The 70,373-nt window shown below is 47.7% G+C and overlaps 2 protein-coding genes across 2 annotated transcripts; one reads left to right on the top strand and one right to left on the bottom strand.

The window, feature by feature from the left end:
• Window positions 1-13,333: 13,333 nt before the first annotated feature.
• TIMM21 (translocase of inner mitochondrial membrane 21) lies at window positions 13,334-19,386 on the bottom strand. Its single transcript, XM_004020397.6, has 6 exons — window positions 18,786-19,386; window positions 16,899-16,961; window positions 16,703-16,800; window positions 14,105-14,178; window positions 13,912-14,017; window positions 13,334-13,809 (listed from the first exon to the last, which is right to left on the bottom strand). Exons 1-6 carry the CDS (start codon window positions 19,084-19,086, stop codon window positions 13,717-13,719), a joined length of 735 nt encoding a protein of 244 aa, XP_004020446.1. The 5' UTR covers window positions 19,087-19,386; the 3' UTR covers window positions 13,334-13,716.
• A 174-nt stretch (window positions 19,387-19,560) lies between these two features.
• Window positions 19,561-54,928, top strand: FBXO15 (F-box protein 15). The gene is made up of 10 exons (XM_027960800.2): window positions 19,561-20,194; window positions 24,702-24,812; window positions 26,632-26,736; window positions 30,564-30,806; window positions 31,270-31,479; window positions 35,041-35,167; window positions 36,216-36,298; window positions 37,226-37,368; window positions 53,271-53,395; window positions 54,550-54,928. The coding sequence occupies exons 1-10, from the start codon at window positions 20,067-20,069 to the stop codon at window positions 54,817-54,819; spliced, it is 1,545 nt and encodes a 514-aa protein (XP_027816601.2). The 5' UTR covers window positions 19,561-20,066; the 3' UTR covers window positions 54,820-54,928.
• The last annotated feature ends 15,445 nt before the right edge of the window (window positions 54,929-70,373 follow it).

Genomic DNA, 70,373 nt, shown 5'->3' on the forward strand with positions numbered 1-70,373 from the left:
GAGTTCAGCTCAGTTCAGTTGCTCAGTCGTGTCCGACTCTTTGCCACCCCATGAATCGCAGCACGTCAGGCCTCCCTGTCCATCACCAACTCCCGGAGTTCACTCAGACTCACGTCCATCGAGTCCGTGATGCCATCCAGCCATCTCATCCTCTGTCGTCCCCTTCTCCTCCTGCCCCCAATCCCTCCCAGCATCAACGTTTTTTCCAATGAGTCAACTCTTCTCATGAGGTGGCCAGAGTACTGGAGTTTCAGCTTCAGCATCATTCCTTCCAAAGAAATCCCAGGGTTGATCTCCTTCAGAATGGACTGGTTGGATCTCCTTGCAGTCCAAGGGACTCTCAAGAGTCTTCTCCAACACCACAGTTCAAAAGCATCAATTCTTCGGTGCTCAGCCTTCTTCACAGTCCAACTCTCACATCCATACATGACCACAGGAAAAACCATAGCCTTGACTAGATGGACCTTAGTCGGCAAAGTAATGTCTCTGCTTTTCAATATGCTATCTAGGTTGGTCATCACTTTTCTTCCAAGGAGTAAGCGTCTTTTAATTTCATGGCTGCAGTCACCATCTGCAGTGATTCTGGAGCCCCAAAAATAAAGTCTGACACTGTTTCCACTGTTTCCCCATCTATTTCCCATGAATTTAGGGAACCCAGCCCTAAATGTTTGACTTGCTAGAAGCTGAGTTGTTATGAATCAGGATTGCAACCCGTTAAGTTTTACTAAGTAAACACCTATTAGGGACTCCCTAGGAGAAGGCAATGGCACCCCACTCCAGTACTCTTGCCTGGAAAATCCCATGGACGGAGAAGCCTGGTGGGCTACAATCCATGGGGTTGCTAAGAATCGGAGACGACTGAGCGACTTCACTTTGATTTTCGCTTTCATGCATTGGAGAAGGAAATGGCCACCCACTCCAATGTTCTTGCCTGGAAAATCCCAGGGACGGTGGAGCCTGGTGGGCTGCCGTCTATGGGGCTGCACAGAGTCGGACACGACTGAAGCGACTTAGTAGTAGTAGTAGTAGACAATAAGGAGAGTGACTTCACTTTCACTCTTCACTTTCATGCACTGGAGAAGGACATGGCAACCCACTCCAGTGTTCTTGCCTGGAGAATCCCAGGGATGGAGGAGCCTGGTGGGCTGCCATCTATGGGGCTGCACATAGTCGGACACGACTAAAGCGACTTAGCAGCAACAGCAGACGATAAGGAGGCAAACCGTAAACGTGCAAGGAGGCTGTTGAACAAGTGGTTCGGCAGATAGGACGCTTGGGCTGTTACCTGGAGTTATTACCCAGGGGTTCTGTCCAAGGATTTAAAAATTTCATTTAAAGATGTTTCCCTTTATTAAAACACAGGAGCGGTGAAACTTTCTACTGGCTTTCTGGAAACCAAAGGAAAGACTCTGCTGGATTTCTCTAAGGCAGAAAATATGTTGTGCATTGTCCTGAGTCAAGATGGCCCAAGAGGTTCTCAGCATGGCAACTTTAGACAAACAACCCTGGAGCTCTGTTCTGTGGTGGTGGCCACGGTGACTAGACCCCTGGTGGAGGGACTGAGGGAAGTTAGGAAGGTCAGCTCTCCTGAACACCGCCCACCTCCACTGGCCTGCGACTTGTGCCCTATGGCCTATGCTCCTGTGCCTGGGTTTCGGGTCCCAGTTTCACAAACACAAGTATGATGGGCTTTTGAATGGAAGAGTCAATGAACTGACTACAGAATGGGGATTAGTGAGATGCAAGCAGCTTATTAGGAAGAAGGAGGCATGATTATAGTTTTGGAGAGAGGTTTAAAAATTAAAAGAGGTAGGTTTTCAAAGAAATAAACTAGAAACAATTAAAATATTTAATTGACTGTTCAGCACAATTCAATGGTAAGTGATAAAGTTAAATTAATTTAAAAGTATGACCTTGAAAAGAAATATTTTCTCCAGTTTCATCATTAAATGTGGCCTAGGGAGGGGAGCAGGAACATCTTTTCTGCACATCCCCCCACCCACCGCAAACTCCCATGCGTACACTCGGTATCCATATGGTAGGCTCTGATACCATAGCTGTTGAACTGTAAGGAGATCCAACCAGTCCATTCTGAAGGAGATCAGCCCTGGCATTTCTTTGGAAGGAATGATGCTGAAGCTGAAGCTCCAGTACTTTGGCCACCTCATGTGAAGAGTTGACTCATTGGAAAAGACTGTGATGCTGGGAGGGATTGGGGGCAGGAGGAGAAGGGGACGACCGAGGATGAGATGGCTGGATGGCATCACGGACTCGATGGACGTGAGTCTGAGTGAACTCCGGGAGTTGGTGATGGACAGGGAGGCCTGGTGTGCTGCGATTCCTGGGGTGGCAAAGAGTCGGACACGACTGAGCAACTGAACTGAACTGAACTGAATATCATAGCCACTCCGCCACCACTCCTGGCAAGGTAATCCTCAAACACGGGATCTCAATAACATCAGGACAAAGCAGCTAGCACAAAAGGCTTTCTGCTCATCTCCCTGCAACAATTTGAGCATCACAAAGAAAACGGCACCCTCAATTCCAGTAAGATACAGTTTTGAAGGTCTGCGAATTGGTAATGACACGCAGGAAAGAAAGGTTAACATCAAATGCACCAAACAGCACGGTGAACGCAACAGCGCATGTTTGATTTTCGGGGGTCTTTAAAAGTAGGGGACTTGGTGCAGGAGTGCACACGTGGCTATCCTTTTGGGTCCACGTGTGTTTACAAAATATAGGTGTGTCCTTGTTTGGTAGCAATTCCTAGGTGAACGAGGCTAAACAAAGCTGGTTATGTGATGGTGGACTCCCTTGAGAGCCTATTTCAGTGATGATACAATATCGTGATTAGGTCAGACAGACCTAAAGTCAGTAAGAGGGAGTGGGCACTCATGTAGGGGCTGCTGGCAATTCCCGGGAAAGCAGAGGGGAGTGAAGAAAGGGGGTGTGTCAGAGGGTCCACTCCTGAGGGGGAAATAACGTGTAGTCTCTTTATCAAGGTCACCTGCCCTGCAGAGGGGAGGGAATTAATGATGCCTTGCTGTGACATCCTGTGCAGTGGCCTGAGGGCATGCTAGTGTGCTGGACAGCACGATCCTAGCGGACAGAGGGAGACGTATTCAAAACTGAGAGGCGAAAGGGGCAGGATCTGATGGAGGAATTCTGCAATGCGCATTCAAGTTCTTTGTCTCAAGAACATCCAGATATTTGTTCCCCACGGGGCTCAGCTTCCCCGGCTGGGTACCGAGCTCTGCTCCTGCTTCTAATTTTTCAGACTTCTTATTACTCTCCGCCATCTGTTCCCCAAAACTGAAGAACATTTGTGTACAGATGAGAATTCTCCTCAAGTGAGGCAGAGCAGACAGCAGGCTGTAAATATTTTATACTTTCCAGGATCGTTTTCTTGCAGGGTATTAAGAATTCACTCCAACAGTTGGTAATGGGTTATCCGAAGACTGCTTTGCTTAGTAAAGCATTCATGTTGGTAAAGAATAGGAGGAAAGGACTTGGATAAATTCAGAGCTGAGGTTTCAAAGAGCTGCAGCATGATTTCATTCGTGGTGGCAGGCTCACCTACTTATTAACAACATTTAAAATTCTCCTCTTGAACTGTTTTTCTTTAACAGCTTTTTGGGAGCCTCCAACTTACAGAAAAGTGGCAAATATGTGCAGTACAAAGAACTCTTCTTTTTTTTTTTTTCTACACCATCTAAGAATAAGCTGCCTACATGTTGTCACATTACTTCCACATCCTTTAGTACCTATTTCCTACAAATAAGGATATTGTCCTACTTTAATGTGCTGAATTATGTCCCCCTCAAATTCATACTGGGGCTTCCCAGATGGCACAGTGGCAAAGAATCTGCCTACCAGTGCAGGAGACGCAAGAGACTCAGGTTCGATCCCTGGGGCAGGAAGATCCCCTGGAGTAGGAAACAGCAACCCACTCCAGTGTTCTTGCCTGGAAAATTTCTTGGACTGAGGAGCCTGGCGGGCTCATCGGGTCGCAAAGAGTTGAACACAACTGAGCAACTGAACACACACATACAAATTCCTATGTTGAATTCCTAGCCCTCAGGACCTCAGAACATGACTGTATTTGAAGACAGGCTCTTGAAAGAGGTTGTTGTTTACTTGCTAAATTGTGTCCAACTCTTTCATGACCCCATGGACTGTAGCCCGCCAGGCTCCTCTGTCCATGGAATTTCCCAGGCAAGAATGCTGGAGTGGGTTGCCATTTCCTTCTCTAGGAGATCATCCCAACCCAGGGATCAAACCCACATCTCCTGGGTTGGCAGGCAGATTAAGGGCCACTAGGGAAAGAGGTAAATTAAAATGAGGTCATAAGGGTGAGCCCTAATCCAACATGGGGTCCTTACATGTAGAGGAGGTCAGGAAACAGACACCCACAGAGGGAAGATCAGGAGAGGGTGGGGGAGGCGACCCTTGCTCTTCGCCCACAGTTCTGCCCTGAGCAATTGATGTTTGCTCCCATCTTGTGGCTCCTTGGACACTTGGAGGATGCATGAGCATGGCATACGTATGGTTCTGGTCTCCAGTCCTGAGCTGTGCAGAAGTCCAGTGGGCTCAGCTGCCTGTCCTGCATCCCAGCACGCCAGACGCTGAAGTCTGGCCCATCTGGTGTGGACTAATTTTCACTACCCCTAGTCCCCCTCCCCGCTCCCCCACTGTGTCTGATACATCTTTATTCTTATGCTAAAAATCTTAGGGTGACCTATGCTGCAACAATTTGAGAATTTATGGCAATGAAAGGGAAGCAACATGCCTGATCACATGCTAATTGGGGAAGGAAATTATAGGATATCTTTTTCTTCTTGAAAAATTTATTTATTTTTAACTGGAGGATAATTGGTTTGGAATATTAGATCCTTTCAAGATATATTCCCTTTGGGTAAATTATGAGGTAGCTTGGAGGTGCTATATAATGTATTACTGTAAGTCATTATATTGCTCACATCTTCGATTAAAATAGTTATAATTTTGCTGCTCTCCAGTATTTAAAAACCAGGACGGGTAGCTATCACTAACTCGAGGGAAGGTCATTTAAGAAAAAAAGATAGATTTTTTTAGTGGCATTTGGTAAAGTAGAAGAGGGATGAAGGGCATATTTTTCTTTAAAAATACACTATTGCAGTAGTTTTGTTTAAAATACTTTTGTTTAAAAATACACCGTGTATTGATTTTTCCCAGTTTCTCATTTCTGTGTTGTTCTTTTGCATTACAAAACAAATTTTAGTTTTATTAACTTGACATTCTTCCCTTTCTAGTTAATTTTTGACCATTAGTTCTTGTTTATAGATTCATTTTCTTTTTGTTTTCTTTTTTGGCCGCATCTCACGGGATCTTAGTCCCTGACCAGGGGCTGACCCGTGACCCCTGCATTGGAAGGGCAACGTCTTAACCATTGGACCACTAGGGAAGTCCCATTCTTTTGCATTTCAACCCTGCATACTTGGGTTACATATGTTAGACTGTTCCTGGAAAATAAAACTGAATTCTTGTGGCCACACATTTCCACTGTATAGAAAAATAGAACTGTATAGAACCTGACAGCTGGATGACTGTGGCTTTAATTTCAGAACTTCTAGTCTCAGCGAGGATCTCTGTTTTTGAACAAAGGCAAGCGGACACAGTGGTGACGGCAGTCCTTGCTTACAGCCTCCTATACTCCAGCCTCACACTCAGCTGGGCGGGCGTGTTCACCTCTGACCCTTGCGCTCCCGGATCTCCACGGAGATGCATCGACACTCAGAGAGGTCAAGTGAAATTGTCGGTGTGACTCAACTGTGTCAGGGGCAGAACAAGGATTCCATTTACGGGTCTCTGTAGCTCAACAGCTGTGCCCCTAGATACTTGACCATAAGACATTTGCAGATTTCCCACTCATAGGTTAACACTCTCTTGATTTTCACAGCACTGTCAAGATTTCCCAGACTCCTCTCCCTAAAGAGTAGAAATGTGGCTTGTCTGATAGTTGATTTCTACGATGTTTTTGCAGCCCAAAGCCGCCTGGAGGAGCATCTTTTCTTCTCCTGCCAGCTGGACACCTCAGCGCTCCTGGGCCAGTGGCTGAGTGGGAGCATGGGATCGGGGACCCATCTCCCCGATTCCTTGAGTGGCTACTGACACCCTCTCAGCTGTGAAGACAATCCCAGGCCAGGACCAAACCGGATTCCTACAAGTAAAATCCTAATAATGAACAAGACCAGTGGGAGGAGATATTTATAATGGTAAAAGAAAATGTTCTGTGCCGAGTGTAGTGGGTGAGGGAAGATTTCACAGCACAAAGAAACCATTTCTCCTTTTCAGGGATAAACCCAGAACCTAAGTTGAAAATGTAGTTGAACTCGATGACAAGGTTTTAAAACAGACCCAACTCAAACACTTCTCCAAATAGTTCTTCTCAATGTAATTTTGAACAAGGTATTTGAACAGCATATTAAAAATGCTTCAGAGCTAAGGGTTTATTTCTTTTTCCCTCTGTAAAGTATTCTGACCAAGATACAGAATCTAATTAACATCAACCCTTTAAGCACATTAGGAAAAGTGAAGTCACTCAGTCGTGTCCGACTCTTTGCGACCCCATGGACTGTAGCCTACCAAGCTCCTCTGTCCACGGGATTTTCCAGCCAATAGTACTGGAGTGGATTGCCATTTCCTTCTCAACAGTCCTATATTCCTTCTCGTTCTGCAAATGTGCTCAGATCTGAAGGCTGTTCCCCTACAAATTGTCACGTATTGTTCATTTCTTTGAATACTGCTACATAATGTCACAATTTCCATAGAGTGCCAAAGGGTATTTCTAAAGTCCCCTGCAGGTAAGTCGAAAAATCACTGCAGGGTGTCCCTCTGGCAATCCTGTCACGAGGACTTCATGGTGACTTCTGTAAAAGGCATTAAGGTGGACAAAGACCTGAACTATCGAACTCAAGCAATTCACTGTTTGAACCTGACAGCTGGGTGACTGTGGCCAATCTGCTGTTAAATCCCTTCACTTATTCCTAAACATGGCTCTCTAACGTCTGGTCAGCTGGGTTATAAGGCACCGAAATCATGGAAGAATATCATCTGTGGTTTTACGGTTTTCAGGGAAACAAAGAGTCAGCTCTACTGAAGTCAGCGTTTGGGGGCCAGCTTGTCAGTTACAGCCTGCTCCCTGGTCCTTGTGGACACTTGGCTCTGAAGGGCTCCTCCAGCGCCTGGAGCACAGGGAAGGGTCGGCTGGAGGCTGGAGGACAAGGCTCTGCTGCTTCTCTCTGGGCATGCAGGGAGCCCGACAGAAGCTGCATGCCAGATGACCTTCTTTGCTCTCACCAGGAACAGTCAGATAATTGACCTCTGCTGCAGGTTAATCGTCCTTCCCAAACTGAGCCTCCATCTGTGAGCCGGTGTCTATTAAATGACCACAGATGTCCTGTTAGCAGGTGGGAGCGGAGCCCTGGGACATGTGGCTGGGGAGGGGCCAGGATGAGACATTTGAGTTCTGGAGAAATAGCTGTGTGAGTGCAACCCGAGGCAGCATCTCTCAAGGCCATCGGCATTCACTGGTGTGTGTGTACTGAGCCCCTGCTAAGGCTCTGTCCTGAGGAAGAAGATGGCCTGGTTAGAGAGACACCAGCACATACAGGAAACTCAGTGACAAGCTCGCTAAGCAGTGAGAATCAACGGTGGGCTTTCCCCTGGCCCATGGTTCCCAGTTTATGCGTGTTACTTGACTATGAGTCCATTAAGAATGAGAGATCCTTGGGCCTGGTGATGGATTAAATGGTGCTCCCTAGTTGGGTACTCAACTGATAAGACTCATCCTCCCATCTTCTGATCCAGAGACCCAGAGAGCCATCTATGTGTGTGTGTTAATTGCTCAGTGGTGTCTGACTCTTTGTGACCCCATAGACTAGAGTCCTCCAGGCTCCTCTGTCCATGGGCTTCTCCAGTCAAGAATACTGGAGTGAGTTGCTGTTTCCTTCTCCAGGGGATTTTCCTGACCCAGGGATCGAACCTGGGTCTCCTGCATTGTAGGCAGATTCTTTACCATCTGAGCCACCAGGGAAGCCCAATATCCACCTGGCCTGATTTAAATCAGGAAGAAGGAGCATAGACATTTGTAAGTCTTCATTACAGTCTGTTAAGGAGCTAATAGGGAGAAGATGAGGAGCTGGAGGAGTGAGGAGGGGACTGGAGAGAGAAGCGGGGTGGGGAATCAGAGAGTGATGGAAAGAAGGGAACACACTGAGAGTAAGAGCATGGGGAAGCTGAGCTATGATGGGTTTAAGTGGGAGAGACCGCATCCCACTGTTCCCCTGGGGACTGAGCTTCTGGGCAAAGGCGCCTGGGTACTGGAGTGTGCCCCCGCCCTGGGATCCCCAGTCTCTACTCCTGTCTTTAGAACTCTGCAGGTGGCCTCTGCAGACAGAGGAGGGGTGCTGGCAGCTCAGGACTGCAGCCACAGTAACCAAATCAAGACCATTTCAAGGACCGGAAGCAGTCAAGCCACAGGCTGCACTCCTCTTCACAGTCAGAGGGTACAGCGAGCCCTGCAAGCAAGGTGGCTGCCAGGTGGCATCACTCATGAGAAGCTTAGCATATGTTCTGGCATGTCCTGGTTGCATAAATTCGAAATAAAATGATACTGTTTGTCATGTCCGACTCTGCGACCCCATGGACTGTAGCCCACCAGGCTCCTCTGTCCCTGGATTCTCCAGACAAGAATACTGGAGTGAGTTGCTATTTCCTTCTCCAGGGGATCTTCCCAACCCAGGGATGGAACCTGGGTCTCCTGTATTGCAGGCAGATTCTTTACCATCTGAGCCAAATAAAATAAATCAGTATTAATAATAATACTAACAATGATGCCATCATGCTTGATAAAAGACAGAAATGAACATTTTTATAACTGACATGAAAAAGAATAAACCTGTTACAATCGTTATTTGAAGCTACTTGAAAAACGAAGTATTTTGATGTATTATGTCCACTTTACATAACTATAGGTTAGATACGAGATATTAATGACCATGACATTTAGCCTAAAAGCTTGATGGTTTTTATCTGGATTGCTCCTAAGCAAAACTGGGAGCTTCCACGGGCAGCCCATCACACACAGCGGCTTCTTGGAAAAAACGAACAGCTGGTCTTCATTGTCTGCGCCTCTTTGGTTCCTTGAGAAATCAAACACAGGCCTTCAGTCTCCTCTGTAAGCAGGAAGCTGCCGGCCCCATAGAGCACATGTTTGTTTTGTAGCGTTTCCTCCTCTCTGAGACAATGCTGACAACTTTGCTTAAGTAGATGAACATCCCCATGTCTATGTTTGCACGTGGCAGGAACAGTCGGTGAATGTGAATAACGAGTTCTCATCACTGAGGCTCCCCTGGACTGGAGTGTCGTTGCTGCCAAGTCACTTGGTTCTTCTCTTCCTCCACTGCTTTTCTGTCTTCTCCCGTGACTTGATACCTGACTTGATCATGGGATTCTCCAGGCAAGAATACTGGAACAGGTTGCTGTTTCCTTCTCCAGGGCATCTTCCCGACCCAGGACTGAAACCAGCTCTACTGCTTTGCAGGCAGATTCTTTACCACTGAGCCACCAGGGAAGCCTGTTATGCTGCCACACGTACCAAATTAATGTGTGAAATACACGCCCCGATGGATAATAGTTGCCAGAAATAAAGCCAGGATCTCTAGCTGATGAATTTGACCATTTCAACTAATTTTTCACTTTGGCATGCTCCCTTTTAGTATTATTTTGAAAATTCCTTAGATCTTCAATCCATGGAATGGATACATGCAAAACATCTAATGAGGTCTTTGTATTGCCGTTAACTGTTTTTAACAAAAGTTCCCCATGAATTCCATGAAAAGGGGAAAGGACAGGAAGACGAGAAGCAGAGGCATTTTACAACTTACCAGAGATCTTAGTTATGATGACTGTAAACAAGCACTGACTAATCCTTTCCTAGGTTGGGTGGGGAATTTGGAAACGGGATTTAGTGGAAGAGGAGCAGATGCCTCAGCAGGTCCTTGGGGTGTCAGGGGAAGTAGGGGGCACCTTTCTTAGAAGCTCTGTACATCACTGACTGCCCCAGCATCAGATGCCTCATAGTGAAAAGACATACCCAGCGTTATCTGGTTAATGTGAATGGTTATTCTGAGTTGTTTATGTTCGGAGTTTTAGAGTAAATGTGTTAAGTCACTCAGTCGTGTCTGACTCTGCCACCCCATGGACTGTAGCCTGCCAGGCTCCTCTGTTCATGGGGATTCTCCAGGCAAGAATACTTGAGTGGATAGCCATGCTCTCCTCCAGGGGATCTTCCCCACCCAGGGATTGAAGCCAGGTCTCATGCACTGCAGGTGGATTCTTTACTGTCTGAGCCATCAAAATAGTCACACCATTTTCACTGCAGTCAAAGAAATATTTTACCATGAAAAAATTTTTTCCAAAAGTGCACAAAACTCTAGGGTCAAATCAACAGACATGTATCAAAGCATTTACTGTGCTTCCACTATCTGTATAATCAAAATTTTTTCTTTGTATTTTGTTACATAGGACTTCCCTGATAACTTGGTAAAGAATCCACCTCAATGCAGGAGATCCCAGTTTGATTCCTGGGTTGGAAAGATCCTCTGGAGAAGGGATAGGCTACCCACTCCAGTATTTTTGGGCTTCCCTTGTGGCTCAGCTGGTAAAGAATCTGCCTGCACTGTGGGAGACCTGGGTTTTTTTGTTACATATGAAGACTTTTTACAAGCTGGTTGTTCTTCTGTTGCAAAACCATCTTTTGCTGATGTATGTGTGTGTGCGTGTGTGTGTGCGTGCTGATATGTGTGTGTGTGTGTGTGCGCACGTATTCTGAAGAGCAGTATTCATGTTTTCCTTTTTCCAAGCCTGCTCCTAGAGAAATTTCAACCCTCCAGAGGCATTAGATGCATACTTTTTGGTTGTGATTTTGTTTTACTGATCCATGAATGCTTTCGACTGTGACAATACTGCGTCCATAATTTTCAGTCTTCTATTTCTTAGAGCCGGCATGCTAAGACTTCAGCAGCTTTTAAAGTCAGCTTCTGAGAACTAAGTTGTCTGTGTTTTAGAAGTATGTCTAGATGCTTCTAAGGCTTGGATTTAATCAGTTCAGTTGCTCAGTCGTGTCCGACTCTTTGTGACCCAATGAATTGCAGCACGCCAGGCTTCCCTGTCCATCACCAACTCCCGGAGTTCACTCAGACTCACGTCCATCGAGTCAGTGATACCATCCAGCCATCTCATCCTCTGTCGTCCCCTTCTCCTCCTGCCCCCAATCCCTCCCAGTATCAGAGTCTTTTCCAATGAGTCAACTCTTTGCATGAGGTGGCCAAAGTACTGGAGTTTCAGCTTCAGCATCATTCCTTCCAAAGAAATCCCAGGGCTGATCTCCTTCAGAATGGATCGGTTGGATCTCCTTGCAGTCCAAGGGACTCTCAAGAGTCTTCTCCAACACCACAGTTCAAAAGCATCAATTCTTCGGTGCTCAGCTTTCTTTACAGTCCAACTCTCACATCCATACATGACCACTGGAAAAACCATAGGAGGGATTGGGGGCAGAAGGGGATGACTGAGGATGAGATGGCTGGATGGCATCACTGACTCGATGGATGCAAGTCTGAGTGAACTCCGGGAGTTGGTGATGGACAGGGAGGCCTGGCATGCTGCGATTCATGGGGTCGCAAAGAGTCGGACACGACTGAGCGACTGAACTGAACTGATTAGACAGACCTTTGTTGGCAAAGTAATGTCTCTGCTTTTTAATATGCTATCTAGGTTGGTCCTAACTTTTCTTCCAAGGAGTAAGCATCTTTTAACTTTTGAAAACCTACTATCTTCCAAGAATGCTAAGAACTGAAGGTACAAAAATGAAAATGATACCTTAAAAGGCATTGTAAGGTTGAATGCATAAATGAGAACATGTTTCTGGTTCCCAGTAATAGTACAGAAGAGAAGAGCCCCACGTCCCCCATCTAGCCGGCTGGCCCCATGTGAATGTGAGGACTTGATGAGACCGCATCTGGCAGGAGGTACTTTTAGCGGTGCAGGTGTGTGGCCGGGGCTGCAGAAGACCGACATCTACCTCTTGGTGTGCTGTAAATGCATGGTCAATGACTTTAGGGCAAAAACGATGCCTTGTGACCCCAATTCTCATAGAAGACTTTTGAAAATGCCACTGAGGGGAGGACCAATCCTACCCAACCAAGTGGTAGCTTCCATGACTGCTTTGCCAGGAAAGGAATATGAGAGGCCTATTTAAGAAAATTCCAAGTACCTGAGAATGTCTGGTAGCAAAACACAGATAAAACATCTTAAAATGGTTAGTTCTCAAATATTTTCAAAAGTTCATCTCGAGTCTGATTCCAAAATAGATGGAAAGAAGCTGCTTTGGGCATCTTTTTATTCAGTCCAGTCACTCAGTCGTGTCTCTTTGCAACCCCATGGATTGTGGCATGCCAGGCTTCCCTGTCTATCAGCAACTCTCAGAGCTTGCTCAAACTCATGTCCATCGAGTCGGTGATGCCATCCAACCATCTCATCCTCTGTCATCCCCTTCTCCTCCCGCCTTCAATCTTTTCCAGCATCAGGTCTTTTCCAATAAGTCAGTTCTTCTCATCAGGTGGCTAAAATGTTGGAGCTTCAGCTTCAGCATCAGTCCTTCCAATGATTATTCGGCACTGATTTCCTTTAGGATGGACTGGTTGGATTTCCTTGCAGTCCAAGGGACTATCAAGAGTCTTCTCCAACACCATAGTTCAAAAGCATCAATTCTTCGGTGCTCACTTTCCTTATGGTCCAACTCTCACATCCATACATGACTACTGGAAAAATCATAGCTTTCACTAGACGGACCTTTGTGGGTAAAGTAATGTCTCTGCCTTTTAATATGCTGTCTAAGTTTGTCATAGCTTCTTTCAAGGAGCAAGCATCTTTTAATTTCATGGTTGCAGCCACCATTTGCAGTGATTTTGGAGCCCATGAAAATAAAGTCTCTCACTGTTTCCATTGTTTCCCCATCTATTTGCCATGAAGTGATGGGATTGGATGCTATGATCTTAATTTTTTGAATGTTGAATTTTAAGCCAGCTTTTTCATTCTCTTTCACTTCCATCAACAGGCTCTTTAGTTTCTCTTTGCTTTCTGCCATAAGGGTGGTGTCATCTGCATATCTGAGGTTACTGATATTTCTCCCAGCAATCTTGATTCCAGGTTGTGCTTCATCCAGTCCAGGACTTCACATGATGTACTCTGCATATAAGTTAAATAAGCAAGGTGATAATATACAGCCTTGATGTACTCCTTTCTCAATTAGTTTCAATTTTATTTCACAGATTTTATACAACATAAAAAAGCATTGAATACTGAACTTTATTTACATGGTGTAAAACTTTTAATAACAAAAAATTTATCATATAAGATGTTCAGTAGAGCAGAAACTCTGCCTGTGACCATTAATGCAAAGATTTAACATAAAGTATGCTCTATTTCATGATTTTTCACTCTACGAGAAAATCTCTAATTCAGTTTGTCTAAATGTAACAACTACCCAGTAGCCTTCACTTTTATGAGCTTCACTCCCTCCGGTTTTATTCAAAACAGAGGCTGGCCAAGGGCTGTGATGATCAGAGCCTGCGACACTCATCAGGAAACACAAGCTTGCTTGTTCTTCTGATTGTCTCAGGATCGATTATCTTCAATGACAATAGTTCTAGAATAAGGTTCAAGTTCTACAAATATATATCGAAATTCATATTCACCACTTTCTGGGTTCTGGAAGAAAACAAAAACATAAACGAAAGAGCATCAAGGCCTTGCTTTCCCCTCGGCACTTCCGTGAGTCTGGGTTTGGGACCCCTGCCCCACGCGGCTCACCTCCTTCACTTCAAGGTGCACGGTTCCCTGCTTCCCAGGCTCCGAGCCCTGGATGTAGAACTTCACTCGCATGTGTTTCAGCCCGTCTTTTGTGTATTCAATAAAGCTGTCAAGAAGGTGAAAGAGCACAGGCCTGACCTCCTCTCACTTAAGCCTCTCCCACCAGCCCCCCGGATCCCGGCTGATCCCATACCTAACGTGCTGCCTTCGGCCTCGCCGTGTTGCCTCCCCATAGCCTTTGACGGGCTCGCCAAAAACACTGATGACCTAGAGGACACAGACCAGGCCTGCTCTGTCAGGGTTATGGTTTTTTAAAACTTCCTGGAAAAATATTTTTTGACAAACCAAGTGACCCCACAAACTGCAACACGCCAGGTTCCCCTGCCCTTCATTATCTCCCAGAGTTCACTCTAATTAATGTCCACTGAACATTTTTAGCAACATTTACCCAATGGTGTCTGATACTAAAACTTATGAGAGCAAAATGATACTTTAGTCACTAAAGGGAAAGGCAAGTCGCTCAGTCGTGTCCGACTCTTTGCGACCCCATGGACTGTAGCCTACCAGGCTCCTCCGCCCGTGGGATTCTCCAGGCAAGAATACTGGAGTGGGTTGCCATTTCCTTCTCCAAAACACACATATAAAAACAAATGACCCTATTTAAAGCACACCAGATCAAGGGGTAGGAAACCATTATTCCTAATGGGAAAACTCACAATGAAGCGGAAATGAAATTTTTACTGAACTGAAAATGCAAATACTTTGGAATATTTTCATAAAATACAAATTTGATATGAAAGTAAAACAAATATTGCTTCAACTCTAGAAATATTTAGTTTGTTTGTTGAGTGTCTTCATATCAAAATTTTCAGACATAAAGAAAAAGAAGTAATAGGTAAGATGAGACATATTAAAGAACTATGTATTTGAAACAAATGGGACAATTCTTCAAATAACTCACTCAAATAGATTAAACATGTCAGTATCAGAACATTAGAGTTTTCTGTTTTTCAATCAGTCACAGTGCCTGGCAAAGAACAGGCCCCTAATAAATGCTGAGAAAATCAAGTTGTTAAAGTTTAATTATTTTTTGTAGAGCTCGTTCAGGCAGCAAGTTAAGTTATGAGCTTGAAAACATCCCACTCCGTGTTTATTCAGGGAAGTTCTGTTTTGTTCCAATGCTGAAAATCACCGAATGGCTAGTTTGTGAACAACGCAGCAACTCTTCATCTCTTCCAACATTTAACTACGCGACTGGTCATATTTATCATCATAGTGTGTAAAGCGTATCTTGTCAGGTAGAATTAGGTTTCCCAGTAACTACAGTGCTGCTGCTGCTAAGTCGCTTCAGTTGTGTCCAACTCTGTGCGACCCCATAGACGGCAGCCCACCAGGCTCTGCTGTCCCTGGGATTCTCCAGGCAAGAACACTGGAGTGGGTTGCCATTTCCTTCTCCAATAACTACAGTGGGAACTTCCTTATTCCCTGCTGAGTTTCACTCAGAGTGGCATCTCCCCTACGGCTCTCAGATCGCCCAAGTTCAGTAAGAAAGAAAGATGTCAGAGACCGTTAGCTCCCGAGGCTTCCGTCCTGCCGAGACTAGACACTGATGGAGCATGTGGAGGCGGTGCCCAGGGAAACCCAGGGCAGGGCATGGATGCTGACAGGACCTAGGCTGACAGCGTCTGCGGGTTCGAAACCTTCCCGCCCTCCCCAGGGACTGTCTCTTTGCTATTACTCCTTGGTCTACATGAGAAACAGCCATGCGATTTATGATGCTATATGCCATATTCTTTCAAAGTACAAGAATTAAGCTTTCAACGAATTAGATTTTTCAATGCTGAAGCTTTGCACTCAGGGAGTAAGAAATCTGGGCCTTCACAGGCTACACTGGCTTTCTCTCTGTGACTGGAAAGCCCTATGGAAAACTTCCTTCTCGATGGGATCCTTCAAAAAAAAAATCAATGTAGCTTTTCTGCGCCTGCCTACTCCTGGTTCAGGCAGGCTGTGCTTAAGACATAAGATCTGGAATCAGACAAACTTGGACTAGGTTCTGGCTCTCCCTCTTACGAGGCTTCCCTCGTGGCTCAGAAGGTAAAGAATCTGCCTACAAATGTGGGAGACCCGGGGCTTGATCCCTGAGTCGGGAAGATCCCCCGGAGGAGGGCATGGCAACCCCCTCTAGGATTCTTGCCTGGAGAATCCCATGGACAGAGGAGCCTGGCAGGGTACAGTCCATGGGGTCACAAGGAGTCAGACATGACTGAGAGACTAACACATTCACTTTCTCCCTCTTACTGGCTTGGTCATCTTAGCTTTGTTAATTTACTCTCTTTAAATGTCAGTGTTCTTCTGCATGCGGGATAGAGACCGCGCCCGGCATGAGTGGTTCTCGTGCGAATGAGCACTCAGACCTTGGGCAGTGTGTGTGGTGCACACTATGCTCTCAGTAAGCTCCAACAATTCCCACTATGATCATGAGGTCATGGATCAGGTTTTTAAAAAGACTGGACACTTAGTGCATGAGTTTAACATGCTGGTATAGTCTAAGCTTTTACAATTAGAATTGAAATGTCCCTGTATGGACCTCTGGGTGCTGCCCATAAATCAAAGCATTTCAAGTAGCGAACAAGGAGCTAATAACATAATCACAACCCAACCATTCCAATTTATTACATAAATTTCACCAGTCTCGGAACCACTATGTGACTTCTGCCCACCACTCCCCCGGTCACCCCAACGTTTTTTCCTCCCTATTATCGGAGTTGGAATAACAGCCTTAAAGACTAACCTCAGGATGCGATCTGCACTTTTCTAGGGCTTTCCCATATATCTTATTCGGACTAGATGAAGAAAAAAGTTCTCTGAAGATCGTGTAAAACAAGCCACCTGAAAATCACAGAAAAAGGAGATCTAGCAAAACAAGAACGAGACAAATGGAGAGAGAAAAAGACATTCAGGAGGTTTATACTTGCTGTGATTTCAACCTGTAATGGTGATTCCAATAAGCACCACTATTAAGTAGGTAAAATCTCTTCCAGCTTCTTTCACTGTAAAGAGAAAACACCCCTGGTTACACGTGTGCCGGACATGAGCTGGATGCTCTTGGCTTCAGGATTTCCAGCAGTTGAGATGTGGGTTTCGGACACGGGAGGGGTCGGCGTGTGTTCTGGAGCAGCTGCTGTCAAATCTGCGCATTGGAATCACTTGAAAAGTTATTTGGAAAGAACCACAGCCAACTCTGGGAGCAGGGCTGAGGAGTTGGTACTTTAGGTACTTGATCTTAATGCCTCCTTACTGTCTAAGATTAGGAAATCCTTTGATCCACTTCCTCTGAACCCTCCCACATGAAGTGGCAGCTCACGCCTCCCAGTTAAAGGCTAGCTGTTTCTCCTGCTCGCAGACCTGGTGGAGACTTCCACCTTGCAAGACACGTGCTCTGGCCAGGGTTCAACGTAACTGGAAGGAAGGAAGAAATGGGCTACCCCAGCCCTGAAGCAGCCGGAGGCCCCACCAGCAGAGCCAGCTATATCCTAAGGGAGACGGGAAGGGGCGCGAAATACAGACTGGGACGAATGGGAGCTGACTGATCAGCACTCTCCGATCAAACACTGAAGTGTGACAAGCAGCCTGAGAGCTGGTGCACAGCTCGGCTCGTGCTGGCAAAGATGGAGCGAGCGTGGTCCACATTAAGTGAAGTAAAAATGACAGCACTGCCACACGAACTGTGGGTGTACTCAAGCGGGTGTCGGACACCAGGGCCGGCTGTCCCGAGAGGGGCCTGGAAAACACTGCCCACAGGTGCTCTGACAGCCCTGGGGATGGCCCAGCACTGAAGCCAGGTGGCAACAGTCGTGACAATGAACAGCTCGGTTTCTGGACCTGAACCGCTCTTCACTCCTGGCATTCATTTACCGAAGGAAGGCCAACTCCATCAGGAGGCACTTGCGCAAGCATAAGATTCCCCTGGTCCTTCACCAGAGCCCCTCAGCCATTAACTTGGTGACCCCATGCTGGAAAAGGGGATACTTCAAGGTACACCGGACAGAGTCTAAGCTGACATCAATAACCTAAGGAGTCTCTATGGTCTCTCTGTTGAGTACCTGTGGTGGCTATGTAATAAAGAGCCTGGCATGTAAGAGGGTCACAGCTGGGTGGACTTACCATACGGTCATTTCCCTGATTTTCAAAGTATAACTGGAACGGCTATACTCAGTCATCAGCAACAATAGTCCCTAAACTAGGTCCTTTGAGGTGCATTGCCCACCATACCATAATCAGAAAAGTCGAATGGAAGCCTCTAAAACTGCCTGCCACTGATCAAAATAATAAATAAAAAACAGCACTGCATCTAAGGGCCAAATGTCAGAGACAGCGCTATTCTTAGAAACTAAAGACAGGTGTGGTTGTCCTAAGAGGTACTGGCATGGCTATTAGGAAACTGAGATTAGAAATACATTCAATTTTTAGTTTTGCAAAACTGGGGAAATTAGCCTTATACATACTACTGAGCCTGTCTGAAAAAGTAAACGGTGAGATTCAAATGAGGTGAAGTAACACCTGGGAAATCTACTTGTCTGTTACAAAACATCAAACAACGGTTTTATAGGCTCTCTCCACACCAAACTAATAAAAGTTGAGAAAAATCTTACAGGCATAATTCAGCAAAGTTGCATCAAAATCAACCGTCAAATGTGAATTCTCAAATCTGGGAAGAAAATTGCAGGCCTATCTTCTCTGCTTTGAACTGCCTTCAACGGTTCTACCTTTTAATTTGCGTGAACCGTTTATTCTCGGTTCTGAACTTATATAAAGGGCGTCGGCAGCTCCCGTCACGTTTGCTGAGACTGATCGCTACACGGAATCCCCTTTACCTTTCTGTGACGTTGAGAGGACAGTTTCCCCGCCCTGACTCCTGTGCACAGACACTTGCTTGCTGCCGTCCTCCTTCGCGCTCTGGGGGCTCCGTCCTTGCGTCCAGATGGATCTCTGGTTGACTCCCCAAATATACCTAGGTCGCGCCGCCGTGTTCTGCTCTTGCAGCCCCCATCTCCACCTGGGCTCAGTCTGCGAGCAAGCTCTGTGAGGCACGGAGTGCGGCAGAAACCATGGCTTCCCGGGGCACCCATGCAGCCTCTCCGTGCACCGCACAGCTCTCAGGAGAGTGCAGATCATGCTCCCGGAAGGTCGCCCCGCTCAGGGAAGACGCCAGCTGTGAAGAGCAGACCTTCGCGACCTGCCACACACCCGGCCGGGCGCGGGCTCGAGCGCTCGCGTCCACACCGGTGACGCTGCACGGGCGTGTTCGGCAAAAACGTTAGCTCCAACTGCGTCAATCAAGACAGAACGTCTCCTGAAAGGAGCTGACGCCCAGTTTCCCTTCCCTTCGGCTCTCCTTTCACTGGACTTAAAGTACTTGGATTCCTTTCTCTGCTGACATTCACCTGATCCCCGGCAGGCCCCTCGCAAAGGGACCTGGAAGACCGCTAGGAGCCCTGGGAGTGGTAGTTCGAGGGCGGCACTCCTCCCGGAACTGCCGCGGCGCGGGACGCTCAAGGACTACATCTCCCACAGTGCAAGGCAGCCGGGGCGCGCGCGGACGCCTCGGGGCCTCCCTCACGCCCCTGCGCGGACGCCGCGCGCCTCGGCGGGACAGGAAGGCGGGGCTTTGTTGGTGGCCGGCGGGATGGGAGCCCCTGGCGCTGCGTACTTCAGGAACTTGCAAAAATGAAGTTCGCGGTTACAAACCGCCTATCCCGGTGTCCCACTAGAAGGGGCCGTGCCAACTGGGGAATTCTCGGTCTGACTGTGGCCCTGCTGTTGCCTCTGGGCAGACAATGTAGCCTTTTCGTTTGGTGTTCTTAAACAAGTCGGGCAGGAAGTAGCGAAGACTACCCCAGAGCCCGCAGGTGGGGAGGGCGAAGCACTCTCAGAGCCTGCGTGGGAGCACAGAATCCCCGTTGCGCTCTCGCCGCCGCCAGGAGTCCTCGGCGTCGGCGTCGGCATCGGCGCCGGCGCCAGGTCCCCTGGAGCCGGCTGACAGGCGGCGTTGCCCTCGGCCCCGCCCCCCCAGCTCCTCTGCGCACGCGCCAGCGAGGGGGCGTGTCCCGGTGCGGTGCGACGGCCAGGAGGAGGAGCGTCGGCGCTGGGTATCCATGGCGATCGGACGCGGCCGGCTCTTGCAGCTGCAATGGCAGTGCCTCTTGGCGCGGCCCCCGCCTCTTGGCTGCTTTGGCTCAGCTTTCGGGAGCCCCGGGGCTGCCGCGGGGCGCGCAGGGTTCAGGTGACTCTCCGGGGGTGGGGTGGCGTTGGGGCGGGCGCCCGGGAGCCCCGACAGGAGTAGCCCCTCACTCCCCCGCCTCCCTTTCTCTTTCTTTTCATTGATTCCGACCTGTTAGCGCGGGAAAGGTCTGGAAGGACGGAGAGAGGAAGTGTCTAAAGCTTGGAAGCGTGGGGTAACCCCAAGTCACGGTACAAGTCGAGGAGCTTCCCTGGAATATTCTGTCTCCTCGGTTCACTCAGTTAGTGGGCCCTGGGGGTACGGGGGCGTGCGAGCCCCTAGACCTGGAGCAGCCCTCGCGGAGAGCCGCCGCGTGGACGCGCCCACCTACGCGGGCAGGTGGGAATCTCCGCGCTCCCGCGCCGCGTAGCCGGCAAGGCTCCCCTCCAAAGCATGTTCCCGAAGTTATTTCCTACCTAATTCTGGGGCCGGGTTTTTGTCTTTTTTATGACTTTAGAAAAGTCGATTCTACTTATCAAAACATAATCAATTTTCTCTCCTGCACCCAGTTCACGAATGGAGGACTCAGCCCCCTAACCAGGTAACGCTTTTAGGCAGGTTGGTCTGGGAGCTGCACCTCCGCCATCACGGCCAGGTTTGCGTTTCTCAGCAGACCCTGGGGGGATGCCTTCTGTTAATAGACAGACACCCCTCGGTGCTCGCTCCCGGATTCTCTTATGTAGTCTTCTTGTCCAAGCGGAGGAGGGTGTGTGTATGTGTGTTGTTCTGGTGACAGGGGTCTCGTCTTCGCTCCAGTTCTCTCGGGGTGCCTGGCGGCTGAAGGGTGGTCCTCTTCTGCAGTCACAGAAGGAGATTGGAGGAGTGAGGTCGGGGAGGGGCAGGGCGCAGGAGGTGGCAACTGCTTTCCAAAAGGAACTTCAGCTTAACTCCAAGGACAGTGGCTCACTTCACAGAGTGAATGTCGGAGGAAGTATCCCTAGTGCTGTCTTCATGTCTTATTACATCCCTTTCTTTCATGCTGAGCTGTTCCTAGCTCTGCACCGGTCTTCCCAGTTAGATTGCAAGGTGGAGGAATAGTGCGAAGGACCGTTTGGATTCTTGAAGACTCTCTTTTTGCTTGTAGATCTCGATTTATAGATATAGAAAGTCTGCCATATTATGCCTTCTAATAAACCAGATGTCTGTGTTTAAGCATAGAAAAGGATTCTGTTACTAAGCAGTGACTAACACTACAGACTACTACTTACCAGCTCAACTACTTAAGGTATATTTTTTCCCCCTGAATCTCCAGGACTGTGTCCCGTGTCCATCCTGCCAGGATCCATTACCCCGTTTACGCTAGTTTCAGAAGCAGGGCCCCCCTCCCTAGGTATTACAGTGATAGTTGGTTCTTGAGAATAGCTGTAAACGCTCCACATATCACAAGCCTCCTGACAAAATGGTGATAATGCCTGTAAAATTTCTATTATGTAGGAGAGAAAGACAGGAATTTAAAGTAGGAAGATTGAACTTTAAATCAATTTGCCACTGTTACTAAAATTAGTCTTTATATATAAGGTTCTGTTAGTGGGAGCAGGATGATTGTTACCTGATGAATCTTCTATTACTTTGTAAGTTGAGTGAACTTCTTGTTGAAATGATGTAATTAGAATGCCTGTAATTATGCCTGGCATGGAAGTGTGCATGGCAGTCTGTGATTTGGTGGTACATAAATTCTTTTTGGTCAAGAAAAGTCAGATCTTAAGAATGGTTATAGTCTAAGTAGGTGGTTATTTTTAATGTCTTGAGGCAGAAAAAATTAGATTTTAACAAAGAATCACACAAAATGCTTAATATGTTTAAATCTTTTTAACACAAAATATGAATTTGTATAAATATCTTAAACTGTAAGAATATCACAGAAAGCTGCAAGTTGGCTTAGTTTCTGCTTGGTCTAATTTCTTTGATTTATCAGATATTAAGAATCAGGCCCAGAAAGTAGGTTTTTAAAACACTGAACTTAATTCAAAGCAATCAGGTAAAGTTTGTCACTTGAAAAAAAAATCAGTTTTAAACTAAATGTCATCTTACTAGTTATAAAGCTTAATACGCACTGCTTAACTTTGTAGCCATACAGAGCTTCATGACATGCATGGGGCTTCTGGTGGTGAACTGTGTAGCTCTGAAGAATGTGCAGTTAGTTTATTTTATGGAGAAATGCAGATATGCTCTCAATGGTGCCAAAGTCCAGAACGATAAGATATATGGTGACACAGGCGTCACTGTTAATTACCTCATTAGAGCCTCAGTCTTCTGCTCTGGCAGTGCAGGGCTAGGGAGATCTAGTTTAATCATGGAAAACAAAATAGGAACAAATAGGCTGTACTTTCAAACAGATATGAGCTAGTGGGCAGGGGATTCCCTCTGGACCTGGAACACTAATGTAACAATTTTGGGGAAAAATGTTAAAGAAGTTTTAAGCTTTCTGCAGGGTGTGCTCAGAGGACCTGGAGCCCAGAATGCTTGGGGGCCTTTGAGAACCAAGGCTCCAGCTGAAAGGATGTTTTTTGCTGTGATAGCTGTGCTCCCAGATCTTCCTGTGTGTGGGGTTCTCAGTTTTGAGATGAGAACAACCCTCCCTTACAACTCATTACATTTTCAGTACACGGGAAATATTGGAGAGTACACTGTGTTCTCCAGTCTTCCAAGTTCTGTTTAAAAACAAGCACCGCCAAAAACTCTATAATCGCCTAATCTTGTGAATCAGATGTACTACCAGTTAATACCTTGTTCTCTTTCCTTGCAGACTGCTTTTCTTTGTGTGTATGTGTTTGGTTTTTTCCTCTGAAGAGAGAAATACAAACATAAGATTTTGTAGTGTATGCTGATAGAGTCTGCATTTTCGATCGATGTGTTATTAATTTAGAAAATATTTATTGAATGCCTTCTTCATGCTGGGGGTGTTGTGGGGGATAGGCAGTGAGTAGATCTCATGAGGAAGCCCTGCCAGCACAGTCCTTCCACCCCAGTGACGGTGGGCGAGGGAAATGTGTGGTGTCTGGTGACGCGTGCTAAGGAAAAAAATGGGGGAGCATCATGTGTGCGTGAAGTGCAGATTGGAGTTTAGAGGGCATGGCTGGAAGATCTCCATGAGATGGTGGCATCTCAACCCAGGAGACGCAGAGTGCAGTCTAGATCCTCCATCCCGGCTTCATGCAGCCGAAGGCACTCGGGTGCTCGTCATCTTCCCTGACTTCCTGGCCAAGTGCAGAGACGCAGAGTGGGAGAGGGCAGGATGAGATGCTAGTGTGGAAAGCTCTGCAATGCCCTGTCCCCCTTTAGTCAGAGAATCCCACCTGGGCACTAATTTTTATACTTCTCTTGACATTTTTGTTTAAGCAAAGATTTCCATAGCCAACAAGCTTCAAGTCCACTGATCTTGTTTGTCTCCACGGCAGGCACCAGGTGATGCCAAGTCTGTGGGCAGCACCGTCCCCAAGCCTCCTGAGAGCAGGCTGTGCTCACGGTTAAGGGCCATCCTTTGATCTGTCCATGTGGACTTCATTCTTGCACTGCCAGAGAGACTATTGCCCTGTCTTCCAAGTTCTTGGGGTCCCTTTCCTTTGCCCCCCAGTCATCGCGCATATCTGGTAGGAAAAATGGGATGGGCTGATTAAACCGGTGGTGAACAGAGTGTATCCTCAGAGCCATAGGGTTGGTGAGCCAAGCACGTGGATGCTGCATGCTCTAGGTTCTGCTTGATTCTGAAATGTGTGCTGGCTGGGAGGGTCAGTGATCGCCGTGTCTGTGTGTGGTGGGGGGTGGGGGTCAGGTGTGCGGAGGCAGGTAAGGAAGCAGGTTCCAGGTCGCCCCAGCAGAAGCAGCGTGTCCACTGGGAGGTGTGCGCTTGCTGACTGGCTGGGCGTCTCAGGTCCCTGGCCAGCTGCTGTTGAGAGCGGCTGGTCTTGAGGGGTGACTGTAGTGAACATTGATTTTAGCAGGTGGGTGTTTGGTGGTCCTGTGGCTGTGACTGCCGGAGCCAGAACTGGGACCGCTCGTTAGCCCTCCAAGATGGGCAAGCCTGAGGACGGTGCCAGATCCAGTTCAGGAATTTAAGTTTTTTTTTTTTTTAAACCCTACTGAGACATGCTGCAATTCATGGGATCGCAAAAAGTCGGACACGACTGAGCGACTGAGCTGAACTGATGTTAACTCTACCGTTTTTCTTTTGTGTTATTTAAACTGGACAGTTGGCACATTTTATCTTCCCTTTCTGCTTCCATTCAGTACTCTTTTTTTTTTTTTTTAATGTATTCAAGGATAATTGCTTCACTGTTTCCACCAAGTTCTTTCTGTAGCACCTTTTGATGTGCTGATGGTTTATAAGAGGCAGCAGAGTCAGCCCAGCCTCCAGGTTTGCTCAGGACACTGAATGTCTGACTGCCACCCCCGCCTTCTGTAGACGAAGTTTCACAGCGAGTCGTCTTTGGAGTGCATGAATCCTTTCTGTTTCGCAGAGGGGAATGGACAGTTCACCTTTGTAATTAGTATTTTCCCCGTGTGCTTTCAGAACGAGGCCAGGCGCCATGTTGCCCTCAGGCCCCGCTGCCCTGAGTCGCCATGCCCGGCAGGACAAGGTCTGCAGAAGGCCCAGCGCAGGCTGCTCTGCGTCCCTGGACAGGTAAGGGACGAGGTGCTCTGCTGCAGCTCAGGGCTGCAGGGGCAGCGTTATTAGAGAAAGTTTAGTGCCGGATACACCAGGTTGCTATTTTGAGCTCTCTAAGAATAGACGTGTGTGGGGAGAATGTACAGCACGGAGAGCTGGCTGTGAGTCATCACAGCCTGTCACTGTGATCATCAGACTAGTTTCATGAAGCCGAACTTGTAAAAGTGACAAGTGCATTTAATTTTCCTTTTTGAAAAATGTTCTTCACAATTATTCACTTTCTACTTGATAAAGACCCTTGGAAAAGGAGAAAGGAGATTAAAGTGTGTCCTTTGGAGAGCTCAGGAGGTCTCGGACTTACTTGGCTTTCAGGATTTGGGGAACCCTTTTCTGTCATGTCAGGTTCCGTTCTGTGACCCTCAACAACAAGATCTGTAGAAACTGATAAAAATACTTGCTATTTGAAATTGATGCTGAAATGCCTGTGGCTTAGTACCGTACTAACGTCTCTGGAGCAGCAGCTGTGCGCTCAATGTTGCGTGTAGTCCTGGAAAGTCGGCACCACCGGGGGCGTCTTGCAGGGCGGGGAGCGGGCTCACCTAGTCCACGTGCTGCAGAACGCGGATTCGCACAGAAAACCTGAGTTCAAGTTTTGGACCTTTAATACCACGTCGTAACTTGCTCAGGTAACAGTGTCCATACTTGCACTACGTTTTTAAAAAGAAGAAAAGCCAAAAAAGAGAGATTTAACTGAGGACATGGATTTAAACTTTAAACCGTACACTCTGGGGATTTTGCTGTTGTTCAGTCACTCAGTCGTGTCTGATTCTTGCGATCCCATGAACTGCAGCTCGCCAGTCTCCATGTCCTTCACTATCTCCTGGAGTTTGCTCAAACTCATGTCCAGTGAGTTGGTGATGCCATCCAACCATCTCATCCTCTGCCATCCCCTTCTCCTCCTGCCTTCAATCTTTCCCAGCATCAGGGTATTTTCCAATGAGTAGGCTCTTTGCATTAGGCAGCCAAAGTATTGGAGCTTCGGCATCAGTCCTTCCAATTCAGGATTGATTTCCTTTAGGATTGACTGGTTTCATCTTGCCATCCAAGGCACTCTCAAGAGTTGTCTTCTCACTCTTCTCTGGGAATAGACTCTGTCATACAATAATCTGGTAGGAGATCTAGAACAAATATCGCTTTAGCTGATCTGTCCATGGATACCAGAGGGCCTTCTCTGAACCAAACACTCTGCTTGGGGAAGGAGGCATTTGGTAAGCCACTCACATGTGTTCTCATGAGGCTTCCAGTCCTGTGGAGGACCCAGATTGAAACAAGGAGTAGATTATAAATTGGGGTACCTGCTGTCCAGAAAGCAAATGGACTCTTTAATCCAGATTAGTAGGGCGGGATGGTCAGGCAAGACTTCTCTTGAGGAGCTGACATTTAAGCTGAGAACTGAACACAGAGACGAAAGGGCCTGGAGAAGAGCCTCCAGAGAGGGGCAGCGCGGTGGGCGGGGGGCCTGCACCTGCTGCCGGAGCAGGGTGCTGGGGGTGGGGGCGAGGGAGGGAGCCCGCAGGCCCAGGGGAGGGGCGGGCCTTGTTCTCCCTGTGGGGCTTTATGCTCGTAGGTGCTCACCGTTTGCTTTCTGACATTGCCTCGTTCACTTCTCTGCCCGTGTCCTTCCTTCCCAAGGAGGGCAGAGGGAGAGACGCCGGCAGAGCTGAGATGGGAGCCCCGGGACTCTTGCACAGAAAGGGCTGCTTGTGTTGGGAGGTGAACGGCCAGGTGTTTTCTGGAAGCTGCTCTGACTCCTCTCCTCCCCCCTGCCCCCCAGTTTGCCCTCAGAGGTCCTGCTGAAGATCCTGTCCTACCTGGATGCGGCGGCCCTGCTGTGCGCCGGGTGCGTGAGCAGGCGCTTCTATCACCTGGCCAACGACAAGTAAGGAGACTGCACGCTGCTGTCGGGTCCAGTGGCGTTCTGATGGAAGTTGTGAAAACTAGAGAGAGCTTCTGAGCCATTTTTGAGAATGTAGAAGAATTTCGAGAGTGGTTTCAGATGTATGTCTCCTGGGTGAAGTTTTCAATGGTTGCCCTTCCGCGTTTTAGGAAAGGGATAGTCTTTACATGAACTGGAAAAGGTCACGCTTGTTCTCGATGAAGCTGTTGGAGAAAGTGGCCTCAGGTCTGTTTTCCGGGAGGACTCGCTGTCCCCCAGGGGTGGGCAGGCTTCCTCCGCAGCCCGCGGCACTGGCGTGGGACCTGCCCTGACCTGCCCCGCTGGGCCTTGTGGAGCAGACCCCGCAGGAAGACAAGGGAGAGGCTCCCCGAAACCCGGCTGCTGTGGGACATGCTTGGTGCAGGGGCGTGAGGGGACGGCGGGGAGGACAGAGCATGCCCAGGGAGCCTCTGCCCCAGAGAGGAGGCCCGCAGAGCCCCTGGGCTGGTGGGGGGTCCGTGGGAAGAGGGGTGAAACCCCTTCTTCTGTGCTGTCGCTATGATCTCTGTCGGCGGCTCAGAACGTTGTCTCGAGGGTGAGACGTGGGCTCCCCCCAGCTTCTGGCGAGCATTGTGGGGTCTTAGCTGTGACACCCCTCTGTTTTCAACATCAGAAGGGTCAGACGGGTGTTGGTCCCACGCAGAAGCCCCTTGTCAGCCAGGGCAGACAGCATGATGGAGGGGAATGCGGATTTCAGGAGTGGTTTACTCGGTGAGGGGTCGGAGAGGGACGGGTCAGGGCTGTGGTATGTAGACACAGCTGCACAGCTCTCCTCAGTGCGGGGTCTGCAACAGCTGCATCAGAGCCAGCAGGGAAGGTGAAAAAAGTATCGGACCCCTGGTATACATTTCTGCAGATTTAAATTCTGTGTTTTAGAATCTGTGTTAAAAATCTCTCCAGCCACGTTCTCATAATAAGAAGGGGACATGTGCCATTCTCTGGTTGGTCAGGGTGGTTTTCTTATCCGTTAACTTTAAAAAGATATTTCCTGTATGAGAAAATACGTGTCTGTGTCAGTATATATGCATAGTGTCAGCTCCTGAGATAGTTCGAGAATGAATGGAAAGCAAGTTTTGTGTGTCTCTCCCTTAGTGACCCTCAGAGATGAAGACATTCACTGAAGCAAAGAGCAGTGAGGCGTTTTTCAAGGAGGGGGTTGACTAAATGACCAGAACTGTAGCTTCTTGGGAGTTCTTACTTAATTCAAAGATAGAACTGGGACTATTCAGATAAACTGCTAAGCCGTAAGTTTCTTAGGCTTTGTCCCCTCAGTCCAAGGCCCACGGGGTGCAGGCCCTGGGCTCTCAGCAGACTGGGAGCCTCAGCTGTAGTTAGATTCTTTGCACTTCTGTTGTCGGTTATCTGTCCATCCCACTTTCTTGGAAGTGGTTGTGCTGTAAAAATCTGAGCTTCTTCTGAAGTTACCCTTGTGTGTGTTCTCTTTTATGGAGGAGAGTCTTAGTGGGATAAGTTGAATTGTATTCTCAAGAGTTACAGTCTTGATTTCACAGCCAGACTTCATAAAACAACTTCGTGTTAACAACTGAACAGGTAAACCATGAATGTTCCTGAGAAGTTGGTACTTTCTGAGCCTTGTTTGAAGAGAGGACAGGAGCCGTCCCGTGGCGAGTTACACTGTTGACTTACGGGGAGATGCGTCACGAGGGTGGGGTTCTCCCCCTCCTGCATGGGGCAGCCCTCGGTGTGAGCCCTTGGCTCTGCGGTGGTGGTGGTGGGTCACAGGGAAGCCTGGATCGGGCTGAACCTGGCTTTCTCCAGTCCTCTGGGAAACACTGTTTATCAGAACATTAAATTGGCCTCATTTTCTGACCAACCTGATGGAATTCTTCCTGTGTATGGCTCATAGTCAGATAGCTCTTGCCCTTCAGTCTGCTCTAGCTTTTTAACCAGGTTGGGCATTTTGTGATCAAGAAATGAGTGTTTTTGGGTTTAGGGACTGTCTAAAAGCCTCTTAAGCTTGACCTTTGTGTTTTATAGATAATGAAGTGGAACAATATAGGTAATATTGAATATTTTAATTGTGTAGGATGTTTTTTATTCTCTTGAGGCTCTACCGATGGTGAATTAAGTGAGATAATGTGTGTGAAAGTGTAGGGTGGTACCTGTGGCCAGCCAAGGGTGTGACATCACTGCCCTGCCCCTCACGCCCCTCTCTGGGCCGTGTTCTGTAGTTTGTGAGCGCTGGAGCTTATGGAAAATAGAGCGAGCCGCAGTTCCTGTGGTGCGGAGGTGGGAAGTTTGGGGTTCAGTGGAGATCTTGCTGAAGTAGAAAAACACTGAAGTGGAATGACTGAGTAAATCAGAAGAAAGCATGGACAGGCATTTATGCAAAGGGAGTTTTCAGAAGCAAGCATCTTCTCAAGGGATTTTGGTGAAAGAGCTCAGATTACCTGAATGTCTCAACTGATTATTATTTTGCATCTGTTAGTCCATGTACAAAAGCCTGTAAAATTTTGAGCTGAAACATGAATAAGCCTTGGAGTGAAATGATTTTGTGAGGGGAGAAATGACTAGAAAAACTCATACTAGAAAGCCATGTTGGTAGTGGGCAGGGGTCTGACTCCTGGCTCGTTTGCTGGGAAGACCTGCACGGAGAGTCTTGGAGGATCCCTCCAACTGTGTTGTCTGAAAAGGCTGACCCCTCCAGACCTTCCCCTCCAGAAGTCTTGCCTCCCAGGCCTCCTGCAGATCATCCTTTTTGCATTCAATAGAAACGCGGAGACAGGAATTAGTCAATAATTAATTATGTAAATTTTGCCCTTCACGCTAGGAAACCCTGTGTTAACTCCTGCCTTAGTTTCCCTCCGGAATGCCTTTCCTAGAGGGGAGCCCCCAGCTCAGCCCCTTTCGCTGCTCCACTCCTGTGACCCCCTGCCCTTTGCCTCCTCTGGGTCAGAGTGGCATTGGAATTCCAGCGCCCCAGCTGGTGGGCGCTCTGGGTGTGGATATGATTGTTGGAGCCCATGTGTCCGTGCTGCTGAGAGTCAGGGACAGGCAGGGGTTGAGGCTGTGAGGATTCAGTGGCGGTTCTGTCAGCAGACCTGGGCCGGGCACCTTGCAGCTGGGCCTCAGTCACGTGGTCCATGCAGGGGGGACAGTCGTAGCTGCCACCTCCTGGGTTTGCTGGAAGGGCGAAGTGAGTGCGTGCCTGTGAAGTGCTGAAGCGTGCTCAGGGCTAGTACTCCGAAATGTTAGCTGTTGTTAGGTGTTACTAACCGTCTTCAGTTTTTCCTTGTTGTGTGAGCAGTCCATGTTCATTGTTAAAAAATTAGAATACATGTCAGTCACCACCAGCATTTCTCTGTGTGTGTGTGTACATGTGTATGTATGCGTAAAACTGCATTCTGGTCTTTTCAAAGACAAGCATGTGTGTAAGCTAGGAGGTCGCATTGTGTACCCTTCTTGCTTTCTCCTGTGTTAGACCTTTTCAATTATTGGCGTGAGAAGGCGGCTCTTACTTGGGATGACACCAGGATAACATGAGATCGCTCATGTCCCTCGGCCCTGGGAAGCGTGCATTTCCCGCTAGTGTGTGTCTCTAGGGCTGGTGAGTCTAAAACACTGACCTTCGTGTTGACACTTGAACAGCTGTGAACCGTTCAGCTTGACTTGGTCATGGAAATAACTGGACAACAGTTACTTGACTAGCTGTTAAATCACGTGACCGTTGCTGCGTGTTCCTCTGACGCTCGTGGCAGGTGCGTGGCAGTGTCTCTTCGTTAACACGTTTGTTTCCTCTCCTCCCCCAGTTTTATTTGGATCAGACTCTACTCAGCTGCCTTTTCACCTAAAAGATCTCATTGGAGAGTTGACCCGGCAGAGAAGATGGACTTGTCCGTCAACTTACTGTCAGCGGGGGATAAAGAAGCTGGATATTGGAAGAAAGAGTATCTTACAAAACAGATAGCGTCTGTAAAGGCGGCTCTAGCGCAGGTTCTCAAACCTCTGCACCCCAACACAGGCCTCCCGGTGAAGACCAAGGAGGCCCTTAGGTAGGCCTCGCGTTAGCAAAGAAGGATGGCCTGAGCCCCGAGTACTGTGTATACAGGTTCTACGTGTGGTTTACATGGGGAGGGACTGTTGGATGTTTTCTGGTTTTGTGTATCTATAAAATATGGTATTTTCCCACCCCATATATATGGTCCAGAGGTTTTATGAGGCCTGGTAGTCGGCTCTAATGAAGTGGGAGATTCAAGGCCCTGCTGAGCGGCAGAGCCTTGGCCGTCTTCATCTGTGTGTTGCTGGTTCCTGGCACAGAGCAGCAGTTCCGCGGGTGTTTGTGAGGCGAGGGGACAGGTCCCAGGAGAGAGCTGCCATGGCCTGGAAACGCGGGTCAGGCGTGTGCTAGGAGCTTGGGCTTTTAGGGTTCCAGGTGCTTTAGAGACGACAGGTGGCAGCCTGCGTTTTTACTTCTTGCCACGAGGCAGACCTTCTTGCTCGCTCTTCCATCTTCAGAGTGTCTGGCCTCGGCTGGGTGATCATCCTGAGAGGAGCCGATGGGCGAGAATACACCATGGAGCACGCCGACCTCTCCGTCAACGACTCCTCAGTCACTGTTGCGTGGTACGGCAAGGACTGGCCGCCTCTGGCCACGCTGTCCACCTTGGACCTGTGTGGGGTGACGCCGGTGTTCATGGGCAAGTCCAGAGCCCCCAGCAGGACCAGGTGCGTGTCGCTGTGTGAGGCTGTGTCATGTGGACAATGACACTTAGCCTGCCTTTCGTCATTCAAAAATATCAGTGGTATATTTTGATTTGATTGCATGTCTAAGCCTTCTCTTTCATTCTGGATTGCTGTCGAATAGGAAAAGAAGGGGCTTATCGCGTCGATAAGCTCGTTGTTGTTTAGTTGCTCAGTCGAGTCCGACTCTGCATCCCATGGACTGTAGGTTCGCCAGGCTCCTCTGTCTGTGGGGTGTTCTGGGCAAGAATCCTGGAGTGGGTTGCCTTTTCTTTCTCCAGGGGATCTTCCCACCCAGGGACTGAACCTGCCTCTTTTACGTTGGCAGGAAGGTTCTTTTCCCCTGAGCCATCAGGGAAGCCCTATCTATGGCTTAGGGAATGGTTTTTTTGTGGCAATTTCCTGGAGGATAGGTGGCTGGCTGAGTTTTTTAGCTTTAAAACCATTTTAACACAGAGACATATAAAGCGATTATATTTTCCTTCTTGAGTAAATGATACAGTGATCACAGTTTACGCGTTAGATCGTACAGTCACTATTTTATGTGCTTTTCTGTTGGACTCGGCTAGTCGTGCCATCTTGTGCAGACGGCTTGCAGACCACGCCTCCACATTCTCATCTGTGAAATGGGGTGAGGATGGTTGTGATGTAGTGTTTAGTGTGCATGGCTGCTGTGAAACCACAGGTTTTCACCGTCCAGTGCGCACATCGGGTCTTGCTGCTGCACATACGTCGGGTCTTATGTGTCTTATTGCTGGTGCTTATTGAGTCCTTATTATTATTCCGTAGTGAGGTGGCTGTGCCCTGGGTTCACACTCTCTTCGGCTTTTGGTTTTCCTAAGAACTCGGTCGTGCTGACTTTTCTAAGCTGGATTTTGTCACGTGTGGCCTCCCGAGCTCCTGGCTGTGCGTGTGTGGAAGTGCAGAGGTGGCGGCTGCCTTGTCTGGCACCGCTTCCTCTCCCGCCCCCAGCCCCTCTGACCTCGCAGTGCACTGTTCTCACCGCCCTTCGAGCTGTAGCCCCACCACGGGCTCTCCCAGCCCCTGCCGAGGAAGGTGTTGAGGTCTTACTGCAGCGTCTGCCTTCTGCTCAGTAGAACTGCCTTCTTTCCCGGTGCCCCTGACTACAGAGACGACTGCAGTCTGCAGCCGAGCCGCTTGTCTGTGCCGGCCTCTGGCGCTGGCTGGCTGAGGGCTCTTCCCATGATCACTGGTCCGGCTGTCATGCTGTGAATGGGGGTGTCGTATTCCTAGTGCTAGCGGGTCCAGGCTTTATTGTATTCCGAAAATATGCTTACCACTGTGAAGGAAAACATTGGCATCGCTTCCCCTGGCTATATTAACCGAAGATATTTTGGGAACAGCTACTTTTTCGGAATGGTATCTTTATCTGCGTGACTCTTGAAATTCTACCTGATACCATGGTGGACCCCAGATTTCCTTTCTCCAGTGTTTAGGTTTTATGCACCATGAAATTGTTTTCAGAGAGTGAGTCTGCAGCTTCTGTGCCAGCGTGACTGAACAGTACCTTACTGGCACATCATGAGATTATGTTTATAGGGATGAGGACAGAACAGTTTGCATCAAAGTAAAACGCTCATGAATGTTCATAAATGGATGGTGTTGAATTGTAAACTCACTCAAAGATACTATGTTCCTGAAATTGTCATCCAAGCCAGGAATACCCGATACTGCACAGTGACAGAAAGCTAGAACTCACTGTGAAAATTCATTTAATGTAATTTATTTCCATTAAAACTCACTGAACTTCAGCCAGCATTTATTTGATCAGCGGTGGTGAACAAACTCCGAAAGTGCTTCTCAGGAATCTGTGTTGATCGACACTTTTATTCCAGGTTTGTGAGCAGATGCGTCTATGGTGCAGATATACAAACCCTCGTATGCATCTGCGTGACGGCAAAGGAGAGACACGGTGATTTTTTATTTTGTGTCCTCCATGAGGACTTTGTTTTTAACCAGTGAAAGCCTTCCTTAGTGTTGTGCTGGCTGTGTCACTGGGGATGCTCTGCCTCCCGGATTCCGGAGAAATGTTGGGTCACCGGCAGCCTTAGTTCCTGCGTCAGGGTGAATTGTAAGGCCAAGGCCAATGGGGACTGGCATGGCCTCTGTGGTGTTCATCAAACCGGTCTGGAGCTGTGGTCTGAGGGCTGGGGCGTCAGGCTCCTTTTGGGGTGTTTTCCCAGCCCCGCCCACTTGCATCCACGTTGGCGATGTCATCGCAGTGGCTGCCGCCCCGGAGCTCCTCGCGGTGCCTAGTGCTCCAGGGAGGAGCTCTCCTGTTGTCCCCCGCCCGCCCTCCCTCCAAGGCGGGGGCTGTCTCCCCAGACACAGGTGAAGTCACGCTGTGACGGTGTGCAGGGTTGGAGCTAAGCGTTCAGCTCTGGTTCTCCTAACTCTACATTCGGTCCCCAGCCTGGTGTTCAGCTGCCCCCAGGGTATTCGCCCTTGGGGTGTATTTTTAGATCGCTGCCTCACACCCACGCTCACCTAACCTGTGTGGTTCTTAGTGCAAGAAGCCGGGTGAGGGGCTCAGGTGGTCAGGTAGCCATGGATGGGTCTGGTTTCCATGCTTACAGCCCCTCTGCTTTCAAAGAGTGCACAGTGGAACACCCTGATTTTTACATGCTTCTGCCTAACGAACATCTGAACACCTGTCACCAGCTGGCGTGTGCCTTAGGTGCTGGAGGGCCCCCCGCTCCTTGGAGAGTTCCCTCTGATGGCAGCTGAGCTGTGTCAACCAGCCGCTGAGCGCTCCTCTCCCTCCCGGTTTCCCGGATTGCCTCCGGGAAGGACAGACACCTCCGTCCACTGCGGTGGAGCGGATAGCGTGGTTTCCTTCTGTTGATCTGCGTGTCAGAGCTGTGTTCTGCACGTGGGAGTTACTTACTCTCAGACTCTCAATCCTAACAGAGTTCACGCTGCATCTCGTTCATGAAAACCCTTGTGATTTTGGTTTAAATCTGTTTTCTGACATTAACAATTTCCACTATTTCTGAGTTGTTCTTGATAATAACTTGAAGAGGTGACTCTGCTTTCAGGTAGCCCAGTGGACTGCTCCTTTTTTGCCATTTAAGGGAGAAGGAAATGGCAACCCACTCCAGTGTTCTTGCGTGGAGAATCCCAGGGACAGGGGAGCCTGGTGGGCTCCCGTCTATGGGGTTGCACAGAGTCGGACACGACTGAAGCGACTTAGCAGCAGCAGCAGCAGCAAGGGATTTCATCTGCGTTACTGAGGGCCGCACTTTGAGGCTCTGCTCCTGGTGGCGATGGTGTCCAGGCTCGTGAGGACGGTCCTTCCCCTCGCCCCGGGTGATGCTGCTGCTCACTGCAGCGAGGGCAGGGGCTGGGGAGAATGCTGGGCTTACCTGGTTTGCCTTTTATTTATGCAGGTTGTCTCTCCCTAGGAGCTTCCTGTGCATGGTTAGAGGTTCCTAGAAGTCTTTCTAGATGCACTGAAGAGCGTCGGCAGCACGGGCCAGCCAACACTCATGTTCCTCTCTGCTTTCTTTGGCATGACGTTCAAAGACCCCGATGGCATTCTCTGATCACCAAGTACCAGCTGAGCCAGCTGACCGAGTCCAGCGCAGTGGGCGGCGACAGGCTGATGCGGGTCTTCTGCCTGCCCCCCGGCCTGGTGGTGGGGCTCTGGAAGGTGAGCCCAGCACACACCTGCCCTGCAGCCCCCCGTCCATACCCCCGTCGCTGCCCTCGCGCGTGGGGCGGAGGGTGCGGTCCCTGCTGCCCCCTCACGACTCCACATTCCCACCCGGGGCCCTGCTGCTGCCCGCACCCACGGCACGAGCCCTTCCTGCCCGCGCGCTGGGGTCCCGTCACCCTGTGATTTCCCAGGACGCCCTTTCCCCTCAAGCTAGTCCACACTCCCGCCTGCCGCTCCTTCACGCCCTTCCTCTGCGGAAGCTTCTTCCTGCCCATTTCACCCCGGGTGCTCACCGGTGTCTCTGCTCATGGCGGGGGAGCAGCCCCCCAGGCGTTTCCTCTCCCTGGGGTGGTTTCCAGTCTACCAGCTCCTTCTCATCCCTTGGGCGGTAGTGGCAGCGAGGGGCGACAGTGTCCTGCTCCCCACGGGGCCAGGCCGGCTCGCCCCTGTGGCTGCGGCCTGTGAACAAGCTGATTGTGGAACAGTTCACACGTGTTCACGATGGCGAGGCAGCGTCCAGGCCCCACGCCAGACTCCAGACCGCTTCTTGCCTCGTCCTGCCGTGGCCTCTGCTCTTCCTCCCACCCTCCCTCCGCACACGGCGACTGTGGACCAGGCCACACGTGGCTTGTTCCGGGCTCGTGAGTTGTCCACCTGGGCTGGCCGCACAGACGCCAGGACTCTGGCTGACCCCATGGTGGAGGTCTCACCGGCGTCCTCTTCATCTCTGAAAAGCCTTCGAAACAACCTGGAATTAACTGTATATTCTCACAGTCAGCATATGTCACAGGGCACTCTGATGAGTGCTGGGGTGTCAATGCTTCTGGTTCCACACGCTGTGTGTCTCGGGTGCCTTGTGGTCCTGCCGTCACTATGACGTCTTAAGTCTTATCAGGCAGTGACAGTGAGTTAGCGCTGCGGGGTCTTAGATGGTAAGAAACCACATCTCTCTGTGATGCATGTGCTGTGATCAGAAACAGCGACCCTGTGAACAGTGAAAGTATCTCTGCCGACGCATGTCTTCTTTTAATTGCCTTTGCAGAGGGAGGAGGAGCTGGCGTTCGTTATGGCAAATCTGCATCTCCACCGCCTCGTGGAGAGGAGCATGCTGGGGTCGCCTGCGGTGTACGTATCGCTGTGCGGTGTGTGCAGTTTTGTACAGTCAGCGTAAGGGAGTCTGCGGTGAAAGCGTCCTAACATTCCAAGAATAGCTTCAAAGATACCGTGTTTTTAATCAGTAGCCACAAGCCGACGGCGTAATGACGCAGCTGTTGCCAACAGTCATGGGGTCACCTGCGAGTGGCCTCCGCTGCGCTCGTTAGGGCTCAGGCTGGCGCGCCTTGCGGGACGCGGCCTGTAGATCAGGGCAGCGCCTCGCAGAGATGAGGTTCGAGCACACTGAGACGCTGCACGCTCTTGGTGCTGCTCTGCTTGCTCGTATCGGGACAGCAGGCCGACGTGGCCCCTGGGGTCTGAGCTCCAGGCCTGTGCTGTGCTTGGTCGGGACAGCACGCCTGTTAATGGACCTCAGGTCAGCGTGTGGGCCGTGCTTTCCATTTCTCCACTTCTCTCACCCCCCGGGGCCAAGGCACCCACATACCGACCTGGAAAGCTCCTGCGTGCTTCTCCGTTGGGTGCGTTAGCTGCTGACGTGTTTCTTCCTGGATGAAGCCTCGTTCATCGTAGCTCTGGGTCTCCTCCCGGCGATCCCTGAGCTGCTGGTCTGTTGCCGGTGCGTCTTCCTGCCGCGCATTCACCCGCTGAATGCTGAGACCACCTGAAGCAGAGCTGCTGTCCAGGGCGGGTCCCAGCCACGTTCTGTTGTGGTGGTCCGGGGGTGCCCAGGGAACACACGTTTTTGCCCGTTTGTATAGAAGTAGAGAAAAGGAACATGCCCTTCTGAGCCAGTGGTATTGAACCCTGTCGGGAATCCACAGAGGGCTGGCGGCAGCTGCTGTCTTGAAGGGCTGTTCATTTTCTGGGGAGTCTTTCCCGTCAGAACGTCTTGCCTCTGAGGCTAACATTCGCACGTGTGTATGTTTCGCTCCTCAGCCCCTACGAGCTGCCTCCGCACACACCCGTCTCGGATGACAGCCCCGAGCGTGGACTGCACGGCTACAGGCTCCACGTGGACATGCACAGTGGGGGCGTGTCCTGCCTCTGCGGCTCCTTTCGCAATCTCTCCGCCAGCAAAGGTGAAGTTCCCTGAGTTTGAGTGTTTGTTTCAGTGTGAAATTCAAAGTCTGGAGAGGCATGGGGACCACTTTTTATACCCGAGTTAAGGCCCGCTGAGTGACCAGTACCCGTGTCTGTCCTGGCCCTGCGCGCCCTCTCCCCCCGCAGACCCCTTATCACAGGCTGTGGGGCTTCTGGGCCAGCCCCGCTCGCAGTTGCTGGCTCTGGCTCCATCATCACATCCCCCTTCTCTACCTTCTGGAATATTCTCTGCTCACCCTTTCCACTGGTACCTGGTGCTTTGCCCCACCACGTGCCCCTTCTCTCACCCCGACTTCTTCCTTCTCAAAGGAGTGTGGTGAATGTGGTGGTTGCCCCCACAGGCCCAGTGTGGGGTGTGCCCAGGGTGAAGGCAGAGGAGCCCAGGCAGCGGTGGACGGGAGGCAGAGACCATCACCCGGGGGTGGGGGTGATGCAGGGGATGATGCCCTGGTTCTGACTGTTCCCGCCTGGTGTCGTTCCGGGGTGGGGGTGATGCAGGGGATGATGCCCTGGTTCTGGCTGTTCCCGCCTGGTGTCGTTCTGGGGTGGGGGTGATGCAGGGGATGATGCCCTGGTTCTGACTGTTCCCGCCTGGTGTCGTTCCGGGGTGGGGGTGATGCAGGCGCCTGCCCTGGTTCTGGCTGTTCCCGCCTGGTGTCGTTCTGGGGTGGGGGTGATGCAGGCGCCTGCCCTGGTTCTGACTGTTCCCGCCTGGTGTCGTTCTGGGGTGGGGGTGATGCAGGGGATGATGCCCTGGTTCTGACTGTTCCCGCCTGGTGTCGTTCCGGGGTGGGGGTGATGCAGGGGATGATGCCCTGGTTCTGACTGTTCCCGCCTGGTGTCGTTCTGGGGTGGGGGTGATGCAGGGGATGATGCCCTGGTTCTGGCTGTTCCCGCCTGGTGTCGTTCCGGGGTGGGGGTGATGCAGGCGCCTGCCCTGGTTCTGACTGTTCCCGCCTGGTGTCGCTCCTTGTATCCTGTAAACTTGAGCTTCGGTGTATAGACTTGCATAGACTCAAGCTTCACACTGGTTGTAAGAATATTTTATAGGGGAACATTACATATTTCATTTCTGAATGTCCTGTTCCCCCAGATTCTTCCACCTGATGGATTTGACATCCATTAATACTCCCTGCCTGGGCGTCCCAGGTGGCGCTAGTGGCTAAGAATCCACCCCCCAGTGCAGGAGATGAGAGGCTTGGGTTTGATCCCTGAGTCAGGAAGATCCCCTGAAGGAGGGAACGGCAACCCCTCCCAGGATTCTTGGCTGGAAAATCCCATGGACAGAGAAGCGTGGTGGACTGCAGTCCATGGGGTCACCAAGAGTTGGACGCGACTGAAGCAACTCAGCAGTGTTAGCAATACTCCCTGCCTACATCGTCTTTTTGGAGTTTAGAAAACAGTGATTTTAAAATTGCGTCATTCTGTCTGCAGTTATTAGCCGAGCTCTTGTAGAGAACGTTTTCCCTCATCAACTGGGTGACTTCCTGTAATGTCAGGGTAAATGCTTTAATCCTTTCTCTCTTAACCACCAGTTTGCAGATTACGAAATTGATATATTTATCACCGGCCATGGTAGAAACAGCTCTGAGGGCACTCTCTCCTGCCTTCCTTGTTTCGTGTCACTTTGGACTCTTGGGTTATTAAGTACTCAGTAATTTATAATCAGTTACAGACGTTATTCTTTGTAAAGCTAAAATTGCGCCCAGTTTGGTCAGTGGGATGGACTTCAGGTCGGCTTCTCTGCCTGTTCATACACCTTCCTTCTTCTCTGAGTCATCTTTGCATTTGTCCTAAGAAGATTTCTAGGCTTTTCTCTGCGTGTTGGCACTTTTATTACAATTATGAAGAATGTATATGTTAACCTAGGGTGAGTTGACATCTTTGTTGTTTATTTGTCCCCCCTCCCCCAAGTATGGAATGTCTTTCAGTTTGTTCAAAAATACTTTTCTGTCTTTTTGGAATGTATCAGAATTTTCTTCATACGAATTTTGCACATTTCTTAAGATTGTTAGTAACCGTCTCCTCTGTTGCTTTTGCTGTATCTTCCAACTCTTTTTTAAATGTCTTTGTGTGGTTTTGGTCTCAGGTCACTGCTGATCTCATAGAATGAGTTGGGAAATATTCCCAACTCTTGAATTTTTTAGAGGGTTTTGGATAGAATTGGCAGTATTTTTTTCTGAAGTGGTTGGTGGAATTCACCTTTGAAGCCATCAAGGCCTGGAGCTTGCTTTGTGGGAAGGTTTTTAGCTACATTGTCAATTTCCTTTATAGCTGTAGGGCTTGTTTAGGTTATCTGTTTTCTTCTTGTGTGAGCTTTGGTATTTTGTGTCTTTCAAGTTATCTGCGTAAATATAAAGATTGATGAGTGGGTTCATTGGTGGGTGGGGTTCATCAACAGAAGAACAAGTCCGCTTCTTCCTTTGTAAATTTCTCCATGAATGTTTACAGGATGACGAGTACTTAAATCCATTGTTTTACTGGTGGTTTAGTCACTAAATCATGTCCCATTCTTGCGACCCTGTGGACTGTAGCCCACCAGGCTCCTTTGTCTATGGCATTTTCCAGGCAAGAATACTGGAGTGGGTTGCCATTTCCTTTTCCAGGGGATCTTCCCCAACCAGGGACTGAACCTGGTCTTCTGCCCTGCATGTAAGTCTCCTGCATTGCAGGCAGGTTCTTTACTGACCAAGCCACCAGGGAAGCCTGGTCCATCATTTTATTAGAGATTATAAAACGGTGATTCCTTAATTGTATCATTCCTTCTTCATCTATTATTAGCATTTGATAAAGAATGGTTTTTTTTTGTCAATTATTGTTACCATGAAATATAAATAATACAGGAAAGGCGTGATACATGCTTGATTCTTTCTTGATTTATATACAGCGTATTAATTTATGCTGTAATAGTCTTTGAAGATGACTTATAAGTTTTCTGCGCTCAGTTGCTCAGTCCTGTCTGACTCTTTGTGACCCCATGGACTGGAGCCCACCATGCTCCTCTGTCCATGGAATGTTCCAGGTAAGAATACTGGAGTGGGTTGCCATTTCCTTCTCAAGTGAGGTATTATTGTTAATTCATGGATTGAAAAAACAGAGGTTATTTTAGTCCATTGGAAGCCATTGTTTTTATTATTACTGTGATGTTCAGACTGTCCTGTCCTGGGGCATCTGCTTCTGCTCTTCTGACATGACTCTTCCCCTTTGGTAACTTGCTTGCGTTCTAACAGGATGAGATGCTCCAAGCTCATGTTGTCTGTTTCCCACCCAGACCTGGACTTGGCCATTTCCCCAGGACCTCTGTTTCCTTTTATTTCTCACTATAGACTGTGGCTTTTAGAGATCATAATCTATATCCTAAGGACGCCTGTTGCTCTTGGGTTTTCATCTCTTCTAGGGTTTTCACTGGGCAGAGCTATGAGGTTTGTTGACTTTATAATATGTAGAAATAAATTATGCATTCATTTAAATCAAAGACCTTGGGGTTTTTAATTCACCTATCATTTTTATATACTTATATCTCTTTTCCTATGCTGAAAGTCTTTGTTCTAAACAACATCAAAATATATAAAATTTCAACCCCCCCCCCCCCCGCCCCGAATACTGATATTAGTAATAACCTATTGCATGTTAGGGCTTTCCTTTTAGCTCAGTCAGTAAAGAATCTGCCTGCAATGCCAGAGACCTGGGTTTGATTCCTAGGTGGGGGTTTGATTCCTGGGGAAGGAAATGGCGCCCACTCCAGTGTTCTTGCCTGGAGTAATTCCACAGACAGAGGAGCCTGGCAGGTTACAGTCTATGAGGTCGCAAGAGTCGGACACGATTGAGTGACTAAGCACACATTACGTGTTACTTTAAGATTTTCCTTGTGGCTTTTTATGTGCTTAAGATATGTATATCACCTTAGAAAAAGTTAAGTCACCTAAAATAATTCTGCTCTGTGTGGTTTGCTATCACCTTGATATATGATTAGGGTGATTTGTTTCAGTTGACTTTATTTTTCAGGATTGCTTTGCTTCTGTTTTTACATTAAGAAATTACATACCACATTTATATGGTCCAAAGTTGAAGTTGTAAAACGATGTAGTTTACTTCTGCCCTGTCTCTTCACTTCTGTTCTTTCCCTCCCTCCAAAGGTAATCCTTCATATTAGTCCGAAGTTTGTTCTTTCAATGTTTCATTTTGAATACATAATGCTATATATTAATATATTCATATTTCTCCCAATTTTTAAAATATGACATACTAGACTCCCTTTGAAGTTCCTTCATTTTTTCCAATTAATAATTTATTCTGAAGATTAGTTTTTAAAATAAGATACAGGTCTTTCTCTTTTTCTCCTTCCCCAATAGCTCAGTTGGTAAAGAATCCACCTGCAGTGCAGGAGACCCTGGTTCAATTCCTGGGTCAGGAAGATCTGCTGGAGAAGGAATAGGCTACCCACTCCAGTATTCTTGGGCTTCCCTTGTGGCTCAGCTGGTAAAGAATCTGCCTGCAATGCGGAAGGCCTGGGTCCTATCCCTGGGTTGGGAAGATCCCCTAGAGAAGGGAAAGGCTACCCACTCCAGATTCTGGCCTGGAGAATCCCGTGGACTGTATAAGCCCATGCAAAGAATCGGACATGACTGAGCGACTTTCACTTGTTAATGTCTTTTTCTGTGGTTTCCAGCCTTTGCTGTTAGTGGTTTAGTGAATGTAAAGTGAATAGCCTTGTTCACATATCACTTCATGTCTTGTCAGCTTGTCTTTGGGAGACTTTCTTAGAATTGCTAGCTCAAAGAGTACATTGCAAATATAATATTGAAAGATACTGGCAAATTCCCCTTTGTGAGAGTATTTCCAACTTAATGGGGAATTAAGTTAGTAAAATATGTCGTCACTAAGTACAGTTCTTCTAGGTTTTTGTTACATGTCCTCGAGTTGAGTTTCTTTCTATTCCTGGATTTGTTGGATTTTTTACAAAAATCAGGAATAATTATTAAATGTTATGAAATACGTTTGGGCAACTATTGATGGTATGATTTCTTCTCCTTTACACTATTAACATAGTAAATTTCATTAATACATCTTCTGTGGGAAGGTTAACATCCTAGAGTCCCTAAGACAAGCTCCTCTTCTCATATATGTGCTTATTTTAAAAATACTAGTTTCAGTTATTTGGCTTTTAGTATTTTCCATTTAAACTCAAACTATAGTTTTCAGTTTTTTATGTTTTAAGTTTGTTTCGTTTTCAGTCATAAGAAAGTTTTCTACTTTTAACTGAATCAGTTTAAGGTTTATATAATTTCCTAGAAATCATCTATTTGGGGCTTTATTTTGATCTTTTCCTAGCTTTTTGAGTTGACTGCTTAGATTGTTTAACTTTCAGGTTTTCTTTTCTTTATTTTTCCCCCCCAGTTCCCTTTATGCCCAGAATCTTGGACTCTCAAGGTTGGAAGGAATTGAAAGGTGATCTAAAGAATGATCTCTTCTGGGCTTGAATTTGCTATGCCCAGAAACAGCTCACCTGCCTTTTTTTCTGCTTTTCTTTGAGCCCAAAGTAGTTTCTCTGTCCGTCCACCCACTTGCCTTGATTCTGTTATTTAAAAGAGAGAATGAAATCTCATCCCTTTTCTTGATACGTGCCATGGAGGGGCTGCTAACGTGCGCACCTGTTCCCAGGGCGCCATGTGCATGCCCGGGGCTGCGGCTGGCAGAGCGCTTGGTCTCGCGCTGCAGGTTTCCAGCCCCGGGTCCTCGGGTGCCCTTCGCGTCCCGCCTTCCCGGCCTGACACGGTCTCTCTCCTCCAGGGGCTGGGCCGAGGTCCGTGTCGGGGGTGCTGCTGGGACTTCAGAGGAGAGGACTGCCCGCACCTCGTTGTCAGGGAACACCGCGTCCTGTTGACTGCGCTCTGTGTGCGTCCCTCATGCCCGAGCTGTGCCCTCGATTATGATGAGGACAGGACGAGGGTGGCAGAGAACCCGGGTGGGCCCTCGTCACAGGTGCCTGCCGCACGCTTCGTGCCTGTGTTAGTCTTCATGGCAAGCCTGTGGGCTGGGCACTGTGGCCCCTCCCGGGTTACTGCTGGAGCGGCTGAAGCTTGTGCTGGGAGTGCTCCCTCCGGCTGCACCCTGGGCTGACTGCGGAGCCCAGGGTCTCAAGCACTTGGCTGCTGTCTCCTGTATGCTGTGCTGTGTAAGCACACTCTGCAGCGCTGTGCTTCTAGGGTGTGCTTTCTCCCGTGTGACTCTGTCTTTTCAAGGCGGTGGGCTCGCAAGGGTGTCAGGTGGGGGCCCTTCTCTGCCAGAACGCTGACATACCCTGAGAAGGTGAGATGATTGTTAGGACACGAAGGAGGCTGAGTAAAAGAGAATGGGAGCCTGTGATGGGAGCAATTCAATTCGCCTTTCATCTGTTGTTTTCCCCGTAAGGGACATTTTCCCCATAAGGCTTCACACGACACTCTTGCGTGTTTCCTCTGCCTGTCGTTCCGCGATGCGGACCAGCAGAGGGCGCCGTTGCCATCAGAGTCGTCATCTCTCTTTGCCAGAGTACAAACCCAGAGGTCCTCTAAGTTTTTGAGAAATGCACTTGTGGTTCCAGGTGGTATATTTAGTCAATTCCAGCTCTGTCATTGCGGGAGGGGATGACAGCACAGTGCCCCCATCAAGGATAAATGTTTTATCCTCGTAGCCCTAGAATTGCAGGGCGCTGAGCAGCCTGGCCTGGCTGCAGAGGCAGTCTGCAGAAGGCAGTGGCAAGACCTTGGCAGCTCACACCTCCTTCCTCCAGACCCTTGCGGTTTTTCTTTTTCTTTGACTTTGCTCTGTATCCTCTCGCAGTAATAAATCTTAGCTATTAAGACAGCTATGCCCTGAGTCCTGTGAGTCTTCCCAGTAGATCCTCTGGGTCTTGGGGACCCAGTGCCAACCCATCTACCCACATCTACAAAAGTACAGAAGTCATAACATGCCCAGGGAAACCCAGGAACCCCTCCCAGGGCCATGCAGTTACACACGAGTCGTGACTCCACCTGCCGAGTGCTGTCTGCCTGAGAAGCATGTTGGAGCCTCAGCGCCTAGGGCTCTTACTGGGGCTGGCCACGTGGCACCCTCTGCCAGCCTCACCCACATTCCAGACTGCCAGGAGGAAAAGTATTCAGCATGGATCATGTTGTCGGTACAGACTGTTCAGTCAGAGAGGAATGGTGAGGTAGGAATCCTCCCGAAACCTGTCTCCAGACCTCAGCTTTCTAAGGGTAGACTGTCTCAGGATGCGAGTGCAGTTCACCCAGTGGAAGAGCAGACAGGGAGAGGTCCAGTCGTGTCTTTGAAGTGTAAATGGAGCCTGAAAAAGAGCATGTTCAGCAGTGCAAAGTATGAAAGAATGTGTATTTTTTGATCTTAGTATCAAGCTAATTATTACCAATTTTCAGAAGCTGGAGGAAAAAGATTTTGCACAGTACAGCATGTTGAGACTTTTTATCAGTGTTGAGAGGGAGAGTGATGGTAAAGAGGCCGAGGAAGAGAATTTTTAAATAACAAAGTATGCTGCTAGTGTCATTTATTTGAGTTGTTACAAAATGCTTTAAAAAATGAATGGCTTTTTCCTTTTATGGGATTTGAGAATTCTGAATATGTGGACATTTGTAAAAAAACAAAAATCACCCAAGGACAACTCTTGTTTCTCTTTTGGTTCATTTTCAAATCTAGAGCTATGTTTATATTTGCGGACCACACTGTGGGAGCAGTGCCTGCTTTTCCCCCCTGTCACTAAATAGCCTTTGAAAAATTAGACTTTGGGAAGTTGTATGACAACCTGTGTTTGGTTTTATCATGCTTTATTGACCTCCTCTCCTTCTGTTGGGCATTTAGGTCTCCTTTTCCATGATTATACCACTATTATCACGAGCATTATTTTGAAAAATGTTTGGTAATTTGAGAGGTGAAAATGACATCTGATTGTTTTAAATTTGCGAACGTTGAATGTATATCAAGGGTTTGGAATAACAGACGTGTCTGAAGATTATCTGAAGATAATTATCTGAGAAAATTAGCAAAGCCGTGTGTATTGACAGTTTTAAAAGGCCTGTGGACTGTGGCTGAGTTGGCGGTTACTGGAGCAGCTGTCGGGCTGCTTAGGGCACCTAAGCCGCTCGAGCTGCAGTGGTCAGGTGAGAAAGGAAGTGAGGCGTGTCCAGGAGACGGGGCTATGCCAGTGCTGGCTGGTTTTCATATTTCTTTCCTAACTGAATTTCCAGTTTGTGTTTGATGGGTCCCACTGTTTTAAATGTTTACTAGGCCTATATGAGTTATATTGGTTGCAAATATTTTCGACATTTTGTCTTCTTTTGCCTTCTAAATTTTGTACATGTTGTTTTGGATTCCCCACCCCCACCCCCCCCCAAGTGTTATTGTTGTTGTTGTTGTTTTAAAATATTTATTTATTTTGGCAGGTCTTAAATGCGGCATGAGGAATCTTGAGTTGCAGCATGTAGGGTCTAGATCCCTCACCAGGGATCAAATCCTGGCTCCCTGCTTTGGGAGTGCGGAGTCTTAGCCGCTGGACCACCAGAGAAGGTCCCACTAAAAAACTGTTCATTGTATATAATCAGTCCTTTTTTTCTTGTTGTTTCCTCCAAGATTTTTACACGTAAAAAGTACCCACTTGGCAAGGCCAGGCGGACATCCGCCTCTGTTCCCTTTTGATGATCTCCCTTCCTTTTGTAAACCCAGGCTTCCCTCGTGGCTCAGCTGGTAAAGAATCTGCCTGCAATGCGGGAGGCCTGGGCTCATCCCCGGGCTGGGAACACGGCCACAGGCAGCCTGCAGTTCCCTGCCTTCCCACAAGGGCTCCTTCTTTGCTATGGGTCGGGCCCCTCTCCCTGTGACTCTACCAGGCAGGAAGTTCCTCCAGGCTTTACTTGTGGATTTTGTTACAAAAATGTGTCCTTCTCCCAGGGTAACGTTTCTTACCAATAAACTTTTATCGAAAATGTCTCAGTTATTTCCATCCATTTATGCTTTCAGATATATTTAAAATAATCGCTCGGCCAGATTTTAAGTGTCTTATTTGGATTTTGATCAGATTTGTATTGAATGTGTACATTAATTTGGAAGGGATTGATGCGGTTTCATTCAGGGCTCTGGACCTTCTGTTTAAGTTTTCTTCCCTGTCCTTAGGAGAAATGTTTGTCACGTAGGTCTTTTACCTTGCTCGACTCATTTTTGTGTTATTGTGAGTGAATACGCTGAGGTTATGTTTCTGTTACTAGATTTGTTTTATATCCTTTGGAGATTTTGTGATGTGCTTTTCATTAAAATGCTGATTAAATAATAAATAGTACCATACTCTGTAAGGTGCAGTAGAAAACACTGAGGGATCTGAAGGAAGTTATGGGCCTGAGAAACTTTTCACTCTACAAAAAAGTAGGGTTGTTCATCTCTTGAGGAGCAGAAACTATTTAGCCCAGATAACCTCTTTTTAAGAAATTCTACATTAAATTTTTTATGGTTTGTTTGAGATATGTTTCTTACATAATATGTTACCCCATTTTTATTGGTTGTAATTCCAAAAATAGATAGTTTTTTGTTTCCTCTGTTCCTTGATACTGATTACTTTCTGTGTTTCTAGGTCAAATTATCCTCTCTCAACATTTATGGTAACAGGAAGGCATTAGAAATTGTTTTGTCGTTTCTAGGTGGTGATTATCTTGAAAATTAGAGCAGATAATTTGTATAGCATCTTCGTCAGTGGTGGTGCTTACCTTTTCCCTGGTTTGCACATTCGGTGGCCCGTTATGAACAAATTGGCGCTACAGAATGCTGTCCACATGGCAGGAGAACACAGACCTCCATGCATTTCACATCACGGCTCATTGGGAGCCAGTGGTCTTTTCCCTGAAGCGGGACAGGGGATGTGGTTTGTGGGGCCCAGCATAAAATGGAACTTCGAGGCTCCTTGTGAGAAAATTATTCAGTTCAGAGTGGTGACATTAAACCAGGAGGGTCCTCTGCAGACGCACAGGTTGTGGCCCCTGAAGCTGGCCCCCCTGCCCCCCACCTGCCCCAGCCTGGGGACCCAGGACCTGTGGGGAGGACCCTTGAGGTTCTGAAACTGTTCATTATTGTGTAGTTGCTCAGTCGTGTCCTACTCTTTGCAACCCTATCGACTGTAGCCCACCAGGCTCCTCTGTCCGTGGGATTTCCCAGGCAAGAATACTGGCGTGGTTGCCGTTTCCTCCTCCAGGGGATCTTCCCGACCCCAGGGACAGAACCCACCTCTCCTGCACTGGCAGGTGGGTTCTTTGCCACTGAGCCACCTGGGGAGCCTTCCCAGGAGCTCTTTTCCTCCGCTTTTGCATTTCTGGCCTCCTTACTTCTGTCTGAGATCCTGACTTCATGAATGCCCAGAAGTTCCTTAGAGAAAATCACAAATACATGTCCACTGGGTCTGTCAGACTTTTTTCTTCGTGTTCAGGGACCTGGTCTGTAACTGCATTTAACTATTTAGAGTTTACGTATATCAGGGGTTTGGAATAACAGATGTGTCTGAAGATTATCTCAAGATAATTCTCTGAGAAAAATAGTAAAGCCATGTGTATTCCAGGGGAGATTTACTTTAGACAGCCAACAGGAGATTTTCTCACCTTAAGAATTCCTGCCGTTTCTGTTTGATCGTTAGAGTCTTGTTCCTAATTACTACTTTGTAGCATCAGGTCTCTGCAGCTGTAAATTCTTAATACTCTGTGGCTTGTATTTCTAGGTTTATAGGGTCTCCCTCCCTCTTTATCCAAAACTTGCACAGACATCTGAGAGTTGCTTCTGTTCTATTTATTTGTGCTCCTGAGCTGGTCTCCAGATGGTAATCGAGGGTTCTGTCTTGTTCAGTTTATCTGTTTAGTTAACTTGTGCTCTGCTGTCCTTGCCTCAGGCAGTTCTAATCTAACTGAACCCCCTGCCCCCCTTCTGTGTTCTTTGCTTTAGGAAAAAATCACTGGTCTCTCTTCCCCACTGTCTTTACTTCCCACTTTTTCTATGTTCTATTTGTGATGCAAAAAATGAACTCGAATCATAGCTGAGAAATGAGAACTGTTAACAGTAGTGTCATTAATATGCCACAGAAGACATGACCTTTATCCTCAGAGACTAGGTTATTTCAGGAAAGAGATCAACGGTCCAGTATCTTTAAATGTTCAAGAGCATAGGGCTCTCTTGGAGGCTCAGACAGTAAAGAATCCGTCTGCAGTGCTGGAGAACCGGGTTCAATGCTGGAGACCCGGGTTCAGTCCCTCGGTTGGGAAGATCCCCTGGGAAAGGAAACGGCAACCCAGTCCAAAGAGCTGGACACAACTGAGTGGCTAACACACAGGAGTTTAGGAAAGAAAGAGATGAACGCGGTTAAAAGGGTGCTGTCAGCCGCAGGGGTGCCGGGTAAGCTCCCTAAGGCACTGGGGGGCGAGGAAGCTCTGAGGACTCAAGCGGGCCCTGCCCGGAGTTATGGTTGGATGGGAAAAGTGGTGCTGGTGCGTGCGCAGAGCGGCCTTTGGAGGAACACTGGTCAAGACAGCAGCTGACCCTTGAGTGCTTCATTTTCTGTAGCTTTCCCCTCTGCTTTCCAACTTAGGAAAAATTACAGGACTAGTTCAAGAATTCCCATATAGGTTTCCTTCTTTAACGATAGGTGGGTCTTGCTTGTTCTAGGACGTCATACAGTAGGGCTCCTACGGTTTGTCCTCGTGCGTTCAGACTCTTTCAGCATTGTGTCTTTGAGATGCGGGGGTGATCGTCATCCCTATTCATTGATGAATTGTATTCCATTGAAAAAATACACCAGAATTTGCTCACCTGTTTTCCTGTTGCTAGAGAAGGAATTTGGGTTGTTTTCTGGTTTGGACTGTTAGGAATAAAGCTACCATAGAATTTTTATGAAAGTGTGTTTTGTGGGCATGCATTTTTCTTTCTCTTGGCTAAATACCTAGGGCTGAAAAGTTGAAGCTTAGGGCAGGTTTATGGATTGAAAGTTGACAGTCTTTTTCTATTTTATGTATAAGAGATTTTTATGTATTAGAAGTTACCAGACTTCAGTTTTCAGAGTGGTTGTGCCATTTTACACTCTCATCATCTGTGTCTGAGTGTTGTGGTTGCTCCATATCCTGGGCAGCCACTGAAGTTATTGTCTTTTAAATTCTAGCCGATCCGGTCTGTGGCAGTGGTGGTTTCTCCCTAGTGGCCGCCAGTGGGGAGCACTTTTTCACGTGCTCGTATCCGTTTGTATGTCTTGTTTTGGAGTGACCTTGTGGCTGTGTAGTTTGTCTCTTTATTCCTCAGTTGTAAGAGCTTTTTATATATTCTGGGTAGTAGTCCTTTACCAGATACACGTTTTGCAGATGTCTTTTTCCCAGCCTGTGGCTTGCTTATTCATTTTCTCGGTGGGGGTGGTGTAGCTGCTTAGTCGTGTCTGACTCTTTATAATGCTATGGACTGTAGCCCTCCAGGCTCCTCTGTCCATGGGGTTCTCCAGGCAAGAATACTGGAGTGGGCTGCCATTTCCTCCTCCAGGGGATCTTCCTGACCCAGGGATCGAACCCGGGTCTCCTGCATCACAGGTGAATTCTTCACCGACTAAGCTTCCAGGGAAGCTCCCCATTTTCTTGATGGTTATACCATTTTAGCGATCAGAAGTTTCTCATTTTGATGAAATCTCATTTATTATTTTTTTGTTTTATGGTATTGTTTTCTGTTAAAAAAAAACAACCTTCTGCACCAGATTATGGAGATATTCTTTCTTCCAGCTGGATTATGGTTTAAGTCTGTGAAACATCCTTAATTAATTTTTGTATGAAGTATGAGGCAAGGGTTGAGGTTCATTTCATTTTCCCAAATGAATAGAAAGTTGTTCCTACACCATTTGAGAAAAGGCTTTCTTTTCTCATTGAATTATTTTGATGTTTTTGTAAAAAAATCAGTTGCTTGTAAAAGTATTGGTCTATTTCTGGACCCATCTGTTCTACATTGTTCGTCTATTGATCTTTATAGTAATACCACACTGTCTTGATTGCTTTAGCTCTTTAGTAATTCTTGACGTCAATTATTTTTCTTTTTTTCAAGATTGTGTGGCTATTTTAGGCCCTTAGCATTGCCATGTGAATTTTAGAATCAGCTTGTCAAATGTTACTCTTTGTTGGTAAATTAGTTATTAAATACCTGCTGGATGGTGTATGTGTGGTTGGATTCCTTTGCTGTTCCCCCGAGACTGTCAGAACAGTGTTTGTTAATCAGTTGTGCCCCAATATAAAATAGAAAGTTTAGGAAAATACCTGCTGGGATTATGACTGAGATTATTAAGCCTGTATGTCGAATTTGGGTAAATGGACATCCTAACCGTCTCAAGTCTTGCCGTCCATAAGCATGGTGCATCTTTCTGGCTGGCAATAGACTTAACTCTTTAGATGGATTATTATTGTTGAGATAATACATAAAAGTGCTTAGCGTGGCATTTATGATGACCCATCCTCTAATGTTACTATTTACTGTTAGTTCCATTAATCACACAGCTTTATAAAGCACTTTCTGTTCCTCTCTCATTGTGATTGGCTTGGAGCTTGACCATGGTCACGCTGCTAGTAAATGCCCGGGCAGGGTTTGAAATGAAGTCCTTATGACTCTTAGATTTCGTGCTTGTAAGCGCATGTCCCAGAAGCCAAGGGTAGTGAGCCTTGTGTTCTATTTCTCTGCGTTTTGGGGGTGGCCTTTATATGTTGGCAGGTTAAGGTTAGACGGGATCCAACAACAGAGTTTATTCCGAATGGTTTAAGCATCACAGGAGTTTAATGAGGAAGTGTTGGCTCAGTCTCCCTGGAGACTGTGGCTTCTCCCGTGAGAGCATCACCCTGTCACCCCAGGAGCTGACCCCAGAGTGCTGCCTGTGCCCCTGGCCCCATCCGTCAAGGCAGCTTTCCCTTCTCTGCCCCCGCCCACTGCTCACACTGACCCAGGCGAGCAGGGACGCGCCCCAGCCAGGAGCCAGGCCACTCACCCCCGGTCACAGGAGGGCTGGGGCGGCAGGCAGGGAGCCCAGGGATCAGCCGTGGTTGGGGGGCTGCAGCTGGTTCCCCAGCACGTCTGGTCTGTGCAGTCATACTTTCTACTCTGCTGGTAGTAAAATGAAAACAAAGCCTCCTGAGAATCTAAACCCACATTAGACATTCTCAGCTAGCATCTAAACCAGTGGGTGATCCTGTTTCCCTGAGCTTGCATCCATTTTACTCTGTTGTAGCGTCGTAGACACAGAACACGGTCGGGGTCACATTTGTGCTGCTTCCCTGCTGTGTGGTCTCAGAGAGGGCGCTGTTTGCCTCTCTGCTTTCTCAGCTCTGAGCTCAGAGAAGCACGGTGTCTAATTAGTAGTCCTGTTCTAGGCTGTTCTTTTAAGCTGCTGTGCACAAAGTGGTTAGCTTATGCTTGGTGTACAGGAAATACTCAGAAGCATGACCCGTTTTATGTACACTCACCTTCACACCTGCGTCCTGTGTGCGGATTGCTTATGTGGAGAGAGAGCTTCCCCTTGTTCCGTGTCAGAGATGGAAGCAGTTGCCAGGGTCGGTGGGGAGAGCGCTGACCGTGAAGACGCCACAGTGTCGTTACTGGTCTACAGGGAGGATGTCTGGTGATGGCAGCGGTCCTCGCTTCCTGGAGAGATTTCATGTTCATCAACTCGTACGGATGCCACTGAGCTGTCGCTGGCTGTGGTACCTTGGAGTCCGCTTTCTGCCATGGCCTGCGGACCAGCCGGCAGTCCCCCGCGTGGCTGTGCGGTGACACGGGTCTGATCAGGGCCACATCTGCTGGGCAGGATGGTGTTGCCTCGGCTCCCCCTGGGCCTCGCTGGAGAAGCTGGCGAGGAGGGACCTGGGCTGCCCCGCGGAGCTGGAGCCGCACCGCCCGATGGGACTCCGCTCGGAGCCCGTGTCCTGCTGCCGATCTTTCTGATGTGCCTATGTGAGGACACTGTGCCGAGTCCCCACAGCGGGACTCTGACTCCCACGGCAGCCCAGCTTTGGCTTTCTCTTGTCCTGTGGATGGAACGGCGTGGGGTCAGAGAGCTTGTGCTCTTCCTGGCTCTCCTCCCCCTGCTGGCCCCATGACACATGGCACGCTCGGGCAGGTGTGGCCCCTGAAGAAAGCTCGCCTGCGGGTGAGGGCCCGTGGCCCTGTCATGGCTGATGCAGCCTTAGCAGGATGCGTTATAGTGGGTGCAGGAGGCTCAGCGGCCCCGCAGGCCCCCAGGCGCGCGTGCAGCCCCACCGTGGCGGCCCCAGCGGTCAGGCTGCTCGCAGGCTGCTTAGCGCTGGTCCAGGTGGCCCGGGCTCATCTCAGCTCCCGGTCCACGTGGGCTGGGATTTCTGCTCATTTACGCGCTTGTGAGGAGACGCCCTGCGGGGGCTCCTTCCCTGACCACGTCCACAGTCACCTGCCCTCCCCACTCCTTTCTCTGGATGTCTCTCTCCCTCACACTTAATGCCCTTGCTGTGCACTTTCTGGCCCCTGTTTTCCTAAACTTCACACTCTGTTTCCTCACTTTCCTTGCTGTTCTGTTTTATCAGATCAGTGGAGCCCCTGCCTCTCAGCGGCCTCCCCATGGTGACAGGGTGCTCTCTGGGCTCACCCCGGGGTCTCCCCGTCTCCCCACTGAGGCACGCTCGTTTCTCTGTCTCAGGAATGCAGGCGCAGGTGGTGGTGCCCTGGCCTCGGCCAAACGCCGGGGTCTCTCTCTCCTTCCATCCCCAAACCCAGCTCTTAGATCCATGAGGCTTCCTGTAGTGGCTGACCCGAGGAATCTTGATCTGTGGTCCTGCATTGGTTGCTCTATAGTAATTTAAAATATCTTCAATCTTTTCAGGATACCTTGAAAATGAATACATGAAGCTCAGTGTGATAAGTTTTAAAAATAACACAGAACACCTACCTCTTATTGGAAAAGTTGGCCTTTCTTGGAAAACTAATAGTTTTGATGGCTGTATAAAGGTAATTTTTTTCCTTAAAGTACACGGTCTCTGTATAATTAACGTGTCTGGTGACGTGTATGTGTGATGCAGCTTTGAAAGTCCTTGATTGATTGTTCTGGAGTCAGAAGAGCTGTGCACGTCTTCTTAGCGCTGACCGTCAGTTGACTGACTTATCCAGCTCTGCGTGCGTTTTCTTTTCCACTGAGCCAGGCGGGTGGGTGGCTCTCAGCACCGTTTCTGAGCGGTGTTGACTGCACCCCCGCGTTCCCTGGAAGCCCTTTTGGCTGTTTGTTTTATGGACAAAGAGTGGAGCTGTAGGTTGCACCAGGCAAGTCGCATTTACTCAAAAACGTCTTACTCCTACACCCATTTAAAGTATATTGCAGTTCTGTTCCAGCATACAGATATTTCCTTGAACAGTTAAATCGGAGTTTGCCTCTGTCACAAACCAGCCGCACAGCGGGGAGACTTGCTGTGGGGGCTGGGGGCTGGCTGGGGTGGTGGAGGAGGGTGGTTCTCGCACAGTCTGGCTCCTCCAGTGCCCCCTGTGCCTGTGGGCGCCCTGGTTCTCACTCCTCTCCTTCTGTATTTTGTGGGATGAACTGGATTTCCACGGGACGGTTCTGCTGTGGATGCAGAGGCCCCCAGTGAGCTAGGCCTTATCCTGCCTAGGAGCATGGAGGCCTCGTCACAGGGGGGAGGGGTGATAACCGAGGCCAAGAGCTGCATTGTCGCCGAGCATGAAGACCACCTCATTATCACTAAGGCGTCTCTCATGGTCCACTTGCTCTTTGCTGTGATGAGATGTTTTATTAATTGTACGTGAAAATAGGTATTTAAGCTTTGGCAAAGATCTGTCGTACACAAAAGAATATTGTTCCATTTCTTCAGGAGCACAGGCCTGGCTTTTTAAAATGGGTTCAGATGAGTCTTACAGAATGTTGAAATCACAGTAGATCTTGAGGACCGGGAAAGACAGAATATCAACCTGGCAGACTTAAGGGGTCAGGAAGCCCACACTGCACGTGCTGCTCCTGCCTCCTGTAATTCTGTTCTCTTTCCTCTTCTCCCTCCTCTTTCACTTAGTCCTTCCTGACGAGGCTCCGTATCTCCCTCAGGTCTAACTGGGACTTTCATCCTTGCCACTTGTGACTGTTTGTGTTTATTTTGTAGAGTTGCTCTATAATGGACTTAACTCTTTTGGAGGAGTACGGGCAGCCCTTCTGGTGTTTCAGCTCCCCAGTGTGCGTGCGGTGCTGCCCCGGGCCCTCCGACGGCCCTAATTTCTTAGGGGAGGCATACTACGTGGACTACTCGGACTCGGAAGGAAGGCTGCACATGGAGCTGGTGTGGATCGAGGAGACGGAGGAGTACTTTATCGTCAGCCTGGCTCTCTACCTGCGCTTGGCAAAAGTGAACCAGTGGTTTGGGACAGAATACTAAGCAGTAGCAATCGGTGGCAAATTATTATTGCTGTTTGTTTTTGTTGGACTAACTGGTTTTGTTCCTTGTGTTTGTCGTGAGTTAAAATAAAGCACTGGTCTGTTCAGTATCTTCTAATTTCACAGTATAAGTTATGATTCCTGGGTCATTTTAAAGTTAACGTATAGAAGATTAAGTTAAATTTTAAAAACATGAAAGTAGGACATCACAGTGGAAATTCACATAAAATAAAAAAGGAAAATATTTACTCTTCTCCTGCCCTTGCAGTTTAAAATACAAGAAAATGGATGAGACTGGGAACTGGTAAGTTTTCTCTTGGGAGGGTGTGTGTGTAGAATAAAGATCGTGTGACCTGACCTTTATAAAGGCACTGTGTGTGGGTGGGTGTGTGTTGGGTAAAGACCATGTGACCACTGTATGTATGTGTGTGTGTGTGTCTGTATGTTGGGTAAAGATCATGTGATCACTGTGTGTATTGGATACATAGGATTTTTTTCTTTATAGGTTAGAACCCCAAATAAGGAAACACATTTAAACCTGAACTTCATGGTATTCATTAGGATTAGAAAGTGCTGTATTCATGGCTCTTAGCAGCCACATTAGTATTCAATAAAGGAAAGTAAAATAGACAAACGACCTGCTTCAGAGGGAACGATGCGTGTGCAATCATCCGAAGAAAGTGTCATTCCTGAGAAGAGAGAAGTGTGGCGCACGTGCTATTCAGACGGCGGCTCTCCGTCTGTGGCGTTAAGTAGGTCGAGCTGGAGAAAGAGGGCCACTCTCCTTTCCGCAGCTGGACAGCACCAGGATGGAACGGGGAGCCCCGGGGGGTTGATGCTGGCAGCAGCGTGGGGGCTCACAGTCACAGCGCTTGTCTGCATCACAGCCGGCTGGTCCGCGAGTGCACGCCAGGCTCCATCCGTTCTCAGCTGTTTGCACATCTGTGGAAGCTAAGGGGCATACCAGCAGCGGGGGCAGCTTGCTGGAGGCAGGGATTGGCGGATGAGCGAGTCCCTCCCATCTGAGCTAACGATGGAAGGGAAGGTTAGAGGGAGGGGCCGGTGAGGCATTGACAGTCGTGGCGTCTCATCAGAGCCCTGTGCTCACCACCAAGCGAGGCTGGAAGACTCACCCTTGCTCCCGCTTGCCCTTTCATGGGTCTGAGATAATGTTCAGCTTTGGGTAGCTCTTCTCGTTTATCTCCATATTTCTAAGTAAAAATCTGTAGCTGATTCTGGCTTTGTTGATTTTAGCATCTATTGACTTATGGTCGATAAAATATCTCTCTGTTACACCAGCCATCTCCCCTCTTGCATCATACTGGATAATTCCTGCAACGTAAAATCTGTTGTTGTGATTTGTTGCTATGTAATATTGTTCCTGGTGAGGCTTCTCTCTTCTACAGCCTTTTATTTTTCTTGGATTAGTAATTGCCTTCTTTTGTTGACTTGCATGGGTTTTCAGTGACCCTCAAGTTTTCCTTAAAGGTCTGTCCAGTGTTGCAGGGGTTGGCCAGTTTTTCAGTGTATCCCACCTCCTCCACCACCCACACAGGCTTAAATATGTCAAATACTCTCTAAGTTCTCCTGTGTCTTCCCGCTAGGCTCATCCCCTGAGTTCTGCTTCTGTTTGCTTCAATCTAAACTCTGTCCAGCCCTCCTGGACAGCCCTCGCCCTGAGAAGTCTCCCGTGTGCATCCTGTCCATGGAGTCTTGTCTTCATTCTCGATTTAAAGTTGACCCTTGAACAGTGCCTGTGTGGACCCTCTATGTAGTTGAAAATTGGAGTAGAGTGTAAAGGTGGCCCTCCCTGTCCTGGCTTCCTCAGAATCTGCTGATTCACCCAACCTCAGATCGAGCTGTGCAGTCGTAGTAACTGTTGGAAAAAGCCCAAGTGTCAGGGGATCCACACAGTTCAGACCCATGTTCTGGGGTCAGCTGCACATCTGTTCAGTGGCACAGCCTTTCCTGTAGGTCTCGAAGGAAGGGCCACGGGAGATGCATTTGAGGTCCATGAAGTTCTGAAAACCATCTGATAGTTTAACTGGGGACAAATTGTAGGAGGTAGAATATTTTCTCTTAGAGCTTTGAAGACATCTTTTCTTGAGCATTTATCCTGTGGTTGTCTGTGAGTATCTAATGCCATTTGGGTGGATCTTGCTTTGTGCATGGTCTGTAATTTTTCTCTTCTCTCTGGAAACTCTTGGAATTTACGCTTGGTGTTTTGAAATCTCAAGATAATGTGTTTTGAAGTAGGTCTTTATCCTTCATTATGGGTCATTTTAATCTAAGAATTTGTGCACTTCAGCTGTGCGTTAAAAATGTCAGTCATTTTCTCTGTCCTATTTTTCCGTTCCTTTTGTTAGTCTACTGTCGTCCTTTCTGGGTGGGTCCTCTGAAGTTTCTTCTCTTTTCCACTTGTCTCTCAGTCCTTTGTTCTACTTTCTGTAACAGCGTCTCAGTTTTCTTTTTCAACCCTTCTATTTAATCTTTTCTGATGGTGATGACCGGGTTTATACTGTATACAGATCCCTCTTCTAGCTCCATAGAAGACATTCTGTAGCTGCTTTGCAAGTGCAGTCTTTCTCTAAGACGGGCTGGCAGACTCTCTGTGAAAGGCCCACTGGTGGCTTCAGCATTTGTGGAGCATATGGTGTCGGCTGCATCGACTCAGCTGTGCGACCAAGCGTGAAGTCAGCTCCGGGCCGCCTGCAGGGGAGGGGCCCGTGTTCTGTGGAGCCTTGATTCACCTGAGCAGGTGCAGGCTGAATCATCCCTAGGCTGCAGTCTGCAAGCCTGCACACAAGTCTCTAGGGTTATCCATTTCAGTTTTCAAAACAGTTTCCAGCTTCACACTTTGGCAAAATCACAGCAAGGCTCATCCGTTGGTGCTGAGTTTGTGGGTGACAGTGTGATGAGAAATGAGGGACTCACAGTCTTGGAGGAGAGGATGAGTCAAAGTGGAGGAACCTGGAAAGGCCACACCTGGACCCAGCCTCCTGATGCCCCCCTGCCCCTCCGCCCCCTCCCCTCACCAGACACCCCTTCTCCCTGCTGGTCTGCTGCGCTGTGGCTGGGTGCCCTGCCCGGAGGAACCCCTTTCACTCTGCCAGGGCTCCTGTGCCCCCTGCTCCTGCGCCCCCTGCTCCTGCGAGTGCAGCCTCTTCACTCCACCTGGGCCTCTCGGAGCCCCCGCCCCACCACTGCAGGTGCCTGCCGCGCCGGACGCTATATCATGGCTGTAGAAATGGATGTGGGGGACAGCGGATTTCTCAAGAATTAACGTGCAAACCTGTATTAGTTCTGTACATTGTGAATGTCCACAGATATGCCCAGTGTAAATAATTTAGCCCTACTGGGCACTGGCCCATCTTAGTATTACATGCACTGAGGTTACATTAACAGCCATGAAAAATAAAAAACATTTACTAATCATACTGCCTTGTCAGAAAGTCTTTTTGTCTGTAAAGCAGGAGAATCTATTATGCTGGAAGATTTTAAATACAAAGGAATAATAAGCAGGGCTCATGGAGCTCAATCAATTCAAGTAAAGTAACAGGTACAAACTCTTCACTCTGCAGTTGGCAAAGGAAGCAAGCATGAGTTACATGCAGAGAAATGTACCTCCCACGGGTGTGCAGTCAAAGGGACATACTTTTATTTCAAGTGTACTCCAAGTGTAAGATTTTGTCCAATTCAAAATCAGACCGAAGATCTGACTGACCTTGTTTAGTCGCTCAGTCTTTGCGACCCTGTGGACGGCAGCCCACCAGGCCTGCTCCCCTGTCCTTCACCATCTCCCTGAGCTTGCTCAAACTCAGTGTCCATCTCATCCTCTGTCGTTCCCTTCTCCTCCTGCCCTCAATCTTTCCCAGCATCAGGGTCTTTCCCAATGAGTCAGCTCTTCACATCAGGTGGCCAAAGTATTAGAGCTTTAGCAGCAGCCCTTCCAATGAATATTCAGGGTTGATTTCCTTTAGTACTGACTAATTTGATGTCCTTGCTGTCCAAGGGACTCTCAAGAGTCTTCCCCAGCACCATAGTTTGAAAGCATCAATTCTTCTACTGACCTTGGCCAAGATGGATTTTATAGTGACTTGATAGTTGTCTATTGTTCCTATTAACATCTGTTTATGAGTCTAATGATTATAATTGCTGCAGAAAGAAAATGCTTACATGGGAAGATCACTGTGTACAAGTGTTTTTCATGTTTGTAAAGAAATGTGCCTTTAAAAACTGCACCCACGGGTTGGTCCTACACACTGGGTACATTTCATCTGTGGAATAATACAGCATCCAGCTTCGGCATAGGACGTCGTCTGTGGTCTCCTGGGGCTTCAAGGAATAACACCCGGATTTTCTATGAGCTTCTGCTAGGCATGTCCTGGGCTGCCGTTGCCCCTGGGGCTGAAAGAGGGAGTGTAGCACGCCCAGAGGAGCGGGGTCGGGGGGGTGGTGGTGGAACACAGAGGTGCCGTCCAGGCAGCTCAGCAGAGCATCTGCCACAGCCTGGAGGTCAAGAGAAGAGCGGGCTGGTCTGGAGCCTCGATGGGCTAACGGGGCGGCTACAGAGGGGCCCTGCCTCCAGTGGACCTTGAGGACCAGGCCCCCGGGGCCTGGGGGTCACACATCCTCCGTTTTAGGTCCACATAGCACGATGCTCTGCTCTGGAAAAGGATGCGCAGGATGCATGCCTGCTCTGAGAATGTGTAGAAACTGGGAATTGCTCTCCAAATGTCGGATCTTAGAGTCTTCCTGAACTGGCCTGGCCTCAGCCCCGACCACTGGCCTGAGTTAACCTCTGACTTCTCTTTCCAGCCTGGAGGGGGACACAGTGAACTACCCCGGTATCTGCCCCTAGGGCGAGTGTGTGTGTTTGCTGATTGACATAGAGGTATGTCACAGTGAAATGGGTGTACGAAACACATTTGTTGTGAATGTCTGCCTCAGGAAAGTGTCTGCGGACTCAAGATGAAACACCTGTGCTTGCTCCCTGACTTAATGCTGCCTAGGGAGAAACAGACATTCACCATGGTTAATAATAATAATAAAATCGGAGCTTACCGTGTGCCAGGCACTGTGCAACAAGCTTTCAGTTCAGTTCAGTCGCTCAGTCGTGTCCGACTCTTTGTGACCCCATGAATCGCAGAATGCCAGGCCTCCCTGTCCATCACCAACTCCCGGAGTTCACTCAGACTCAACATCCATCGAGTCCGTGATGGCATCCAGCCATCTCATCCTCTGTCGTCCCCTTCTCCTCCTGCCCCCAATCCCTCCCAGCGTCAGAGTCTTTTCCAATGAGTCAACTCTTCACGTGAGGTGGCCAAAGTAGTGGAGTTTCAGCTTTAGTATCATTCCTTCCAAAGAAATCCCAGGGCTGATCTCCTTCAGAATGGACTGGTTGGATCTCCTTGTAGTCCAAGGGACTCTCAAGAGTCTGCTCCAACACCACAGTTCAAAAGCATCAATTCTTCCCCGCTCTGCCTTCTTCACAGTCCAACTCTCACATCCGTACATGACCACAGGAAAACCATAGCCTTGACTAGACGGACCTTAGTCGGCAAAGTTATGTGTCTGCTTTTGAATATACCATCTAGGTTGGTCATAACTTTCCTTCCAAGGAGTAAGCGTCTTTTAATTTCATGGCTGCAGTCACCATCTGCAGTGATTCTGGAGCCCCAAAAATAAAGTCTGACACTGTTTCCACTGTTTCCCCATCTATTTCCCATGAAGTGATGGGACCGGTTGCCATGATCTTCGTTTTCTGAATGTTGAGCTTTAAGCCAACTTTTTCCCTCTCCTCTTTCACTTTCATCAAGAGGCTTTTTAGCTCCCCTTCACTTTCTGCCGTAAGGGTGGTGTCATCTGCATATCTGAGGTTATTGATATTTCTCCCAGCAATCTTGATACCAGCTTGTGTTTCTTCCAGTCCAGCGTTTCTCATGATGTACTCTGCATATAAGTTAAATAAGCAGGGTGACAATATACAGCCTTGACGTACTCGTTTTCCTATTTGGAACCAGTCTGTTGTTCCATGTCCAGTTCTAACTGTTGCTTCCTGACCTGCATACAGATTTCTCAAGAGGCAGGTCAGGTGGTCTGTATTCCCATCTCTTTCAGAATTTTCCACAGTTTGTTGTGATCCACACAGTCAAAGGCTTTGGCATAGTCAATACAGCAGAAATAGATGTTTTTCTGGAACTCTCTTGCTTTTTCGATGATCCAGCGGATGTTGGCAATTTGATCTCTGGTTCCTCTGCCTTTTCTAAAACCAGCTTGAACATCAGGAAGTTCACGGTTCATGTATTGCTGAAGCTGGCTTGGAGAATTTTGAGAATTACTTTACTAGCATGTGAGATGAGTGCAATTGTGTGGTAGTTTGAGCATTCTTTGGTATTGCCTCTCTTTGAAATTGGGATGAAAACTGCCCTTTTCCAGTCCTGTGGCCACTGCTGAGTTTTCCAAATTTGCTGGCATATTGAGTGCAGCACTTTCACAGTATCATCTTTCAGGATTTGAAACAGCTCAACTGGAATTCCATCACCTCCGCTAGCTTTGTTCATAGTGATGCTTTCTAAGGCCCACTTGACTTCACATTCCAGGATGTCTGGCTCTAGATTAGTGATCACACCGTTGTGATTATCTGGGTCGTGAAGATCTTTTTTGTACAGTTCTTCTGTGTATTCTTGCCACCTCTTAAGGTCCAGACCATTTCTGTCCTTTATTGAGCCCATCTTTGCATGAAATGTTCCCTTGGTATCTCTAATTTTGTTGAAGAGATCTCTAGTCTTTCCCATTCTGTTGTTTTCCTCTATTTCTTTGCACTGATCACTGAAGAAGGCTTTCTTATCTCTTCTTGCTATTCTCTGGAACTCTGCATTCAGATGCCTATATCTTTCCTTTTCTCCTTTGCTTTTCACCTGTCTTCTTTCCACAGCTCTTTGTAAGGCCTCCCCAGACAGCCATTTTGCTTTTTTGCATTTCTTTTCCATGGATATGGTCTTGATCCCTGTCTCCTGTACAATGTCACGAACCTCATTCCATAGTTCATCAGGCACTCTATCAGATCTAGGCCCTTAAATCTATTTCTCATTTCTACTGTATAATCATAAGGGATTTGATTTAGGTCATACCTGAATGGTCTAGCAGTTTTCCCTACTTTCTTCAATTTAAATCTGAATTTGGGAATAAGGAGTTCATGATCTGAGCCACAGTCAGCTCCTGGTCTTGTTTTTGTTGACTGTATAGAGCTTCTCCATCTTCGGCTGCAAAGAATATAATCAATCTGATTTTGGTGTTCACCATCTGGTGATGTCCATGTGTAGAGTCTTCTCTTGTGTTGTTGGAAGAGGCTGTTTGCTATGACCAGTGCATTTTCTTGGCAAAACTCTATTAGTTTTTGCCCTGCTTCATTCCGCATTCCAAGGCCAAATTTGCCTGTTACTCCAGGTGTTTCTTGACTTCCTACTTTTGCATTGCAGTCCCCTATAATGAAAAGGACATCTTTTTTGGGTGTTAGTTCTAAAAGGTCTTGTAGGTCTTCATAAAACAGTTCAACTTCAGTTTCTTCAGCGTTACTGGTTGGGGCATAGGCTTGGATAACTGTGATATTGAATGGTTTGCCTTGGAGACGAACAGAGATCATTCTGTCATTTTTGAGATTGCATTCAAGTACTGCATTTTGGACTCTTCTGTTGACCATGATGGCTACTCCGTTTCTTCTGAGGGATTCCTGCCCGCAGTAGTAGATATAATGGTCATCTGTAACTTTACCTGTATCTTTTTAATAATCCTGTGGGGCAGATGGTACTCTGATGACCTCATAGAGTAAGGAGCTGGGGCTCAGAGGGTAAATACCCACAGGTACACACAGCCGTGACTCGCCCCTGTCTGAAGCTGGCACCTTAACTGGTGCCATGTGCATTTTCTATGTTATAACACATGTCTGGAGGCTCTGGGAGGCAGAAGGACCATCAGGGACATGTAAGACTTGAGAAGATGTCATCAAGTAGGTAGTTAGTGTCATGTAAATATATACATATAATGAAGTAGTTTCTGCCTAATCCAAGGATACAGCTGTTTAAAAGAGTTATGCCTTTCCTGAAACAGGCATTTAAAATGGAAAGTATTTTGTACACCCATTTCATGCCTTGGAAGAAAAGTTATGACCAACCTAGACAGCCTATTAAAAAGCAGAGATGTTACTTTGCCAATAAAGGTCTGTCTAGTCAAAGCTATGGTTTTTCCAGTGGTCATGTATGGATAGAGAGTTGGACCTTGAAGAAAGCTGAGGGCTGAAGAATTGTGGCCTTTGAACTGAGGTGTTGGAGAAGACTCTTGAGAGTCCCTTGGATGCAAGGGGATCCACCCAGTCCATCCTAAAGGAGATCAGTCCTGAATGTTGGAAGGACTGATGCTGAAGCTGAAGCTCCAGTACTTTGGCCACCTGATGCGAAGTGCTGACTCATTTGAAAAGACCCTGATGCTGAGAAACATTGAGCAGGAGGAGAAGGGGATGACAGGGGATGAGATGGTTGGATGGCATCACCAACTCAATGGACATGAGTTTGAGTGAACTCTGGGAGATGGTGATGGACAGGGAGGCCTGGACCTGCAGTCCATGGGGTCGCAAAGAGTTGGACACGACTGAGTGAACTGAACTGATGTCTTAAATCAGTGAAACCAGTATATACCAATGGAAAGACTGAGAGCAACTCAGTCACTGTGAAGAAGCCAGGGAGGCAGGGCCTGCTCTACCACGAGGAAGCATAAATAAAGGCAAGAGGTATGAGGCCGCCCTTTGGTGCAAGGCAAGAATGGACAAACGGAGCAGAAGACAGAACTCAGAGACAAGTTTGGTGGTACAAGTGGCTCAGAGCAGAGGAGAAGAGTGGGCTTTAATGGCTGATGTTGCGATGACAAGGTGGCTGTCTGGAGGAAAGAAAAGTGGACCCACCACGCCACACCTAGAAACACATCCCTGCTAGACTGTAGATGGAAATGTGAACAGCAAAATAAGAAAGCTTCTGGGAGACAGTATGAGGAGCTTCCCTGGTGGTAAAGAATCCACCTGCAGAGGAAGGGGACTCAGGTTCGATCTCTGGGTCGGGAGGATTCCCTGGAGAAGGGAATGGCAACCCACTCCAGTATTCTTGCCTGGTGAATCCCATGGACAGAGGAGCCTGGCCGGCTATAGTTCATGGGGTCACAAAAGGGTCAGACACAACTTAGTGACTAACCATCAACGACAACCACTATTTTAAAAAGACAGCCTGGGCAGTATTTCCATGTGTTGAGGTCACTGACAGGCACTGGACTTAGGCACCGTTTTGAACTCTTTCAGAAACACAATCCTCATTGTCAAGGAAATGTAGTCCCTTTCCTGATAACTCTTGCCAAGCATCCTTCCCCGTATCATGCCAATGTCTGCCTCTGAGTACCTGTAGAGAAGAGAGATGTCACTTATTGGCCATAGTCCCCTCCCCGCTAGAGATGCCCAGAGTCAGCCTGATTCCCACTGGGTCCTCCAGGGGTGGCTTTTACAGGGAAGCCGAGGAAGTTCTCAAAGCATCAACCAAAGAAAGCTGAGGGGTAATCTGAGCTACTAAGGGGATTTCAGTCACTCATGGATGATTATGCCCATGAGAAAAAAGGGAAGACTATTTATATAATGGATGCATAAATAAAGCAGAATATCTGAACTTGACCATTTCAGCTGCAGTGATGTTTTGATTGCATACGTTATTAGGAAAATTCAGACTTGGTAGAAATAGAAAACCCCAAAAACAACTGATAGTAGCTAAATCTTGACATAAGAATATTAGGCTTGGAAGAAATAATGAGCTTGTAAGAAAAATGCTTAGTGGCAAAAAAAAAAGTTAATTTGTTAAATTTGATAGGGGCTCAAAAAATCAGGAAATTAAATTTGTGCAGTGAAATATGTATGGAAAGGGATTGCTCCTGATGAAAGTGAAAAAATGCACAGTTTGCTTGTGTGCTCTAGAAAGCTCATCAAAGGATTATGCTGGTTTAATGGCGTTTATTGTTGCTAAATTCTAAGGGAAATGCTTTTATTGGTGAATAGTCTAAACACCCTCAGGGTTAAAATGATGGGGTGAAAACATTCTGTATTGATTTAACGTGTCGAGTACCTCTTCACTGCAGCGTGCTGTTAAATTCTGATGTCACTGGACTATGGAGCCTGCAATAAAAATTATTTGATCTTTTATGTACACACAGCCTACACCCCAGTGGTCGTCCTTAGCCCCTGGTTCTCGTGCTTTTCCAATGCACATTGACCTCTTGCCTCTGGTTAGGGCAGAAGTTTAGGGCAGTTGTCATGGAACGAGATACTAAGTGGTATCTGTAACAAATTACAAACGCCATCCACTCATTTTCCCAGAACGAGATCCTTCATGTGATAAGATTCTGTTGGCCACGGTTCCACTGCTAAATTGCTCGTTTGCCCCGATGATTTCCATTCTGCTTAAGTGGAGCTAACGGTCAGGTGAGAGAGGTTTGTTTCTATAGCAGCTCGGTGGCCGAGCTGATGCTTCAGTTCACGACGTGCTCTCCATGCGGCCCCGACAGGCCGGCCTGATGCCGGATCGTCAGCTGGACATGCCCTTCTCTTGCAGGAGAAGATGATTACGGTACATTTATAACTACTTTAACAATTAAAAAATATTTTGTTTTATTTATTTTTGGATGTGCTGGGTGTTCGTTGCTGTAGGCAAGCTTTCTCTAGTTGCGGAAAGGTGGGGCTACTATGCGCTTGCGCAGTGCCGACTTCTCTTCTTGTGGCGCACAGGCTCTAGCGCCAGAGGCTGCAGCAGGTGGGGCACGCGGGCTTAGCTGCTCCGTGGCACGCGGATCTTCCCGGACCAGGGATCAAACCCGTGTCCCTGCATTGGCGGGCGGATTCTTAACCACTAGACCACCAGGGGAGTCCTATAACTACTATTTAAAGAGATTCTCAAAGCTTTCTGTAGGAAAAAGTTGCCAGCTGGCGAAACTTTCATAGGGTAGAACAAAAATGGAAAACCTTCCACACTGATATTAGGAAAAGGTTAAAAGTTTCATCCTGGAGGCAGAGAGCAGCGTGATGTCATCTCACGGATTTATGTCACCATCACATGTATTCCCCAAGGGCGTTGTTACATTAGGAAGTGTAAGCATGCATCTCCATCACTGTGATTTATGTTAAAACCTAACCGCAACAGGGAACATTACTTCTGTGGGCGGCGTGTCTCCCCGCCAATCTGTGGATGGTTGGACCATGGAGGAATTTATTCCCTGAATGTTCTGTTTGGGATTGAAACCTGGCCCCAGGCCAGGACTTGAGTATGGCTCCTCGGACAGAATACCTAGTAAAAGTGGAAGTGTTAGTTGCTCAGTCTTGTCTGACTCTTTGCGACCTCATGGACTGTAGCCCACCAGGCTTCTCTGTCCATGGAATTCTCCAGACTAGAATACTGGAGTGGGTTGCTATCCCCTTCTCCAAGGGATCCTCCCGACCCAGGAATGGAACCTTCACCTCTTACATGTCTCCTGCATGGACAAGTGGGTTCTTTACCACTAGCGCCACCTGGAATAATTTTCTGGGAAAGTATTTCCTGAGAGCTCTGAGCTGTAGATCAAGGCCACCAGGGATTCACCTGCAGTGTAAAGTCTGACAGATCACCCGGTGGTGAGTGGAGGAATCCCAGTGGACCTAACATTGTGTGCCCTTAGAAAAGTCCGGGGGACGATAGGGTCCAGTGCTGAGAAACATAGGAGAGGCCACAGCTGTGATGGAGGAGAGAGAGCTGCTTCTGTTCAAACTGCCCCCTTGCCCAAGTTGTTCCGTTCAACACAACAAATACTTAGTACAGAGCGGGTGCAACTTATTACCTGTCTCTTTACAGCATTTACTCCACTGCAGCCTGGAATAAAATGTGTCTATGATTCAACAGTAATTTCTCTGTTTTCACCTTTCCACGTCTATTTAATTCGAAGATAAGGCTGAAATTCTCAGACCTCGAATGAGAGTTCCCGGACAGCTTTCAATGAGGGAGTCGAAAACTCCCCAGGAATGAAAGCCAGGCTCCTAGCTCTGTTCTCCGCTTGCTGAACTAGAATCTTAGCGAAGTTGTTCCCTGGGAGGAAGTCAGTGATGCCCACCTTGGGATCGGAAATCCGATATATATATATAACACGCAGCTGCAGATGGCACTGAGCCTGCCGCGTCATTCTCTCCTTCCTCCTCAGCCATAGAACCAGGAGAACTGGAGAGGGAGGCATCAGCCGTGTGGACGAGGGAGGCAGAAGGCAGCTGAGAAGGGCCCGTTTTAGGAAGTTGAGAGCATCGTGATGGCGCTGTGGCTGCGTGTTCACGGGAACCATCTGGGCCCCGGCGCGGGCGTGGAGGGTGTTGTATCCTGGTTCCAACTCTGCGGTTCACCTTCAGAATGACCTTGAGGGTGGCGTCTAGAAGAGGATGCTGACTAGGAGAGTGCCCTCCTAAGGCCCGCAGACAGGACACGTGGAGCTGATGAAGCCTCCCGTCTTCCTTAAAGTTTGCCAAGGGCAAGATACATGATGATGTCATCCCTCACAGAGCAGGCAGTCAACTAATGTCCAGTCCAGGTGCATTTGTAGAAGTGAATGCAATTACCATCCTCGCCCCGCTTGACTCAAACAATCAAACCGCTAATATCCATTAGAAAAGCGGTGCTTTGTTTATGGGATGAAGCAAGTTATTTTTAGAAGCAAATGAATGCTGGAGAACTGCCCTCCCAGCAGGTTTTATGGCCACGTACGTCCAGAGGAGTTAATGGCTTCGTTCTGGGGGAATGTGGCTTTTGTGAAATTCCTCAGCCACAGCTGTTCTCTGGAAGATGTATGTAATTGGGATGAAATTTCCTATGGGACATTGCGATAAGTCCTGTTTTCACCACGTGGGAACCTCACAGCTGATGCATCCCTACTCTGGTCGCCGCAGAACTGTCCTATCATCTGTTAATACCAGACGGTGCGGAAGATGGAGAAGAGATTGTGAACCTGGCTGCCCGTGGGTGTGCGAGGCGTGACAAAGAAACTGGCAGTTAAATGCTGACCTATGAGTTTGACGCTTTCACTTCTCTTTCTCTGCAGCTCAACACACGAGATAACTGAGCTCATGTGTGCGGCGTGCTCAGTGGTGTCTGACTCCGTGCAACGCCATGGACTGTAGCCCGCCAGGCTCCTCTGTCCTTGGGATTCTCCAGGCAAGAGCACTGGAAGGGTTTACGGTGCCTGCCTCCAGAGGATCTTCCCAACCCAGGGATCGCACCCCTGTCTTTTACGTCTCCTTGCAGGCGGGTTCTTTACCACTGCACCACCTGGGAAGCCTCTCTCCTGCACAGAAGTACACAGGTTTTAAACAAACCTGACTTGTGAAATGCTAGACTGAAGCAGGTACATTAGGGAGCGATGTTTTTGCCTGGTGAGGTGCTTTTTCACATTATGAAAGAATTCTCAACCGTTTGGCTGTTTTTCCTCCCCAAATTGAAATAGACTTTTTAGATTGTTATGGATTGTAAAAGAAATGCACACTTTTGGTAAGAACTTTTAAAAGTACACAACAAAGTACAAGCAGGAAAATAAAAATCACTCTGAGGGGCAGGTACAGAGGACAATAGAATGGAAAAGTGGACGGAAGTACCAATATGACAGAAACTCACAAACATGAGACCATTAGGAACTAATCTAGTTCAACAGAAAAGAAGTTTTCAGAAAAATATAGTAAAAATTCATCCAATAAGAAATGGAACATGTTAATAGAATGTAATCATTAAAAATCCAATCAGTAATCAAAACCCCATATACTGTTTAAAAAACAGCAAAGTTCAAACTATTTAAATCTGCTTTTTTGCATTATATTCAAGGGCCAGAGAGTACCACTAGCTGTCAACAGAATGTTCTAAAGCATATGAAGACAGAGAATGCTGTCCAATTCATTCTTAAACAATTAAAAACATTTTAAAAATTGTAAATTATAGCACGCATATAGAAATTGCATGAAGGAAAAATGCACAGATTGAGAATTACTATAATTCAAAATCATGACTGACCCTCACCCAATATTGCCACAGTCCCTGAGTCCTCGGTGCCTTCCCATCAAACACCTTCTCTTTTCCCTAAAGATAACCACTGTCCTGACTTTTAGGTTATCACATTCTTATTTGTCCTCAAATTTTAATAATCTGAACATCTATTGCTAAATGCTTTACTTTTGTCCATTTGTGAACTTTGTGTGAATGCTTTGGGTGGAGGTCCAAGGCATGCCAGTAGGACTGGAAAAAGGGGAAAAAATGAATAAGGACTAGAAAGAAGTAATCAAACTGTTATTGGTAAATGATATGACTTTCTACATCAAAAACCCACACTAACCCACCGAGGAATTATTAAAATTAGAAACTTCATTAAGGCTTCTGGAAAAATATCTATGTGTAAAATTTAGTTTAATTCCTTTAAAAACCAACAATCAGAAAGTTTAATTAAATAATGCTTTATTGTAATTGCCCCCCAAATTCACCTGAATAAAAACAAACTATATGGTACTTGGGGAAAACACCCAACCAAGGATATGTAAGACCTTTCTGGAAAAATCTTACAACTCTTTCAAAAGACATCAACAGAAATGTAAGTAAATAGAGAGTTATCACTTTTATACGTGGAAACACTGACTCTTAATAATGTCAGTTCCCAATAAATTAATCTATAAATTCAATACTATTGAAATCTAATTGCAAGAAAAAAGTTTTACTTTATAAGCTAATTAAAAAGCCATGTGGAAAGCTGCAAGTTTAAGAATGGAGAAGACAAGTCTGAAGAAGCAGGTAGCAGGAGATGCTTTGAAGATTTATTTTGTAGCTACAGTAATTAAAACAGTGTGGGAACTAGCTCAAGGGCAAAACCTTGATTTATAAACACACAAAATTGAAAACACAGAAGCAAAATAATGCACAGTGGACACAACTTACTGGCAAGGTAGCCATATAAATCAGGTGGGGAATATGGACTATTCAATAAATGGTACTGGGATGATAGGACACTCATTTGCAAAAAAATCAGAATTAAAATTAGACAATCAGCACAAAAATATATCCTAGGTAGACCAAAGAGATAAGCAAACTTTCAAATTTGAAATGAAAACATCAGAGAATATCTAACCTCAGTGTAGGGATGGATTTTAAATGAGAAACATAAAAAATACAAGCCATAGGAGAAAATGAAGATTAAATTGTCTGTAAGCAAAACTTCCATTCATACAAACATGAAAAGATGAATCAAAGATTGTGAGAGGTTTGTAAAGCATCTAACTGATAAATATATTAAAGTATTTATTGAATATAAATGTTTAAATATATTTAAGCAAATATACTTAAATATTTTAATTATATTTAATATATTAAAACTCCTTCAAAGCAATAAGCTGAAGACCAGAAACTTGATAGAAATTAACAAAGGGTCTAGACGGATGTCTGACTCTTTGCAAATCCACAGACCGTAGCCCACCAGGCTCCTCTGTCC

This window comes from Ovis aries, chromosome 23, assembly GCF_016772045.2.
Source record: "Ovis aries strain OAR_USU_Benz2616 breed Rambouillet chromosome 23, ARS-UI_Ramb_v3.0, whole genome shotgun sequence".
Lineage (NCBI taxonomy): Eukaryota > Metazoa > Chordata > Mammalia > Artiodactyla > Bovidae > Ovis > Ovis aries.

Bases quoted from the DNA above. Each gene is read 5' to 3' on its own strand.
- FBXO15 (XM_027960800.2), top strand. From the start codon at position 20,067: ATGGCGATCGGACGCGGCCGGCTCTTGCAGCTGCAATGGCAGTGCCTC. The intron at 26,737-30,563 runs GTAAGGAGACTG...CTCCTCCCCCAG, and splicing joins TATCACCTGGCCAACGACAA to TTTTATTTGGATCAGACTCT. The intron at 31,480-35,040 runs GTGCGTGTCGCT...TGACGTTCAAAG, and splicing joins AGAGCCCCCAGCAGGACCAG to ACCCCGATGGCATTCTCTGA.
- TIMM21 (XM_004020397.6), bottom strand. From the start codon at position 19,086: ATGATCTGCACTCTCCTGAGAGCTGTGCGGTGCACGGAGAGGCTGCAT. The intron at 14,018-14,104 runs GTATGGGATCAG...CCTTCTTGACAG, and splicing joins GGCCGAAGGCAGCACGTTAG to CTTTATTGAATACACAAAAG. The intron at 13,810-13,911 runs GTGAGCCGCGTG...GTTTTCTTCCAG, and splicing joins TGCACCTTGAAGTGAAGGAG to AACCCAGAAAGTGGTGAATA.